Consider the following 72,089-nt stretch of genomic DNA (forward strand, 5'->3'; position numbering starts at 1 on the left):
ATTTCAGAAGGACAGAGGCCCTGCCTCTCCCAGTAGTCCCTAAAAAAGGACTCTAATTATCCTAGATGGGAAGCAGAAGCATTTGATGGAATATATCCCCTCCTTATCACATTGTCTCTGAGAGGGGCAGTTGCCAAAATGAAAAGACACAGGAAAGACAAAATGAGTAACAATTCTATGACTGTGACTGCTGTTCCCTAGGAATAGGTTTGAATAGAAAATAGGAGAAAGAATACGGTCACTGGGAGCCAAAGGAAGTTTATAATGAAGCAATAGCAGGAGTAAATCAGGAACCTAGGAAACTAGAGCATTTAGAGAATTTAATGAAACCAGCTGAGCTCTTTCTATTTTCTAACGCTACTCATTTAAACCTCAAGACAACTCTGTAACACTGATTTTATATACCACAAATATAGACTTGGAAAATTAGTTTATGGTTTTCAATCTTTGCTTGTTTGTGTGGCTGTTTGTTTTATTCCTGCACCCAATATTTTTGCAGGAAAGAAAACACATCTGCCAGAGCCACTGAATAGCTAAGGTAGTCTCAATGTGTGTGTGCGTGTGTGTGTGTGCATTTGGGAAGGAGGGTTCACTTGGCTTCTGCTGTGTAACAAATCACTCCACAAATCAATGGATTAAATGAAAATGATAATAATATTCATGATTCTGTGGCTTGACTGGGTGATTCCTGTACTGTTTTTTCCAGGTCTCACTCATGAGGCTGCATTCTACAGGAGGACTGGATGCTTGAAATGTCTCACAGTTGTTGTGAGTTGTTAGCTGAGACTCTCAGTTCTTTTCCATATGGACTCTTATTCTCTAGAAGGCTAGACAGGCTTCCTTTTGAAGACACAAGCTTATTAAGACTAGGCTTCAGAAGCTTACAAATGTCATGCAGCCAGCCTATTGGTCAACATATGACATTAAGGCCATTGCAGTTTGAAGGTTGAGTAAATAGATTCTACACATTGATGGAAAGATTGGGAAAGCCACATTGGCACACTAGGGTGGGAAAAATCCATGCTCATACTTTGCAATTTATCATATACTCCATTAGTAATTCCTTTTAAGTTTCAGGTGAAATATGCTTTGGAAAAGCCACCTTGGTTGATGCTTATTAGATCTTAGAGCTCCTCTAGATCTTTAAACCTAACTGTTTTAGTGATAAATGCTATGTTCTACTAATTGAACAGCATAGATGCTCAGTCAATGACTGTAAATGAACATCCAATGGCCAGTAATTCAGTAAACTCCACTTGTGAAAGCTAAGTTTTTAATTTAATAATGAATTTATTTATCCATCTTCATTTTTATTCTTGGCACACCAATTAACCTTTGGTTGAAAGAATTAATACAAATATAATTTATCCCTTTGCCTAGTTCAACAAACACTGTATATATTGATGTGCTCAGAGCCCTTAATATAGGTTCAGGAATTCACATAATTGACAATTATTTATTAAGCCTATTTGCAAGCCAAGCTGGCCATGCTTGTTTCTAGAAATTTTAAAGTGGCTAAGATGAGAATCTTCTTATTCTAGTTGATCTTGCAGTATCATTATAAGGCTTAAATAAAGGTATAAATAAAGCACTATGTGAAATAAGGTTGAACATGCTAGAGGTGATTCAGAAGGTTAAAAGGAGACAATATTTCTTGATGGATTACTATATTAATTAGCTCATTTAAAGCTTATAACCACTGGGTAAATTAAATACTATGGGTATGCTATTTTTTGTACACCCAATGAAGCCTAAATTAAGCTTAGAAACATTAAATAAGTTTCCTAAAGGCACACAGCTAGGGAAAGTTTGCAGCTAATCTTCAAAAACTAGGAAGATCTGACTGAAAACCCTTGCATTTATACAAATTGCAGGAATCTATTCATAGTATGTGGTTTGTAGTATTTATCTGTCGCTCTATAACAAATTATCACAAGTTTAGCAGCTTAAAGCACAGATGTATTCTTTCGGGGATACTGTGGATCAGAAGGTTCAGGCATAGCTCCACTGGACCATCTGTTTCAGGGACTCACCAGAATGGAATGAAGATTTCCCCAGGCTGAGTCCTCAGCTGGATGCTTGACTAAAGCAGTATACACTTTAAGGCTCACTCAGGTTGTAGAGAGGATCCATTTTCTTGGGGTTGTAGAACTGAAAGCTTTAGCTTCTCCTGGCTGTCGGTTATGGGAATCCTTAGTTCCAAGAGGCTGTCTAACATTCCCTGCCCTGTAGTCTTCATCCTAGGTAGTTCATAACATGACAACTTTCCAGTTCACAGCCAGCAGGAAGGTGATAGTGAGTCTGCAGGTAAGAAGAGCCTTATATCTTGTAAAGTAATCATGGAAGTGATATTCCATCATCTTTGCCTCAGTCTATTGGTTAGAAACAAACACTGGTTATGTCCACACTCAAGGGGAGAGGATTACACATGGGTTTAAACACCAGGAGATAAGTTTCATGGGGATCACTAAAGTCTGTCCACCAAATTGGTGGCAGGCATTAGCTTTGGTTGGGAGTTCACTCATGGACTTCCAAGCTCATCAATTCTCAGGTTCCACAGTAAAGTACACAACACAACTTACCTTCATATATGCATGTTCCTTCCAAAAGCGTCATGAAAACTTGCAAATACATTTAGGTCTTGGCACCAGACTGTGGACTTTTAATCCAAAATGAAACAATCACTATTCCCACTATCTCTTAGTCAGCCTACAGTCGGGGGATAAGAGTTATTAAGAAAAAACAATCAATTTTGGTCCTTCAAGTTTGAAAAGTAGAAGGGCACATTTTTATCAAGGACTTTGCAGGCCAAGAAACATTCCAAAACATACAGAGTAATGTTAGATAGATAGATAGAATCTATCAGGGTGGCAGCCCTGCAACCCATTAAAATGTTCCTCTGCTGGGCTGGCCACCAGTGGACATTGAAAGAGGTTGGTGTCAGGTGATGAGTTCTTTTTCCTTGAGTGGGATGATGTATTAAGGGGATTGGGAGTGCAGGAAGGTTCTATAGGATGGAGAATCAAGGTGAACCTATAATTGACACCTCCAGAATTTCAGACACTCACCAAGGACTACTCTGGACTTAGCATCTTTTTTTACTTCTACTTAAATGGAAAGATTTCTGCTTAGAAGTTAGAAAATCTGATCTTCTCTAGTGAAGAGGTCATACCAGCACTGGGATTTCTCATAACAAGAAGAAAAATGATGAGACAATGGAGAAAGGAACAAAAATTTTCTATGCCTGACAACGCTGTGTTGGCAGAAAACTCAATATAGCAGAAAATTATGGTGTCTTATAGCATGGGCTTTGGAGTTAGACAAACCTGAGTATAAAACCTGGCTTGCCATGTTCTACCTGTTTGCTCTTGTGCAGGTTACTTAGTTTCTCTGATGGTCAGTAAAATAGCATTGGAAATAAGAATGAAATGAGTACATCTTAGGTGGGAGATATTTTGCTAAGCACTTTTCATTTATCACCTCATTTAACGCTCACAGTAATTTTACAAAGTAGTCCCTCATCAGAACTCTTCAACTTGCAGACAAGGAAAGTCCAACTCAAGGTTTATTAAACAAAATTAAAATAAATATGAAAATAATAAGTAAATAATGGGGCTTTGTAGCCAAAGACTCCCTTGGAATTTGTATCTGTTGTTATTGGAGCCTTGACTTGCTCACTCTCTCTCTTTTTCACCATTTTTTTTAATGCTTCAGCTTCATTCTCCCATTCCATGTACATGTTCCCTCCACATATTAAGGAAGATGGTCAAGTGCAGCTTCAATAGGCAATTATCCCTGATTGCTCCAATAGAGAAGGGCAAGGAAAAACACTTGGGTCAGACATCCATCCTTGTACCAATTATCACAGCCAGAGGGATGGAGATGTCTGTTTGGCTAGTCCTGACCCTCATGCCCAACCTTAACAGCCAGGAGGTGGGGTCCTATGATTGATAGGTCTGTTCTACTAGAACTCACTGGTGAAGTAGACAGTCAAAAAGAAATCTGATAACCACTAGAAGGAGATAGATTTATTTAAATATTTTATAGATAAGAAAACGTATGATTAGAGGAATTAATAACTTATAGTAGGCTATCCATATCTAAGTTGGAAAGCAAGATTTTCTTTGAGATCTGATTACACTGACAATGTATTTGAACTGCGACTACTGTATATTCAGTTCAGGACAACTTATAAGTAGTTAAAAGCATTCAAACTCTTCTCATCAATTATAGGAGTGAAAAAATATGGGGAGTATTCAAGTGGGATAAGAAGAATTATAAAATATTTCTTGGAGAAAAGGAATCTTACGTAGATTTAAAGAATGGTATAGGATGTATGGATGGCTCAGTGGTAGAATGCTTGCTTTCCATGCGGAAGACCCGGGTTTGTTTCCTGGACCACGCACCCAAAACAAACAAAAAATAAAGAAAGAAAGAAACAAACAAAAAAACACAAAGAATGGCATAGGATTGATTACACAGAAAGGAGAGAGAGGTGTTCTTTTTAAAGTTAACCATACCAACAACCACACCTTTTTTTTGTTTACATTTCAGTTCTGGCTAGAGCTTTATGGAACTTAAACTGAAATGGATTCAATCCGCTTGTTCTAGTTTGCTAGCTGCCGGAATGCAACACACCAGAGACGGATTGGCTTTTAATAAAAGGGGATTTATTCTGTTGGTTCTTCAGAGGAAAGGCAGCTAACTTTCCACTGAGATTCTTTCTTACGTGGAAGGCACAAGATGGTCTCTGCTGGTCTTCTCTCCAGGCCCCTGGGTTCCAACAACTTTCCCTGGGGTGACTTCTTTCTGCATCTCCAAAGGCCTGGGCTGAGCTGCAAGTGCTGAGATGAGGAATGCTGAGCTGCTTAAACTGTGCTACATTGCGTTCTCTCATTTAAGCACAAGCCAATTAAGTCAAACGTCACTCATTGCAGCAGACATGCCTCCTAGCCGACTGCAGATGTAATTAGCAACAGATGAGATTCACCTATCATTGGCTCATGTCCACAGCAACAGAACTAGGTGCCTTCACATGGCCAAGTTGACAACTGAATCTAACTACCACACCGCTCCACTTGAATTATCATAAAACTAATAGTTAAAGAGAAGCAGGTTCCTGTCCAGGCTCAGATGCTGACTTTCTAATGTGACTTTGGACATGTCATGGATACCCTGTGAGTCTCAGGCTCCTCATCTGCAAAGTGAGATTATACTTTCATCCAGTAACATCTGCTGTAGCATTTCACAGAGTCTCTCAAGATTCAAATCAGGGAGGAAATGTCAAAGAGTTTTGGCAACTTTACACACCATCCAAACAAAAAATGGGTTATTATTTCATAATGTGTGCCATTGCTTATTGATACCTTTTCTAAAATCATAGAGAAAGCAGGTCATTATCACAATAGTGGTTTTATAACTTGGTAGAAGTGAAGGTAAATTGTATACCAAAAAGTCTTTTATTATTGCTTACTACATGCCACTGTTATTATTATTTATTTTGGTGAAGATGACTTTGTCATTTAGTCCTATGGAATGGTATTTTTGTAGATTAAATGTACTCAGCAAAAGGCTTGTTTTAATCCATATTAAAACTATTTTTGTTTATATCTATTACTTTTCAGTAAACTGGTCAATCCTATATGCTTTCTCCATACTGGTCCTTAAATTATTCCTTGGCATCATTTCTCCTGAAACTTTTCCGTGAAGACCTAGGCAGTCCTTCTTACTTTTCTTTATAAGAAATCTCTCTGTTCCTCAGACATCTCCAATCATTGTCAGGGCTCTCTTCTTGTGCAATTCTAGGTAAGAATAGGGCAGTGATTTATAGGGAGTCTTCATCTACCACCATGAAGCTATAAGGTGAATTGCTTCATCTTATAAATAATTACTATAGAAAACAAACCCAAAGTAAAGCAAGATAAAGCAATGGAATTCATGCTTCATCTCCTTCATTTTGACAGCTGTAGGAATCCAGGGTCAATTGTGCTGTTATTAAATCTGTCGTCAGAGGTTGGCAAAAAAGGAAATGCATGTTATTGTCAAAGCAACTCTCATTGCAGCTGAAAGATCATTAAATTTTGTCTGAGAAGGGCACCAAGCTACTTTCTGCGATCTTTGCAAATTATTGATCAGGAAGGGGATTCTGAATGACTTTCCATATGTCAGATTATCATTGGATAAATACATAACCCACTAACAGCTGTCACACAGGACCTGACATTGCCATTAATGCCCTAAGCTGTGGGTTCACCTGTTGATTTTTGGTCTCTGATTTGTGCTGTCTTTGGGCAGAGACAGTGATTCTGTGGAGCCCTAAGATGTAGGAAAGGAAGGGGGGAAAGATCCTTCTTTTCCTTTCACTGTTTCTCCCAGGGGCACATGGTAGGGATCGAAAAACAATTAGAAATATTCTGAGAAAGTAACATGGAAAAGTATATAATATAAAGGCAAAATATGTCTAAGTAGTAAACTGAAATATAGAGCTAAAGAATATTACTGAAGACACAGGAAGTATCAGCTACAACATTTAAAAACAGAAATGATTAAAATTGATGCCTCCACAGAGTGGGACTGCGGGCAAGGTAGGGTGAGAAATCCATGCTTCTCATTATAAGCTGATGAAACACTTTAAAGCATATCACATTTTACTTTAATAAATGTGATTAATAAAGGTGATCTGAAATATGGTTTTAAATTTAAAATACTGATTTTGGATAGAATCTGAGCTAAGTTCATTAGCTAATAGTATACTTCTACATTTATGTCTTAACTGGAGTTTCATAATATCAATAATATGGGAAGGTCAGGGTTTATTGTTTATTTGTCAAATAAAAGAATGAGATAAAAGGTTAAGGACACTTTGAAGATCACTCAGAAGTTGGGGACCCAATAATTGGAATAGAACCCAAGTCTCTGAGTTCAGGGACCTTCCCATTTCTCCTAATAGATAAAGGGATATCCATAAAGTGCCACTTAGTAGAGCTAAACAAGTCAAGGCAAGTGTCAGGAGAAAGAAAGCCAAAGCCACCTACCCACAGTGAAACCAGCCAAAGATCTGAAACAGGTTGAAAATATAAACTTATTCAAGATTGCTTTAAATAATATATTTGTGAGCCATCGAGCCATAGAGGTTGAGAGATATTAGATGTAAGAGAAGAACCGCCACCTATGCCATTCCATTTATCATCTCTGACAGAAAGAGAACACCGGAGTTCGTCACTGCAAGTCAGGTGTATGTGGCAGTGTTGAGATTTAGGGAAGAGAAGAGCTACGGTATAAATTTGTTTTACTAAAGTGGGTCAGAGTAAAGGTGCAGAAAGGATGCCGACTTGTACACAACTCATAGGGATAAACGGCTGGGACAGACCCTAGTAACCCAGACCACTCTTCCTCCCTTCATTCACCTGAGTGCTCTTGCTGGAGAGGAGGACAAACCCCCGCTCCACTCAGGGCTTTCTTGGTTGTCCTGATTGCCCGAAGGCGCTGGAAATCCTTCTGCATCTGCAGCGAGGCTTGAGTGCTTTCTTCTTGGAGATTAATTCTGAATCTGTCCATGCATCACTTTAATTCTCTCTTCCTCTGTCTTCTGTCTCAAATTCCTTCTCAGTGTAAATGACTCTCTTGAGGAAGTCAGGATTTGGGCCTTTTGTGCTATGCGTCTGAAAGCATTCCTCCATGCATCACTGCAAAGCCCTTATTCTGAGTTTATGCAATGCTGGGCACGTTACACTCTACTTGTTAAAACAATTTGATCCTGATGGCTTTTGATGGAAAAGGGGCATGGAGGTATAACAGAGACATGCCAAAGTGCTCCCAACCCCCTGAAATCCACTGTTACCCTATTGTTTAATATAGTAAAGGAAGGGAGTTGGAAAGGGGCCCAACAGGTAAAAAGATGATGAGACACATCTTCCCAATGAATGTTCTTTCATTGCTAATCTCGCTCTTTCTTACATACACATGTACACACACACAGGCACGTACAATACATACACACACAGGTACACACTCACACACACACACACACACAAACCAGTTTCCCACCAGTTCCTGTCCCCAGGAGAAGTGGTCTGAAGCTTCTTTCCATTAGAGGAGGCAGTTCACTGTCATGCATACACAACAGCCTGCCCACCCCCAGCTGGTTTTCCATAACCTGTGGTCTGTTCTAAATTCCAAATCGAGAGGGACAATGAGAGAGAGAGAGACAGAGAGTGTGTGTGTGCATGTGTGTGTGTGAGCAGTGTGAGAGATAAAACTAATGAACGTTCAAGCTGATGTTTCTCTACAATAGGGGCTGCTGCCCCTTTTATTTTTTTTGTAACCACTGTGATCATCCACTCACTTGGAACTACATTGAAAAGTAAAGAAGGGTGTAAGGAAAATCCAGGAGTGTTTAGTTATAAGCCCTGTGGGGAAAAGTTAGAGATGGTGAATAAAGCAAGCAGCTGTGGACTTTTCCAATAACAATCTGCAACAGAGAAAAAAAGCAATTATTCCACATAGAGAGTCACCCCAACTTCCAGCACTTTTTTCCTATCTCCAGTTATGGTGTGGATGACACAGCTACATAAAGACAGAGTACAGCATGCATCAGGAATTGGGGGACGTGGGAGGAGAGAGATGGGGCGGGAAAATAATTGTATAGACTATATTGATGTTTGTTTCTTTTTTAATGAAAAACAAAAATCAGTAATACAGCTCTGGTCAACAAGGACACTGGGAGCGAAAGAGAGACATCTTTTGCAGGTGTTAACCACATATAAAAGTGGGGATAATGAATAAGGTGCTTTAACCACAGGTTTGGCTTGAAATCGGTAAGAGGTATACTCTCCCATGAGGAAAACTTTCATTCCACAACCACCGTGTGGTGGCGACAATGCTAAGTTGAGTTGCCAGGTCTGTGACTTACTTTGCAGGCTTCCTAACAACCTTGGACCTGGGTGATAGAGGTGCAAGGCCTTTTTAGAACGTTCTGAGTTTCTGTTGATTTTTTCATTCATTTATTCATAATTTATATCTACTTACTTGCAAGAAGAATTTGTATTCATTTAAAACACACTTGCTTCTACACCAGACAGAGTTGTGTTTTCACCACTATCCCACCTCTGGAGGAAGAGTTAGAACTGTTTCTTTTGAGTTCCAGCCAAGGACAGCTTTGGATATGAATGTGGTAAAGGGAAGAGGGAGGGATTTTCATTTAGTATATCAAAACTGATATGTGTTCATTTTGATTATTTTGATAATTTGCATCCTATTTAAAATTCCCCACAATAATAGATGCACACTAGGCCAGTGGTTCTCACACTTTTAAGTGCCTCAGGACTAACAGGGTATCTTGTTTAAAAGGCAACCTCCCAGACCTGACCAGCAGAGGTTCTGTTTCAATGAGTCTGGAGTCAGATTCTGGAATCTTAAGATTTAAAAAACACCTATGGTGACCCTGCTGGGCTAGAAACCATATTTTGAGAAATAACATAGTGATCAAAGTGCCCTGAGTGACTTGTAGGTATTTGATATATGACTTGGCCAATTCCTGTTCCTTTCTCCCACAGATCTCAACTCACATTACTACCCTCCTAAGCTTGCTCCCACTCCAATTGGACTGGATTGGCTGCTCCCTAGTGAAAAGGTCTCTCTATAAGGCTAATACATTCGTGTTTCTTGTTCTCCCATAAATTAAATAATAGTGATAGAAGAAATAATAATGGACACACAAAGAGAAAAAGAGACAGTAATACCTTGATCACCCCAACAATTTGAGAAGATCCATGTGTAGCCTTTTTCAAACTCCTCTCTAACAGCTGAGCAGGCTAATGCTCAGAGAGCTCAAGGGACTGGGCCAAAGACAAAGAGATGAGTAAGAGAGGAAGAAAAGCAAAAAATGCATGTCTTTTTACACAGGGTTGGTTCTTAAGGATGTAATGGCATTTGGAAGCAGACTATGTTAAATCACATGGCTTTAAGAAACGTAAGAAAGAAAAAGCAAAAAGGTAGACTTTGTCACCAAAGTTACAGGGGAAAATCCATTAGGATGTAAAGCATGAAAGAATTCACAGTGAAAACTTCAGGTTCTTGTTTCTATTTTACCCACAGCCAGCTATGTAGGAGAGAGGACTCAGCCCAAGTATAGGCATGTATGCATACAGACTCATGCGTGCGTGTTTATTGGACCACCATAAGAGATTAGCATCTTCTCCATGCAGAGAATCAGCTGCGTGAGTACTGTTCAAAGGCTAACATCAAGCACAGAGTCCTGCTAATTAAGCCTGCTGTCTGAAATATCCTTCTTAGAAAGAAGGAAGGATCATTATGAGTTCCTCAGGTCATTTTAATTTCCAGGCCTTCACCACTTTCTACTGCATGCTTTTGCTGGATCTCAAAATCAATTTGATTACACAACATTAAATTGTGCTGTCTACTAAAGAAGTTGGATTCTGTCACCCAGGTCACAAGGAAAAGCCACTAGTGTGAAAGCACTAAAAATCAAGGCGAAAAGATGAGGGTCATGTTTTATTTCGATCCACAGTCAGGCTATGTGGGAGCGAGGGCTCAGGCTAAATTTGTGTATGTGTGCATGTGTGTGTGTATGTGCGTAAGAAATCCTCCAGGAAACGAGCTTAGTATCTGCTCCATGCAGAGAGCAAGTTGAGTTGGTGCTGATCAAATGGTGACATCAAACATTTGTTCTCAATCATGGAACCTGTAAACTTCCTTTCCAGAAGAGGAAGCTTTATCATTAGCATCTCATGTCTCATATGCTACCTCCTTGTCATTTTAATTTCCAAGCCTTAGTCACTCTTGAACACATTCTTTCTCTGCCTTCTCAAACTCAATTTACAATTTTATGTTTTGGTCTCTGGCCAAAACAAGGTCTTATATGTCCTCAGTCACATGAGAAGATGTAGAGCATTTTCTGCAGAAATCTTACCCATAAAATATAAGTGATACTGAGCCATCAGAATGTAAGAAAATCACATTTCATAAATTTCAAGTTTAATCTATATGTAGATTTAGCCAACATTTTGAAAAGAATTATAATTCATGAGTATTGATGCTTAGTCTGCTTGGCTATTTTTTTTCTTTTTTATTACTTTAAGCAATGATCTAGATATAAACAACACTCTTGTATTTTATAAAAACAGGTGCCTTATTGTCTGAAGAAATACAGAATACAGGTCCGTCTTAAAGACCTACATAACTACCAAAACCTTTCCTGAGTTAACAAAGAACAGTAGCAATATTGAACAGAAACTTTTCAATTTTTAGCAATTTATATAAAAATGTTACTTACAAAATTTTAAAATTTAAAAATATCCAAATGCATATTTTTTCTAGTTACTAAACCCTAAGTCAACAAAAAGTAAATAAAGCAAGCAATAAAACCGAAGTACTGAGATTGCACAGACATGGATTTCATTCCAAAAACAAAAGATTTTTCTATTCTTTGTATCGTAAAGTGTAGCACATTGACTGTGGTAGAATGGAATGATACCATGAATCCAGGAGCTTCCGATAAATCTTGCCTTAGGAGGGAAATCTCATGTTTAAGAGTAGTGATTAAAGCAACACCAACGACTGTAACAAATGATTCCCAAAATTTAACTAGCATAATAATATATTACAAGCTGTTTTCTCAGTCAGATAACAGCAGACTAATTGACCCTCATCAATTCAATAACTGGGATTCCTTCCTTCTTATAGTTATAGCATTACCTAGTGCTTGTTGTTCTCTGCTTTGGTGAGCCAAATGGCCAACACTATGGAAAGGACTTGCCTGCTTCTTAGAAGCCTTGATCCAGAGATAACTAGCATTACTTCCGTTCATGTTCTAATGATCAGCGTCCATCATGTGTCCACCTCTGAACTGAAAGATGCTTACTGGCTGGCCAATCACTTCCCAGCAAAATAATGTCTACTAAGAAAGGGAGAGTACATATGTTGTTGGACATCTTGACCTCTGACACAAAAATAATTGCAAGATCTAGGCTAATATAATTGCTTTCAAATCTGACTGTGGCTCCATATTGCCACAATCTGGTGATTTTATTTAAAAATACAAATTTTCTGGCTTCTGGATTATGGTATTGTTATTTCACAGATGTGGCAGGGTCCAGGATCCTTCCCAGAATCACTGGATTCTAATTCATCTTCTACCTTCAGTCCAAAATACAACTATACCTACCCTCAAACTCCCCCTCTATCCTGTAATTTGATGAGGCTCTTAACCTTAGCTTAAAATGAAATACTGAGTTGGAGTCTGTGAATCTGTATTTTAATAAACACACTGGAAAACAATAATGACTGACCTTTATTGAGAGTTTACTAAGTGCCAGGGACTTTTGTAAAGTCTCTATATAAATCAACTTATTTAATCTTTAAGAAACCCAATGAGTTAGGTATTATTATCCCCATATACACAGGGAAAAAATTAAGGCACAGAGGTTCTAAGTAAGTTGCTTGGGCTTTTTTTTTTCCTAGAAAGTGGCAGAGCTAATTCAAATCCAAGCATTCTAACTCAACAGCCTGCATCTTCCCCGCTATACTCTGTGATTCTGAAAGCCATTGAGTTATCAGATCAATATGCAAGGGACTACAATGTAAGTTGTCCAAGAAATACTGCTGTAAATTAAATTAAATTTTTGAAAATGAAGAGAAAGTTCCTTACTTTTGTCCTTAAACATGTGTTCTCAGCTATGTGATTTCCACTCTGAACTCCAGACCTATAAATTCAAATACATTTTCCACATTTCACATTCAAGTTATCATGTCCTAGAATAAACTCAGAAAATTCCTTGCTAATTTTTCTTCCTCCAATGCTTCCTGCCTCAATAAAGGCTCCTGTCTTCCATATTCTTGAGCAAGTCTGAATACCTGGACATCATCCTTATATCTCCTTTTCCTCATCACTGCTTTCCATGAAATCAATGAGTGGTCGCTGTCCTCATGACCATTGTATCTCTCACAACATTGGCTCTTCCCTTCCACAGTCCACACTATCATCATTTCCCCAGGCACTTTTGCATAGTCAGGCAAACTGTTTCCTATTAGTGCACTCCAAGCCATTCCTTACGTTATGGCAAGACTGGTTGTTTTAATTTGCTAAAGCAGGCAGAATGCAAGATATTAGAAATGGGTTGGCTTTTATAAAGGGGACTTATTAATTACAAGTTTACAGTCTAAGGCCTTAAAAATGTCCAAACTAAGGCATCCAGAGAAAGATCTTTTATTCTGAAGAAAGGACTGGATGACATCTGGGTTTCTCTGTCACATGGGAGGGCACAAGGCTGGTATCTGCTGGCCGTTGTCACTGGTTCCATTGCTTCCAGCTTCTGATTACAGTGGTTTTCTCTCTAAGTGTCTATGGGTCCTGACTTGGGTGCTCTGGGACAAACCACTGGGTTTCATCTTGTAGCATCTCATCGAAAGGCACATGGTGCCATCTGCTTGGCTCTTGTTCCCTTCTAGCTTCTGTCAGTTCTTTCAGCTCCTGTGGCTTCTGCATTTCCAAATGCCTATGTCTCTGTCACCTCTGAAGCAACTGTACTTTCTCCAAAATGTCTCCCCTTTTGAAGGACTCCAGTAAACTAATCAGGATGCCTTGAATAGGCAGAGTCACATCTCCATTTAATCAAAATGTCACATCCAGTTTGGTGGGTCAACCTCTATGGAAACAATCAAACTGATTAAACAATAGGTCCAGTGCCACAAGATTGGATCAGTATAACAGTTTCAAACTAGCACACTGGTCTTTCCAAAACAAGATGGATGAAACCCCAGTTCCTCAGTGTTTCTTGGAAAACTCTGAATGGGCCAGACTCACCTGCCTCATGGACCACAGCACAGTCCTACCTTACTTCATTTCTTGAACTCCAGGCATGCTGGCCTTCCTTTACTTCATTCAACTGCCCATATTCCTCAGACCTTGCCAATTCACACTGGTCCTGCTACCTGGAATGTTTACTTTGTGTCAGTGACTTAACAACTCTAGGCCTCATTTGTCTTAACTATAAAATGGGAAGAAAATAAATTTAATCAGAGTTGTTAAAACTGTGAACTAAAATGTGTATATAGTCAATAAATGTTACTTTCTTTAAATATATTCAACCACTTTAAATACCTTCTCAGAAACTTCGTACTAAAATGTAGTAAAACTACTTATTCATTTCCACTATTTTACTAACTATAATTCCATGAAATCTTAAGGTTAAGTATTCCTTTAAAGGATATTTGTTTATCTTATTTCAAAACTTCATTAAAATTATCACACATCTTGCTGTGAAGCATTCTCCCTGCAGTTTTTAATTACTGTCTAGCTAACAATATCCTTTAGAATGTTGCATCTTTGTCCAGCGTAGGCATTGGATGACTGTAATTTTCAAAATTACTACTTTGTTCTATAATCCATTTAATGAGTTAGTAAAAACAATTAATGGAATTTATACACTTTCACAGGTTCTGACAGGAAAAAAAAGAAGATTCCAAATAAATGAGCAAGTAAAGGAACATTAATTGGCATCTAGTTTGTAATAGCAGAGTGCAGTGCTCAATAATTCAAAAATTAATTGAACTTTTATATTGATGTATAAGGTGAAACCATAGCCAAGCTCTTGTTAAGATAAGATTAATATCACCCTAATAAAAGCTCTCTAGAATACTGATTTTTTTAAGGAACAGATGTATAATACATCAGGGTTATCAGTGACATAGCACAGTAAGAAAGAAGTAAAAGCATAATCGCACCATATGTATGTGATCTATGAAGAACAGTGACGTTCTGGAGAAAAAAAATCATCAGAATTGAGAGCCCAAAACACATGGTATTAAGTTTTTTATGCTAGATGCAAAATTATTAGAAAGTCTATTAACCTATACTATCAGCTAGATTAGGTTTGAAGAAATGAAATAAGTGAATAATAGGAATTGGGATTGGAGAGCCTTTGTCATGTAATGAGGAAATGGGCTCAAGACATCTTTAAGAAATTGGATAATAACTATTTAAAGTACACATCGTGCAGCAGTTAATAACCTTGTGGGGCCCTTACAATTTTTGTTTATGCTCAGTCAACATTGCAGTTTTATCAGGGGGGTTATCATGCACAGATGAAAGTGAGAAAAGTGAGGGATTTGACCCAGCCAGCGTGGGCATCAGCCATTCTGTGTGCCCAGCCAGGGCTTGGTGCAGGAGACCTGGTTCCATCTCATTCCAGCCCCCGACTGCCCATGCAGATTTGGAAGGCGAGTTACACTTTTAAGCCTTAGTTCCCCCATCTGTAAGTTGAGGATGATAACACCTCACTCACTGTGAGTCTGTCCTGGGATAACTGTGAGAATGGTTTATGGCAATTAAGTAGGAGCAGGATTCATACTGCAGCAATCTTAGTCCAGAATCCTACTTTGAATGGGGTTAAACTAAACCCACCCATACCCTATTCCCAGGTAATTCTTATAAGTAAAATATACCTCTGGCACAGAGTGAGCGCTCAATATATGCAGTTATTATTATCCCCCAAATCATCTATTCACATTTTGCAACATTTGGCCAAGGTTGATCAAGATGCTAAGTGCCCAGCAGAGCTCAAACAGAGAAGGAGGCCTACCTGTGAGACCCTGCCAGGGTCAGGGGAAGCTGTAGGTGGGGGAGAGATGGGAGGCATGGGGACACGTCTGGGGCCATATGCAGTAAGAGTCAGAGCTGCAGCCATCACCAGCCAAGGGTAGCCTCTCATGCTGGCACTTTTAAACCTCTCAAGCTCATCAGGAGTGATACTGTTTTCAGTGATGGAGGCTGCTAACCCTTTCATGCAGGCCAGGGAAGGAGAGATTGTTTTGGAAGTGCACTTCCATTCTCACAAAAGTGTGAACAGTTTTGTACCAAAAGAAAATTTCGACTGAAAAATAAAATTAAGTCCTATTTTCAAAACACAAAGAGATCACCAGTGCAAAAATGCCTCTAATAAAACTTTCATCATGCAACATGCTGCTTATTATAAACTACATCGGCACTCTCCAGGGAAAGAGAAATTGAAAGACCGGGTTTGTCCTTCTAGTTCTTTAATTTTGCTTACTCAATAACTATTTTTTAGTACCTTCACTGTGCCAGGCCCTGAAAATGTACAAATGCTGGTATGACAGTGGTCAAAGGCAGTTTCACTTAAGATCATCATTCGTGCTGAAACTTGGAGAAAGAGTATGTGTCTTACAGGGTAGCAGGGATGGGACAGCATTTCTGTCAGAGGCCACTGTGAGAGCAGTGAGTCATAAAATAGAAAATTCTGTAAGTTTTCTAATCCCCGGTTTCCTATTACTAGATTTGAAAATATAGCAGAATAGCCAAGAATTAGTTCTAGTTATCGTATCAAAGGCTCCACTACCTACAAGCTGGGTGATCCTGCACAAGTTAATTCCCCGAGAATCAGTTTCCACAGCTGTGCTTAAAATTTCAACCAGGCGTTCCTTTTCTTCCTGTATTCTTCCTTCTCTCCTTTTAGAGGTTGACAACATACGGACCAATATGATGTTAGATTCTGCAGAGACAATCATGGCAAGAGAGGAGGGAAAGTGGAGGCAGAGACAGAGTCCCCAGTTGGATGAGCAGGCAGAAGTGGAGGCAGGAGCCAAGGCTAATTGAAATTGAAAGTATCACTGGTAGTTTATTTTTAAAAATAGATAGGTGATAGGCAGAATTTATAAAGATGGATGTGCAAACAGATATTCACGCATATGCTTTTTAGCTGTGTCGGTGTAAAGGGGTTGGAAGCAATGATGCTCCAGTAGCAGTGAGAACACTGAGCCTGAGATTCAGGTTTTCAAACAACATTCTTTATTAAAAGGAACCAGGACATTTTGAAGAAATAGCTAATTCCAAGGCTGCAGCAGAGAAATTACAGGATAAACTGGAGTAACTTTTTGGTTCCAGAAAATAAGAAAGTGCTCAAAATAGAAGAAATGAGTAAAGCAGACAAACAAGACTTTGACAAGCCTCCTGTTGGCCAAATCTGGTATAATCTAAGCAAAAATAAATAATGGTAGTAATAGATTATGGCCCACTGAATAAAGTAGAAATCTATAAATCCACAATGAAATAAATAAATAAATAGACCATAACATGGTCACATACAGTAAAACAACAACTAGTATATGTGGAAGCAATGATTGAAATAGAAAAATTAACATCACATCCATAATAGTAATGGATGATTCAGTGGAAACCAATGAATGGTAAGGCTGATGGTATAAGATATTGGTATAATTTCAGAGTATTCCCCCTCCCCAAATATTTACCAATTAAATTGATAAAATGGTGACTTGAGAGTGAAAGAATCTGGCAGACATGAATTTGCCCAGATGATCAAGCTTGGCACACCACAAGTGGACTAGCAGGAAGTTTGTGCCTCTTGATGAGATAGCGTAGGAAAAAAATCAGTGCTCTTTTTGTAGCATCCCAGGCAATGATGGCCTGTGTCTGGTTATGAAGAAATATCGTTAGGACTCAGTCTCATGGACATCTAAAGAATGAAAAGCAAGACTGAAGAACTGTTCCAGATTAACAGAGAATAAAGCATGACTAGCAAGAACTTTGAGTGACCTTGGAGAGGCTCCTGGTACAGAAATGGGAAGGGAAGGGGAGAGAGAGAGAGGAAGAAAGAGAAAGGGAGAGGCATTAATGAGAGAATTGGTAGAATTAGACTGGGAGTAGTCAATGGAATGGATGATAATGTTGTAATAATATGGATTATCTGATTTGGAAGATTGCAATCTGGTCATTTGATAGTGTTCTCGTTTTTGGAAAATGCACACAGATAGTATAGATTTTAGGGGGGTGGGGCAACTTGGCTGCTGCTTGACTTCAAAAAAGAATAATAGCTACTAAAGATAATGGCATGGATAAACACTATTGAATTTTATATTTATGGCTCCATTTTTTACTTTCTACAAAGGCAAATGTATAAAAGACAGAGTATAAAAGGTAATGGTAAATAAATGTTTTGGACCCATAATGTATAAATGTATAATTTGCAATAAGAACTTCATAAAGGTAGGACAGAAAGGTACAAGAACATAGTTGATGTATGGTATTGAAGTTAAATTTGTATTAAACCAAACAAGATTGTTATTGTATTTAATATGTTAAATTTATGTCCCATGGTACCCACAATGTCAGAGAATATGCAACCAAAAAAAGACAGAAAATGGAGTTTAGGTTACAAGTGCTGGGGGAAGCAGAGGCAATGGGGAGATAACAGAAATGAGTGAAGTTTCTGTTTGAGGTGAAGGGAAAGTTTTAGTAATGGAAGGCAGTGAGGGTACTGCAGCATTGTGATTGTGATTAACCCCACTGAATGGTATCTTTGGGGTGGTTGGGATGGGATGATTTATGTCGTATATGTGTTTTCACAATTTAAAAAAAATAAAGAGAAACTAAAGAGATAATTGTTTTAAATGTCATACATGATCCTAGATGGGATCTAAGAATGGAGAAGAAAAATCTCAAAAGGATATTATTGGGTGATAAGAAAAACTGGAACATAGAATGCAAACCTTATATCAATGTTAAATTTCTCAAACTTGATAACCTCATTTAGTGTGATTACAGAAGTAGATAACCTTGTTCTTAGGAAATACACATGGAAATATTTTGCATTCAGGGAATATGATGCATGCAACCTGCTTTGAAATGTTCAGAAAATAAATAGATAGATAGATAGATAGATGGATAGATAGATGGATTGACAGAATAATATGGCAAAGGTGGCAAAGTGTTAAAACTGGCAGATCTGGGTATTTGGTGGGGAGTGGGTGGTGGTAGATTTCTCTATATGGGGTTTGTGTTATTTTCAAAACTGTCCTGTAAATTTGAAATTATTTTTAAAAGCAGTTTAAAGAGTAATAGTGATGATGGTGATGAGAGAGAGACAGAGACACAGAGAGAGAGAGAGAGAAAGAAGAGGGAGAGATTGAGAGCAAATGTTGACAAATGAACATTCGGGAATTCTAGATGAGGGGGATACATGAAATGTGAGTACTCTTCTTGCCACTTCTTTATAAGTTTGAATTAATTGCAAATATCTTTTGGGAAACCTGAATGCAGATTTTTCTCTCCAGCATTCTTTATCTTCTTATATGCCATATAACATTCTAATTTATTAGCTCTCTTCTTTTCACTAGAGTGTACGTTTAGGAGGACAGAGAGTTATTTATTTTGTCTTTTCCCATTTTTAGTGGCAGCTATATATTGGCATTTGTAAAAAAAAATTTCATAATCATAGACATTCAAAAACTTTGAATGAACGAACACTTTAAAATGAGTGATTGAAGGAATGAATAGATACATCAGTCCATGAGATGTAAGTAAAAAGAGGATCAGTACAATATGTTTTCATTATTCATGTAAGTGAAGAACTCAGCCCAGTGCTTAAGTATTCAGCAAGCAATGGTCATTTTTGCCAAGTAGTCCTGTATGGCAAGAGTTCCTCTTGTGCAGTGATAGGAGATTAGACTGAGACTGGGGTTGAGGGCCAAATGGTAGAGGGATTCCCAGGTCATCACAAGGAATTTACCTTTGATATGCAGTCAACTGGGAAGGGTTTAGTAAGACTTGTTTCCTTGAATATCCCTCTGGCTGTTATGTGGGAAGATAAATGGGAGGAGTGGCTAAAACAGGGCACATCATCAACCCTTCTGGCTCCAATTTCCTTATCTATAATAGCAGATAATACCTGCTTAGCAAACCTCATGACTCCCTATGAAAGAGAAAATGACGAAATGTATGATAAAGAGTGATGATAGATACACAGGATTATGAAGACTAAGGCACAGTGTGGTAATCACATAGGAAGGCTATCATATTTATTAGAGCTTTTTAGTATTTTCATTACATATATCTCTGATTCAGAGAAAAAAATTGTCACTAGCAAATTACCATCCCCTTTCCTAAGGGGAATGTCCCTCCTAGGTACCATTTCCATTTGCTTGTGGACCCATCTGAAACATGATGGGGTCAAATAATTCTATTTCTAGGGTCAAAATGGCATTTTCCTCCCATAGAACTAGTGAGATATGATGGTAGGGGGGAGTTTATTTTGAGAGAAAACTGGAAAGTGAAAGTGGGGGCCAACTAGTAATCCTGATGAACTGTGGACACAAACGACCAAAAGGATCAGTGGATTAGAGAAAATACCCTCGGGGACAGGAACCTTGAGCACCTCCCATGTGAGCTTCATGGCCTGAGCCCCAGGGAATTTGCTGTTTCATAGAAATGAAGAGGCCTGGCACTCACAGTTTGTGGTATCCCAAATAGATCACTAATTTAATCTTCATTTGTAATTAAACTAATGGAAAACCGCCCCTTTGCCAGGTCTATTAACACAACTATTAAGTCCTTAAAAGAGGTTCAATAGCTGAACACACTTTATCTTAAGGAAAATAAATTGTTGGCAGTTCATTTTGAGGTTGAATATTGTAGTGCTTCACTTAAACTTGGACCTTCCACACCTGAGTATTTAAAATTAAAAAAGAAGTTTTTTGTATGTGTCAAGTCTGGAAATGGGATAAAGCAAAGACACATTAGCCAGAAAATATCTGGACTATGTAGGGGGCAGGGGCAGGAAGTGATTAGAAGAAAGTGTGGTTGCAATGGAAAAGCCAAGTCCAGGGATGTCAGATAAAAAAGCAAAAATCACGTGGGTATGGCAGATCCAGGCCATAGGACAGGGGTCTGTGCCTAGTACTGCCCAAGAGACCAGGAAAATGAACATTTGTGCTAAGGCAGAACTGGGTGGAGGGATGAGAGTCCTCAGTGTGTGAGACTGAGGCCAAAAAGAAAGTATACTATATACATCCTTAATGGAGATAGACAGATTTCTGAAGCTTCTTAAAAGGGGACAGTAGGGACATTGTGGAATTGACAATGCCTTCTTGGTCAAAAAAAGGGAAAAGGAATGAAGCAAAATGTTTCACTGGCTACGAGATTTCAAATAGAGTTGAGAGGTCATTCTGGAGGTTACTTTATGCAAGCTTCAGCCAGATATTCAAAGCCCCCATCAACAATGTTCCTGAAAACACTAGAGAATACCCTGAGCTATATCTAACACTATACACGTTTTTCTTAGCAAGTTTATTTTTGCAGAAACTTAAGGCCTCTAGATTGGTCCTATGCCAGACAAGTCCTGAAACTCAGAGGTACCAGTCTCTCCAAGAACATCAACCAGTTTCACTTCTGTACCCCATGGGGTCCCTTTCCAGCACAAAGAAGTTAAAGCGGTCATTGCCCAGATAACCCTGAAGAGTGAGAGAATGATCAAATGAGAGGGAGGATTTGTAACAGAGAAATTAGGATTTAACAAATGATTATGACTACTAAGCCACTATACAGATATATCTTTTAAGTTTCTAGTGTATTAGAATAGCCAGAAGAAAATACCTGAAATTGCTGATCTGCAATCCAGTAGCCTTGATCTTTGATAATAATTGTATAACTATATAGCTTTAACATGTCACTGTGTGATTGTGAAAACCTTGTAACTGACACTCCATTTATCCAGTATATGGGTAGATGAGTAATAAAATGAAGATAAAAAAGTAATAAGTGGGGGAATAAGGGGTATGGGAAGTTTTGGGTCTTCTTTTCTCAATTTTATTTCTTTTTTGGGAGGAGTAATGAAAAGGTTCTAAATTGATTGTGGCGATGAATGCACAATTACATGATGACACTATAAGCCACTGATTATATATTTTGGATGGATTATACGCTGTGTGATATATCTAAAAAAATTGCATTATAAAAAAAGGAGGACAGTAGGACATAGTGAGGAAAAAATATATTTTTTAAATTAGACAGGCCTAGGCGCAAATCTCAACTGGACCACTTGGTTTCAGCAAATTTGGACTTGGAGAAGTTATTTGGCATACATGATTCCTAGTTTTCAATTTAACTATTTTTTTTACAAATATTAAAATAATGCAAAGCTCTTTGTAGAGAACTGGAAAACACAAAAAGGAATATATTTTAAGTGGCCTGTAATTTCACTGACTAGAGATGAATTTTACGATTTTGATATGACTTCTTCCAGTTATTACCCTATGCATACAAACTTTGTAAAACTCCAGTTGTATATATTTATATATATAGATGTGTGTGTGTCTATGTAATATTGTACCCAGCTTTTCTCCCACTCTATTATTTTATGACCCTTTATATGTCCTTAAATAGTCTTCAAAACCATTCTTCAATGGTTGTATAACGGCATGAGGAATATATTCACATATACTATCATTTGTTTAAGTGCTCCCCTCATCCTTAGACATTAATTTTAATTAATTTCCTTTTCCTTTTAATTTCTACTTTCTCTTCACTTCGTTCTGACAAAAATGAATTAATACTGCTTGGGGAATTTAATGAGTGTGTATATCAAAGCATAGACTAAGGCATACAGTAGGAATTCCATGAATATGGAATGTTTTCTCCATCTGTATTTTTGCACTCTCTCTGTATTGAAATTTACATCTCACTGTGGCCAAATGAATCAAATTTTGATCCCGTCCACTGTGGTGAAGTGGTTCCAATTTTAGCAAATACTTACAGCAAATGGATACATTTTCATTTTAGATCGAATTACTGTTTCCAATTATTCACTGCCTTTCACTCTCTAGGATTGTACTCCTCCACTTTACTGACCTCAAGGTTAGCCATATGATTTTTCAAACAAATGTGAGTGGAATTGACATGTGACTTATTTAAGAATTAACTTTCAGAGGCATCTTGTGGTTCTGTAATTGGCTTTTTCCTTCTACCACAAGTCTAGAATGCTTAGGAGAGGGGTTGCTTCTTTCTCCTCAGATCTTCAAATAGAGAAAATGTTAGGCAGTCACATCTGTGTGAAATTTCAAAGATAAACTCTTGTTGCAATAAATGCATGAGGTTTCTAGGATTTTATATAAGTGTGGCAAAGCTATCTTCAACTAAAACAATAGGGAAATTGATACGAGTAGTGAGATGCTGCCATATCACTTTGGAGCAGTTGCTCTAGAGTAGAGAGCAGGTAGCAAAGATACTGCTATTAGCAGCTGGAAAATGACAACCCCTGTCACACAGTGGTGAAACACTTGGTAAATCATTGGCTTGCAATAACTTGGAAGATAGAAAAGGTACCTAATGAACTTGGGTCTTTAAGCAAATAAATGGGAAGACAAGGTTGTCAAAATGCCTTGGTTCCTCTTGGCTCTACTGGACATGCTCTTTTTTTAAGAGAGCAAACCATTCAAATTCACAGTGGTTTCTTCTTATCTCTTTCTTTTGGTCTTATTATTTCTGAGTTTAATTCAGAATAAGATGACATTCTTTAGTGTGAAAATTTTGACCATTCTAGATCAAGCGAGTAATTCTATTTGACCCAATTTTAGCAAAAGGAAGTTCAATGATGGAAGAAAGGGAAGAAGGAAGAAAGGAAGGAAGGAAGGAAGAATCCTAATGGAAGGAGAAAATGGCTGTGCCTGGGGTTAAGCAGTTGTGATGACGGAAAATTTTAATTCCTGTGGTAGTCACTCCTCTCCAAAACTTGATTTCCTAAGAAAATTAGGCAGACATCTGATTTTGATGTTGGTTGTCTTATAGTAGAGTGGAAAAACTGGCAAAGTTGGTATGGAGGAAGAGCCTAAAAGGAAATAAAGTGAGTTCTTTCATTCTAATCTATATCAGTTCACTACTGTTGCATGAAGGACAAACACTAACCGAGACACAAGAATACACATTATTTCTCTTGGGCATTGGCTGGGAAAGGTGTGGCTTCATGCTACTGGGGCTACTCCCTCTTTGCTTCCTGCCACAGTCTGTGGTGGGTTGACGGGGTGATGGCCTCATTTCAATTCATTCTGGAGTCCAGCCTGAGGGGGCAGCAGATCCTTTGGGTAAACTCTTCTTAGGGAGATACCAGAGGCTTAAGAGGGCAAGTGGAAATGCTCCAGTCCTCTCAAAGCTCTGGCTAGTAAATGGAATACTGTTACCTACACTTACATTCCACTAGCCAAAGCAGGTGGCCAGGCCAAGCCCTGGGGGGAAAAGCTGAAAGTAGCATTGCAAAAAAAATAGGCGTCAAGTCAGAGATAAAGATTTTGGATCAATAAAATAATCTTGTGCAAAACCATTGAGCTACAATGGCCTAGAAAATAGTTATAAGACCAGCTCCTATGCAATCTGCCAGTCCTGGCCATGACCAGTGTGTTTCATTTAATCAAGAGGAAGGAAAGGCTAATTGGGAGTTTTTTAAAGGGCAGTGTTTTATGAAGTTGTTCTGATGGAAAGAACTGTTCAAGTATTACTCTTGTTATTGGCGTAGTTAATTTTCTTTGCTGAAAACATTTTCTATGATGCAAGATTAATCATGAGATCTAATTCATAGACTGTGTACCAGGATTAAATAAGATCATGCATAAGAAATTCTTAGCAAGGGGAATGGCATACAATAAATTCACAATACATATTGGTCAATAATCATAAGCAATGATAAACAGAGTACAAAGATGTATTCAAAAGACATTTTATGAGCACCTAATATGTGTAAAGCACAGGGATTTAACTTATGCCTGCCAGAAACATGCAAATTAAGAGTTGGGGTTTAAGCAGCTCTTACTAACCATCAGTTTTTGAGGGTTTACTTAGGAGGCAAATAAATATACTTCTTTTTTCCTAAAGCCCATTTCAGTGATTCAGTCACTTGGAATCAAAATAGGCCACAATAAAAAAGAGAAAATGCTGACCCTACTATTGAGGACAAGAGCTGCAAGATAGATAGAATTGAATTAGGGGATCAGAAGAGGCATCCCAGACTGCATGGCATTTAATGCAGGGCTTTCTCATGCAAGTACCAGTGAAGAAATGTTCTAAGCCAGAAACAATAAAATGGACAAAGTCACAGTGACCAAAGAGAGGAGGCTGTTTCCAGGGCAAGGATGCCAGTTGGTCAAGAGGAGCAGAGAGGAGTGACCCATCTCTTCAATAAATTGATGCATGGCAGACCATCTCATAGCCTACTCATATCATCTCAGATCTTGCCTCTCCAATTGGACCTTCCCTGACCACCCTGTCTCATGTCCCTGGTTACACTCCACCATATTAATATTTTACAGATTTCATAGCACATACATTCTCTGAAATTCTCTTATTTGTTCGCCGTTGTGTTTATGATTTCTCCCTAGCCTGGTGCATGTAAGAACAAGGCAGCTATCTTGCTCCCTCTGAATCTGCGGTTCACAACAGGTTCCTAGTAAGCATCTATTGAGTAGGTAAGAAAGGCTGGAAGGTAAAACTGGAGTCAGAGGCAGAGGCAGCACGATTTGGATTTTATTAAGAGGATGATAAGGATACGAAATTTTTTGAGAAGGGGAGCAAAACATTCAGCTATAGTTCTAAAAGACCTGTGTGTGCAGGAGTCAGGGACTGTGAGCAGGTTCAGAGGGTGGCCAGAGAAGTGAGGTCACTGCAAACATGCAAACAGAAAAGTAAGGTTTATTTAATTGAATGGATGCCATGCCCCCTTTCCCAGATATTAGCCTTGAAAAGAGATCTTGTCAATGGCTACTTGATCAGACAGAATAAGCACAGCACTTTCAAAGATTTTGCATCTAAGCTCAATTTTCACATTTGTCCCTGCTGAAGGCCTCAGTTTACCATCGGGCCAGATCTTGACACCTTATCTCACTCACCAAAAAAATTTCTAGTCCAAAAGACTCTCTCACAGATCTTGTTCTTTCGTCTCTGTGTGTATTTGTTTATTTTTTGTTTTGCACACTTTCATACTCGGATAAAAGTTAGAATTCTGTATATATTATTCTGCATTTCAATTTTTGAAGGTTTTGATTGATATGCATTGTTTTAATACATTAGTCTTTGCTATCTTATAGTTTTTCAATGTGTGAATATGCCATGATTTATCACAGTTTCTTTTGAGCATGATTTACGTGCTTTCAATTTGTTTTCAACCACAAGCCAATTATATATCAAAACTTATTGTGCTTGTTTGAAGTTGTTATGTACCACAGAAAAGCCATGCCCTTTAAACCTCATTCAATATTGTTGGCTGGGATCTTTTTGGTTGTTTTCATGGAGATGTGACTCACCCAGTTGTGGGTGGTAACTTTTGATTAGATGGTTGCCATGGAGATGTGTCTACACCCATTCAAGGTGGAGTTGTTTACTGGAGCCCTTTAAGAGGGTACCATTTTGGAAAAAGCTTTAGAACCAAGAGAGCCACACAGTCAGAGATCTTTGAAGATGCAGAAGGAGAATACTCCTGGGGAATCCTTATGAAATGAGAAGCCAGGAGAGACAACAGACATTGCCATGTGCCTTTCCAGCTGACAGAAATTGGACCCATCAGCCTTTCTTGAATCAAGGTATCTTTCCCTGGATGTCTCATTTGGACTTAGTTTTCACGTTCTTAGAGCTGTAAACCTGTAATTTAATGAACTGCTTTTCTTAAAAGCCATTCCATTTCTGGTATCTTAGATTCTGGCAGCTTTAGCAAACTAAAACAATTATACCACTTCTTTTGTACACATTTAAAATTTTCTTCAAGGTACGTATTTAGCAGTGGGATTGTTGAGGCAAAAAGCATGAAAATGTTAAAATTAATTAAATATTGCCAGTTCCCCTTCGAAAGAATGTACCAAATCCCACTCCCACTTCATATGAAAATTCTCATTTTGCCACATCCTTGTCTAATCTCTTGGAAACGCTTAGACTTTAAATTTATGCATGCGTGATGGCCATGAAATGTTATCTTGCTATTGTTTTTATTTGCATTTCCCTGATGACATGTCAGACAATATATTCTCATGTACTTTTCAGTCATGTGTCTTTTATCTTTTGTGAATGACATATTCATATATTTTGACCATTTTCCATTGGGTTTTTATCATTTTCCTATCCACTTGTAGACATTCTTTATAAATTTTAGATATTTATCCTTTGTCAGGTTTATGCATACATCATCTCAAATCTGTTGCTTCTTTTCATAACCTTGTTTATAGTCTTTGGATGAACAGATGCTTTTTTAATCTAATGAATCAATAATCCATTTTTTTCCTTTACAGTAAGTTTATCCTTTTTTGCATCATTTAAAAAAGAAAATCCTTCCAAGTATAAGAGTGTAAATATAATCGATATTTCCCTCAAAGTATGTAATAATTTTATTTTTCACTTTTGGCCTTTTGTTTATCAGAATTGAATTTGGCATTAATCCTTTGCTTCTCTTCTTACGGACCCTCAAGTTAAGAAATCTCCTCAACAAATCCTGACTTTTATAACACAGCTCAATTCCCACTTTAGTCATGAACCATCTCTGATAGCTCAAGCCCTCGCTGAATTTTCCCTCCCTGATCTACTAAAACATCTGTCACTGAATTTGTAATTAGAATATAGGGAATACAATCTCAGATACTTGCAGGGGCCAAACATTTGAAATTGGTCAGAATGAGCGTCATGAATGGTGAATGGTGGGGATCATGGTGGAGAGAAGAGTACGTGACCTACCTAAAGGGTGAAGCTGCTACAAAGGCCCAGATGATTGTTACCACGGGAACTTATGGACCTGGCATTGCCAGGGCTTCTGAATTTTTTTTTTTTGTATGCTATATGGTGGGAGTCATATTTGAATTTTTTGTTTTTAAAAGAAGCCAGTCATTTACGTTTTTGTATAAATTTTCTTGATTTTTAAAGTTGACAGCAGTCTTAACATTTTAAATAAGTAATGTGGGGATCTATGATATGTGGCCTTATGCAATGTTCCCTACCTTTTTGTTTTTCATTAACATTTCCCTGAGGAGACTTTTGAGACTATTTTTCCCTTAATCATTTGCCCATGAAATTAAATACTAAGGAATAAAATTTTATCAGACAAAGTTGAGATTTGAAGGGCCACAAGCCATCATAATATTTAAGAATTTTTTGTCTCCCATGAACCAATTCTTGCCCTCTTGAGAATGTATGGTCTGGTGGTTTCTAATCACTCCGTAACAACTAAACATTGTTTCTTTTCAATTAAAGCATGAGCTCTTTGAGAACAGGAACACTTATCCATGCAGAACCTACCATAGAATCAAGCACATGAGGCATGTTCAATAATATTTAACTGATTATGCATTGACTTTATAATCACACTGAGCTCTTGAGGAGAGGTTTGGAGGAAATTCTACAATATGATCAAGATGGTTTCTTATCTCCTGAGTGTTTATCATTCCAGTCAGACCCACACCCTGAGAAAATGGCAAACAGACAAAACCTTCTCCTGAAGTTGAGGACATCCCTCCTTTCTTGTGGCAAAGGTGCAATTCCCTCCAAGAGCTTGAATATGCCACTGGACCTTCTGCCAGGGAGAGATGTTCACTCAGAGAAGTAACAGAGAAGTAAAGAGAAATAAAGAAGAACCACTTCTCCATTGCCTTCAAGAGGAATCCGGGTTCCTTTCTAAGGGTGTTCATGATATAGCCATAGTTCGATTTCAGTCATGCTTCCTGAGATTCAGTATTTTTAATCAGCTCATCCAGTTAACTTACAGTCCATGTATGATCCAAAGGCTCATCTCTCTGGTGCAACCAGCCCTCCAACAGGAATTATTAAACTCTTGTGTCTACTCTGGAGAGCTAACTATAAAGTAAATAAACTCTCTGATCTTCAGTTTTATCAGATGTAAAGTTAGAATAATCATAACATTAACACCCTCAGTGCTTGAAGAGGCAGAGCCATGTAGTTGCTGAAAGCACAAAAGCTGAGTAATCAGACATGAATTTGACTTTCAGACATGACACATAGTGGCTGGGTGATCTTGAAAATTTTACACGGCTTCTCTGGGCTTAATTTTGTCAAATGCAAAGTATTGATGATAATGATACTTGTTTCATCTGATTGTCATGTGGATCAACTGAGATTACACTGAAAATCTGTGTGATTTGGTTCACTGAGGTAGTAGGTAAGGGAGAACCTATCCCACTATATTAGGCTGCAGTGATATTACTAATTAAATATTTCTACAGGCTGTTTTGTTCTGCTGTCTGGATCACTTTCAGCAACCAAATTCAGGGAAATATTTTTTACCTGTTATTCAAATTTTCAAAGCAACAAGAGGGGGAAATTATCAGTAGAATGCCATTTTCCAACAAAATGTATATAAATAGTTCCCTTTCTGGAGGGTATAATTCCAGTCCTGTGTTCCACATGACCCACCTGGGCAAATAGGACCGGAAACTTGTAAGTGAGCACGCAAAAATACATTCACAAAGATGTAGCCAATGACACTACGATGGCACTCCAAGTGTTTGCATACAAAAAAGACCCACAAACAACTAATGGAGAATTCCTTAATGTATATGTCTCTACTAATATTGGTTTTTAAATTTTTTTTAAACTGGATGTTTACGTGTGTCTTAGTGACTCTTTGTTTTTAAACAGCTTTGAGACATAATTTGCAAATCATACATTTCATTCCATGATTCTTCTTTTCTCCATTTTGAATACCTCTCATTGTCTCTCTGTGTTCATGGGGATAAGTTCATACACATGTCCTTCTGAATCCAATGCATCAAATATGTATGTGTTTATGTCTCAGTGTACCAATACCAAATCTGTGTGCACTGGTGTGTGCGAATCTCTTTCCATGTTCCTGTGTGTATAAGGCTATGCAGATCTATGGACTGGTGTGCGGTTCTATAAAACAGGTTGCTGTGTCTTGAATGGGTGCCTTTATCTGTGGAGTGCGAATTTCTAAGCTTGTTAGTGTTTATCTCTCTGTGCTTGGTATATGTTGTGTGTTTGTGTCTCTATGACAGTTCTGAGGATTTTATGAGTCTTTGGGTCAAAAAGGCAGGATTGAGAAACTTAAATCTGGTCAATCATTGGTACCAAATTGTTGAAACAGACTAGGTGGAAAGCCATGGGCCAGTGATTTTAGAATTAGATATATTTTTTTAACCTGGAGATCCATACCCTACTCCCCAAGATGATTTTGAAAGGACTGTGAATTACTAGTGACTGGTCTTGGGTGACTATGGCCACAAGATTTTTGAATGCTCTTGAAGTGATTCTGATGAGTGACCAGGTTTAGAATCTCTTTACTAGTCAAGTGGCTAGGTTTCTGCCATTCTCCTGGAAACCTGCAACCTGCTTACCTTGAATTTGACATTAATTATATCACAGTGGAGACAGAGGTTAGTATGAATACTTTATTGAGCGTGAATAAGAACGGATCTTCCCCTTTCTGGGAGAGGAGGCAGATGTCCCAAGAGACTGGATTCTCTAATACCACAAATCCTAATATAACTTACGGAAACAGCTAAGGAGGAATTCCCCTCCCAACCCAATCCTCCTTCTATCCCAGCAGACACTTGTCTCCTTTTATGAGTACATTTGTCTAATTAAGCAGATGTAGTGCTGCCTTAATTTCCATATAAATTCTTCAGAGTCACTGTGGGTGTTTGCCAATCCCAAGGAGGATTTATTAGTATAATAAACAAAAAATCACGTTTTGCAACATTTCTTCCATGGAGAGGGTCAGAAAAGAGAAAATGTTTTTTTTTTTTGGTTACTTCACCAGTGTTTTAAACATTACTTTATGGCTTCTAAATATAACTCAGTTAAAGGGGTTTGGGGGCTAAAAATAATAGTTAATATTTATTGAGTTGTTATTATGTAATAGCACTGTGCTTTATATGAAATTACTCATTTCATAATCTCAATTGCATTAGTAGGTTTGTTTATTATGTCCTAATTTCACAAGTGAGAGAATTTAAGATGCAAGAGGTTAAGTTAGTTACCTGAGGTCGCATGACAAGAGGGAATCCAGAATTCTAACTCAGGTCAGTAGACAACAAAATCCATGTGATTAACCACTATACATAAAATTTTTTTTTAATTAATTTTTATTTTTTTTATTTTGCATGGGCAGGCACTGGGAATTGAACCCAAGTCTCTGGCATGGCAGCTGAAAACTCTGCCTGCTGAACCACTGTGGCCCACCCTAACCACTAAATAATTCGGGTTTTCTCATGATAGCAGTTCAGGGTGCCAGCAATTCTCCCATACACTGAGGTCTTGGCTGATAAAACAACTGCCAAATATGGCCTAGGAGTTTAGATGGGTGTTGATGGAAATGCATATGGTCCATTTTCTCTAAATCCTGTACCCTAAGAACACCACAAGGTTTATACTGTTTCCATAAATTTTCAACTACTTTATTGGAGAATCTATGGGATTGCTTTGCTTGGCAATTTTAAGCAAGGAAGGATGGCTGCCCTATAGAATTTTATATCTACCCATGGAACTATTCAGTTATCTCTATATACTTTTAGAGTTGAGGAACCTGGTGGAGCCTATTGACAGAAAAATTTGTCTAGTTACAAACTTAGTCCAACTTAAAGCTAGGATGAGAATTCAGTTATACTGACTCTCTATCTACAGATATTTTGATATCAGGCCGTTTAATCTTATTCCTGAAACTGTTTTACAAGTGGGAAGACTGATTGGTTGACCTCACTGATCTCTGACTGGAACAAAACTGTCTCAGGAAGTTTCTCTTCACTGATTCGAAATAAATGCCGATTAGGAAGATCAATTATTCTTCACATGGGAGCCAAAAAGGACTCTTTCCCCTTCTCTTGACCTTGGCATTAGGTAATCCTCTTCCTTGGAATGCATCCTGTGGGAGGGCATCCATCATTATTTTGGCCTCTGACTTAGAGTGATGGACTCCTGGAATGCTGGGAAGGATATTTGCCCTTTTCCTCTAATGACACCAAGTCTCTGCCTCACAGTTCATAATATAAATTAAAGCAAAAGTCAAACACATTGTTTATCTAATTTTTTTTTCTGCCAAAGCTTCCCAGAAACAACCATACTTTTAGGCATTTCATGTAGGATTATTTATCCCTTTAAATTGAGCATCATTAAAATTAATTTTAAAAAAATATTGATTTTTTCTTATTTCAATTAAATTCAGTTTTATTTGACCAACAGTCTCTATTACCTTTCAAATCCAACAGTTCCTTCCTCCCCCAACCCCCTCTACTTCACACCACTTACAGGTACTTGGACTTAAAATGGGATAAGTTTCAACTTACTAATGAAAACTTGCCCTTGGAAAGAGAAGAAAAATTTCTGGTCATAAGCCAAAGAATAAAATAAATATCTATGAGTCCATGCTGATATAAACACAACACTGAGTAAATACATATATGGGGGAGAAGGGACAATTCTTCCTTAAAGAATAATTCCAGTGAAAGAATATAGAGTGAAAGATGGAGCTAGAAAATCACCATTAAAACACCATAATAATATGTGACATGGTCCTTTAAACTGTGTTTCAAGGTCTTTGAAACAGGCAAGGAGCAGTAACTTCGTATTCCAAGTTTTTACCCTCAATACTTACTATTAATAGTAAAGTAATTATTATTCCAAGGAGAAATCATCTCCTGTGATGCCCTGAGAAGGTCACGTCACCTTTCGTAACAGAGAATCCTAGTCTAGTCTTGAAAAAATATCAGAAAACTCAAATTTGGGAAACTCTATAAAATAATTAAACAATAATCTTCAAAACCAAGGAGTTCTTGGTAAAAAAAACAACAACAACAAGAAAATATTGAGGAACTGTTACAGAGTTGGAGAGACTAAGGAGGAATGGCAACCAGATATAATGTGGGATCCTGGATTTCATCTTGGAACAAAAGGACATTAATGTATTACTTGAAATCTGAGTAAAGTCTTTAGTTTAATTAATGATGATGATGTGTGATGATTCTCTAAAATGCTAAAAAATCTTCCCCAACTTTAGGGGAAGTTGGGTAAAATGTATTGGAAACTCTCTGAATTATTATTATTTTTTTTTATTAATTAAAAAAAATTAACTAACAACATTTAGAAATCATTCCATTCTACATATGCAATCAGTAATTCTTAATATAATCACATAGATGTATGATCATCATTTCTTAGTACATATGCATCGATTTAGAAAAAGAAATAGCAAGACAACAGAAAAAGAAATAAAATGATAATATAGAGAAAAAATAAAAATAAAAATAAAAAATACAAAAATATATAAGAAAAAAAACTATAGCTCAGATGCAGCTTCATTCACTGTTTTAACATAATTACATTACAATTAGGTAGTATTGTGCTGTCCATTTTTTTTTTTTTTTAGAAATCATACCATTCTACATATGCAATCAGTAATTCTTAATATCATCACATAGATGCATGATCATCGTTTCTTAGTACATTTGCATCGGTTTAGAAGAACTAGCAATATAACCGAAAAAGATATAGAATGTTAATATAGAGAAAAAAAATAAAAGTAATAATAGTAAGAACAAAACAAAACAAAACAAAACAAAACAAAAACCTATAGCTCGGATGCAGCTTCATTCAGTGTTTTAACATGATTACTTTACAATTAGGTATTACTGTGCTGTCCATTTTTGAGTTTTTGTATCTAGTCCTATTGCACAGTCTGTATCCCATCAGCTCCAATTACCCATTATCTTACCCTATTTCTAACTCCTGCTGAACTCTGTTACCAATGACATATTCCAAGTTTATTCTCGAGTGTCGATTCACATCATTGGGACCATACAGTATTTGTCTTTTAGTTTTTGGCTAGACTCACTCAGCATAATGTTCTCTAGGTCCATCCATGTTATTACATGCTTCATAAGTTTATCCTGCCTTAAAGCTGCATAATATTCCATCGTATGTATATACCACAGTTTGTTTAGCCACTCATCTGTTGATGGACATTTTGGCTGTTTCCATCTCTTTGCAATTGTAAATAACGCTGCTATAAACATTGATGTGCAAATGTCCGTTTGAGTTTTTGCCCTTAATTCCTTTAAGTAGATTCCCAGCAATGGTATTGCTGGGTCGTATGGCAATTCTAGTTCAGCTTTTTGAGGAACCGCCAAACTGCCTTCCACAGTGGTTGCACCATTTGTCATTCCCACCAACAGTGGATAAGTGTGCCTCTTTCTCCGCATCCTCTCCAGCACTTGTCATTTTCTGTTTTGTTGATAATGGCCATTCTGGTGGGTGTGAGATGATATCTCATTGTGGTTTTGATTTGCATTTCTCTAATGGCCAGGGACATTGAGCATCTCTTCATGTGCCTTTTGGCCATTTGTATTTCCTCCTCTGAGAGGTGTCTATTCAAGTCTTTTTCCCATTTTGTAATTGGGTTGGCTGTCTTTTTGTTGTTGAGTTGAACAATCTCATTAGAAATTCTGGATACTAGACCTTTATCCGATATGTCGTTTTCAAATATTGTCTCCCATTGTGTAGGCTGTCTTTCTACTTTCTTGATGAAGTTCTTTGATGCACAAAAGTGTTTAATTTTGAGGAGCTCCCATTTATTTATTTCTTTCTTCAGTGCTCTTGCTTTAGGTTTAAGGTCCATAAAACCGCCTCCAATTGTAAGTTTCATATCTCCCTACATTTTCCTCTAACTGTTTTATGGTCTTAGACCTAATGTTTAGATCTTTGATCCATTTTGAGTTAACTTTTGTATAGGGTGTGAGATATGGGTCTTCTTTCATTCTTTTGCATATGGATATCCAGTTCTCTAGGCACCATTTATTGAAGAGACTGTTCTGTCCCAGGTGAGTTGGCTTGAATGCCTTATCAAAGATCAAATGTCCATAGATGAGAGGGTCTATACCTGAGCACTCTATTCGATTCCATTGGTCGATATATCTATCTTTATGCCAATACCATGCTGTTTTGACCACTGTGGCTTCATAATATGCCTTAAAGTCAGGCAGTGCAAGACCTCCAGCTTCGTTTTTTTCCCTCCAGATGTTTTTAGCAATTCGGGGCAAGCTGCCCTTCCAGATAAATTTGCTTATTGGTTTTTCTATTTCTGAAAAATAAGTTGTTGGGATTTTTATTGGTATTGCATTGAATCTGTAAATCAATTTAGGTAGGATTGACATCTTAACTATATTTAGTCTTCCAATCCATGAACACGGTATGCCCTTCCATCTATTTAGGTCTTCTGTGATTTCTTTTAGCAGTTTTTTGTAGTTTTCTTTATATAGGTTTTTTGTCTCTTTGGTTAAATTTATTCCTAGGTATTTTATTCTTTTAGTTGCAATTGTAAATGGGATTCATTTCTTGATTTCCCCCTCCGCTTGTTCATTGCTAGTGTATAGAAATGCTACAGATTTTTTTTTTTTTTATTAACGGAAAGAAAAAAAAAAGATATTAACACAACATTTAGAAATCATACCATTCTACATATGCACTCAGTAATTCTTAACATCATCACATAGATGCATGATTATTGTTTCTTAGTACATTTGCATCAGTTTAGAGGAACTAGCAACACAACAGAAAAAGATATAAAATGTTAATATAAAGAAAAGAAATAAAAGTAGTAGTAATAGTAAAAAACAACAACAACAAACAAACCAACAAGCAAACAAAAACAAAAAAAGCCCTATAGCTCAGATGCAGCTTCATTCAGTATTTTAACATGATTACTTTACAATTAGGTATTATTGTGCTGTCCATTTTTGAGTTTTTGTATCTAGTCCTGTTGCACAGTCTGTATCCCTTCAGCTTCAATTCCCCATTGTCTTACCCTGTTTCTAACTCCTGCTGAACTCTGTTACCAATGACATATTTCAAGTTTATTCTCGAATGTCCGTTCACATCAGTGGGACCATACAGTATTTGTCCTTTAGTTTTTGGCTGGATTCACTCAGCATAATATTCTCTAGGTCCATCCATGTTATTACATGGTTCATAAGTTTATCTTGTCTTAAAGCTGCATAATATTCCATCATATGTTTATACCACAGTTTGTTTAGCCACTCTTCTGTTGATGGAGATTTTGGCTGTTTCCATCTCTTTGCAATTGTAAATAACGCTGCTATAAACATTGGTGTGCAAATGTCCGTTTGTGTCTTTGCCCTTAAGTCCTTTGAGTAGATACCTAGCAATGGTATTGCTGGGTCGTATGGCAATTCTATATTCAGCTTTTTGAGGAACCGCCAAACTGCCTTCCACAGTGGTTGCACCCTTTGACATTCCCACCAACAGTGGATAAGTGTGCCTCTTTCTCCGCATCCTCTCCAGCACTTGTCATTTTCTGTTTTGTTGATAATGGCCATTCTGGTGGGTGTGAGATGATATCTCATTGTGGTTTTGATTTGCATTTCTCTAATGGCCAGGGACATTGAGCATCTCTTCATGTGCCTCTTGGCCATCCGTATTTCTTCTTCTGGTAGGTGTCTGTTTAAGTCTTTTTCCCATTTTGTAATTGGGTTGGCTGTCTTTTTGTTGTTGAGTTGAATAATCTCTTTATAAATTCTGGATACTAGACCTTTATCTGATATGTCGTTTCCAAATATTGTCTCCCATTGTGTAGGCTGTCTTTCTACTTTCTTGATGAAGTTCTCTGATGCACAAAAGTGTTTAATTTTGAGGAGCTCCCATTTATTTATTTCCTTCTTCAGTGTTCTTGCTTTAGGTTTAAGGTCCATAAAACCACCTCCAGTTGTAAGATCCATAAGATATCTCCCAACATTTTCCTCTAACTGTTTTATGGTCTTAGACCTAATGTTTAGATCTTTGATCCATTTTGAGTTAACTTTTGTATAGGGTGTGAGAGATGAGTCTTCTTTCATTCTTTTGCATATGGATATCCAGTTCTCTAGGCACCATTTATTGAAGAGACTCTTCTGTCCCAGGTGAGTTGGCTTGACTGCCTTATCAAAGATCAAATGTCCATAGATGAGAGGGTCTATATCTGAGCACTCTATTCGATTCCATTGGTCGATATATCTATCTTTATGCCAATACCATGCTGTTTTGACCACTGTGGCTTCATAATATGCCTTAAAGTCCGGCATCGCTAGACCTCCAGCTTCGTTTTTTTTCCTCAAGATGTTTTTAGCAATTCGGGGCACCCTGCCCTTCCAGATAAATTTGCTTATTGGTTTTTCTATTTCTGAAAAATAAGTTGTTGGGATTTTGATTGGTATTGCATTGAATCTGTAAATCAATTTAGGTAGGATTGACATCTTAACTATATTTAGTCTTCCAATCCATGAACACGGTATGCCCTCCATCTATTTAGGTCTTCTGTGATTTCTTTGAACAGTTTTTTGTAGTTTTCTTTATATAGGTTTTTTGTCTCTTTGGTTAAATTTATTCCTAGGTATTTTATTCTTTTAGTTGCGATTGTAAATGGGATTCGTTTCTTGATTTCCGCCTCAGCTTGTTCATTACTAGTGTATAGAAAAGCTACAGATTTTTGAATGTTGATCTTGTAGCCTGCTACTTTGCTGTACTCATTTATTAGCTCTAGTAATTTTGTTGTGGATTTTTCTGGGTTTTCTACATATAGTATCATATCGTCTGCAAACAGTGATAGTTTTACTTCTTCCTTTCCAATTTTGATGCCTTGTATTTCTTTTTCTTGCCTAATTGCTCTGGCTAGAACTTCCAACACAATGTTGAAGAATAGTGGTGATAGTGGACATCCTTGTCTTGTTCCTGATCTTAGGGGGAAAGTTTTCAATTTTTCCCCATTGAGGATGATATTAGCTATGGGTTTTTCATATATTCCCTCTATCATTTTAAGGAAGTTCCCTTGTATTCCTATCCTTTGAAGTGTTTTCAACAGGAAAGGATGTTGAATCTTGTCAAATGCCTTCTCTGCATCAATTGAGATAATCATGTGATTTTTCTGCTTTGATTTGTTGATATGGTGTATTACATTAATTGATTTTCTTATGTTGAACCATCCTTGCATACCTGGGATGAATCCTACTTGGTCATGATGTATAATTCTTTTAACGTGCTGTTGGATACAATTTGCTAGAATTTTGTTGAGGATTTTTGCATCTATATTCATTAGAGAGATTGGCCTGTAGTTTTCTTTTTTTGTAATATCTTTGCCTGGTTTTGGTATGAGGGTGATGTTGGCTTCATAGAATGAATTAGGTAGTTTTCCCTCCGCTTCAATTTTTTTGAAGAGTTTGAGGAGAGTTGGTACTAATTCTTTCTGGAATGTTTGATGGGGTTCAGATGTGAAGCCGTCTGGTCCTGGACTTTTCTTTTTAGGAAGCTTTTTAATGACTGATTCAATTTCTTTAGTTGTGATTGGTTTGTTGAGGTCATCTATGTCTTCTTGAGTCAAAGTTGGTTGTTCATGTCTTTCCAGGAACCCGTCCATTTCCTCTAAATTTTTGTATTTATTAGCGTAAAGTTGTTCATGGTATCCTGTTATTACCTCCTTTATTTCTGTGAGGTCAGTAGTTATGTCTCCTCTTCCATTTCTGATCTTATTTATTTGCATCCTCTCTCTTCTTCTTTTTGTCAATCTTGCTAAGGGCCCATCAATCTTATTGATTTTCTCATAGAACCAACTTCTGGCCTTATTGATTTTCTCTATTGTTTTCATGTTTTCAATTTCATTTATTTCTGCTCTAATCTTTGTTATTTCTTTCCTTTTGCTTGCTTTGGGATTAGTTTGCTGTTCTTTCTCCAGTTCTTCCAAATGTATAGTTAATTCCTGAATTTTTGCCTTTTCTTCTTTTCTGATATAGGCATTTAGGGCAATAAATTTCCCTCTTAGCACTGCCTTTGCTGCGTCCCATAAGTTTTGATATGTTGTGTTTTCATTTTCATTCGCCTCGAGGTATTTGCTAATTTCTCTAGCAATTTCTTCTTTAACCCACTCATTGTTTAGGAGTGTGTTGTTGAGCCTCCACGTAATTGTGAATTTTCTGGCACTCCACCTATTATTGATTTCCAACTTCATTCCTTTATGATCCGAGAAAGTGTTGTGTATGATTTCAATCTTTTTAAATTTGTTAAGACTTGCTTTGTGACCCAGCATATGGTCTATCTTTGAGAATGATCCATGAGCACTTGAGAAAAAGGTGTATCCTGCTGTTGCGGGATGTAATGTCCTATAAATGTCTGTTAAGTCTAGCTCCTTTATAGTAATATTCAGAATCTCTATTTCTTTACTGATCCTCTGTCTAGATGTTCTGTCCATTGATGAGAGTGGTGAATTGAAGTCTCCAACTATTATGGTATATGAGTCTATTTCCCTTTTCAGTGTTTGCAGTGTATTCCTCACGTATTTTGGGGCATTCTGGTTCGGTGCGTAAATATTTATGATTGTTATGTCTTCTTGTTTAATTGTTCCTTTTATTAGTATATAGTGTCCTTCTTTGTCTCTTTTAACTGTTTTACATTTGAAGTCTAACTTGTTGGATATTAGTATAGCCACTCCTGCTCTTTTCTGGTTGTTATTTGCATGAAATATCTTTTCCCAACCTTTCACTTTCAACCTATATTTATCTTTGAGTCTAAGATGTGTTTCCTGTAGACAGCATATAGAAGGATCCTGTTTTTTAATCCATTCTGCCAATCTATGTCTTTTGATTGGGGAATTCAGTCCATTGACATTTAGTGTTATTACTGTTTGGATAATATTTTCCTCTAACATTTTGCCTTTTGTATTATATATATCATATCTGATTTTCCTTCTTTCTACACTCTTCTCCATACCTCTCTCTTCTGTCTTTTTGTATCTGACTCTAGTGTTCCCTTTAGTATTTCTTACAGAGCTGGTCTCTTGGTCACAAATTCTCTCAGTGACTTTTTGTCTGAGAATGTTTTAATTTCTCCCTCATTTTTGAAGGATAATTTTCCTGGATATAGGAGTCTTGGTTGGCAGTTTTTCTCTTTTAGTAATTTAAATATATCATCCCACTGTCTTCTAGCCTCCATGGTTTCTGCCAAGAAATCTACACATAGTCTTATTGGGTTTCCCTTGTATGTGATGGATTGTTTTTCTCTTGCTGCTTTCAAGATCCTCTCTTTCTCTTTGACCTCTGACATTCTAACTAGTAAGTGTCTTGGAGAATGCCTATTTGTGTCTAATCTCTTTGGGGTGCGCTGCACTTCTTGGATCTGTAATTTTAGGTCTTTCATAAGAGTTGGGAAATTTTCAGTGATAATTTCTTCCATTAGTTTTTCTCCTCCTTTTCCCTTCTCTTCTCCTTCTGGGACACCCACAACACGTATATTTGTGCAGTTCATATTGTCCTTGAGTTCTCTGATACCCTGTTCAAATTTTTCCATTCTTTTCCCGATATTTTCTGTTTCTTTTTGGAATTCAGATGTTCCATCCTCCAAATCACTAATTCTATCTTCTGTCTCTTTAAATCTATCATTGCAGGTATCCATTGTTTTTTCCATCTTTTCTACTGTATCCTTCACTTCCATGAGTTCTGTGATTTGTTTTTTCAGTTTTTCTATTTCTTCTTTATGTTCAGCCCATGTCCTCTTCATGTCCTCCCTCAATTTATCGATTTCATTTTTGAAGAGGTTTTCCATTTCTGTTCATATATTCAGCATTAGTTGTCTCAGCTCTTGTATCTCATTTGAACTATTGGTTTGTGTCCTTTGACTGGGCCATATTCTCAATCTTCTGAGCGTGGACAGTTATCTTCTGCTGCTGGCGTCTTGGCATTTAGTCAGATTTCCCTGGGTGTCAGACCCAACAAGGTTGTAAGATTTTTCTGTGAAATCTCTGGGTTCTGTTTTTCTTATCCTGCCCAGTAGGTGGCGCTCGTGGCACACGTTTGTCTGCGGGTCCCACCAGTAAAAGGTGCTGTGGGTCCTTTAACTTTGGAAAACTCTCGCTGTCCGGGAGGTTCGCTAGCCGAAGCGGCTTGGAAGAGTGCCAGCCGGCCCGGGGTCCGAACGCGGGGAGGGTCGCTGGCCGCCGCAGCCCGGGAAAGCGCCCGTCCGAATTTCCTAGTCGGCCCGGGGTGCCAAGCTTGGCGGGAGGGCGCCAGCTGCAGCGGCCCGCCTGGGAGAGTGCACGTACCCAGGGAGTCACGGGTTTGGAAGCTCCCCCCCCCATCGCCGTTCTCCGCGGCCTCGGGTTTTCCGATCCAATTCTCTCAATTGGTCCGGGGGGCCGCGCGTGGTGTGGGCGCCAGCAGCCACGGTTTGAGGGGACCGCCTGTCCAATTCTCCCAGCCGGCCCGGGGAGGGGGATGGGAGTGACTCCGGCCGCCTGCTGCCCCACCCGGCGATCTCACCAGAGCGGGTTCTCTCAGCCAGCCAGCCGTTCCAGGATGGGGCACGCTGCCTTTTTTATCTCTGTCATGGCTTTGGGAGCTGTTCTGTATCATTTCTACTCCCCTAGTAGCTGTCCTGGAGGAGAAACTATGATCTGCGCGTCTTACTAAGCCGCCATCTTCTCCGGAAGTCTCTCTGAATTATTTTTGTAACTCCTCTCCAAGTCTAATTTATTTCAACATAAAAAGTTAAAAAAAAAATGAAGCAAAACATTGCTTTTTAAATGTATTTATTAAAGTTTGCTTTTTAAATTTATTTATTAAATTTTGAGAAGTTCATTACATTTTGAGAAGTTAAGCAGATAGGTAGGTAAATAGGGAAGTAGGTAAGTAATTAAGTTAGGCAAGGAGAGTTGGTTTGGATGGGTCGGTATGAGAGTAAGTAGGAAAATAGGTGGAATGTGCTTTTGGACCTTTCCTCATTCTTCCATAAGGAAACTCCCTGACCACAACAAGGCCAGTCCAAGACCCTGGAAAATATGCAATGTAGGAAGGGCTGCACTGATACAGAAACCTGAGTTTTTGATAAATATTTGGAGGGACAGATAAGAAGATCGACTATTATCCATAAACTGACTTTAAATTGAAAGCATTTTAAGTAGCATGCTTTACCACACAGCATATCTCAATAACCCATTCTAAAATCCCTAATTCTACAGCACTCTCTGGTACCTTTGATTGGACACAGTAATTCTTAGCCCCAGGGAACCAGAAACCCAGCTCCTAAAAGCTTCCTTGCCAGTGGAGCTGCACAACATTTGCATGCAGAACTCAAGCAGCAAACAGAAAGGGCAGACCAGAATTAACAAAACTGAAGTGTTGCTTAAAGGCTCTGAACAGCCTACTTGAACAATTCTATTTGAAATGCTCCTAGGAAATTCAAAGCTTTAACCAGCAGTAATTGCTTTGTAAAGTGAATAATGACCCAAATTGATTAGCTGTATTTGTACAGTACATACTGTACCTTTCTCCCTTTATTTTCTTTATTTTTTTAATTATAAGACAAGCCCTGGTGCTTTGAGGAAAATGGGTAAATTTCTCTGACTCCCTACGACCATCATTTGGATGTTTGACCAATAGCTAAAAAAAAGGTAAAGAGAAGTCAACACAGAAACTATTTGAAGTTGCATAAGTTGAAAAAAATATATCAGCTTTCTTGGTCACTATTCAAAACATTCAAAGAAAGGGCCTTGCTTTCTTTGAACACTTATAATATGCAGATCAGAGGAAGGATAAAGAAAATGAGGTTATATCAAGGAACAAAAAGAACTTACACGTGTCAAGTGTGTTCAGTTGCCTAAGAAATAGTGGTATTTACTGTAAAGATATGTAGGATTTATAATGTCCATCTTTAGTGCTTTAGAACTGTATGTACCCCATACATACAGTTTTTTTAGAACTGTATGTTCTTAAAGCTAATCCACTGTAAGTAGGACATGTTGATGATGTTACTTCAGTTAAAGTGTAGTCTGTGTCAGGACGGGTCTTAATCCTATTACTGGACTCCTTTAAAAGAAAATGAAATTCAGACAAAGAGAGAATACCACAGGAGGCAAGAAGCTGAAACAAAATCTGGAAGAGATGGAAGAGATTAGGATATGCTGCCATGTGACAGAGGAACCGAGGATCACGAGTAGCCAGCCCTACAACACCAGTCTTCAGGGAGCAAGCATTGACCTGATGATGCATTGACCTGGACATTTTCCCAGCCTCAAAACAGTGAGTGAACAAATTCCTATGGTTTAAGCCAAACCATTTCATGGCATTTGTCTGAGCAGCCTAGGAAACTAAAACAGGCAGCAATGTCATTAAAAAATGAACATCGTTTTCCCCTCTATCCTTCTGTTTTGTTATCTTCTGAGTGTGGCTTTTCATTTTTATTCTTCTCAACTCACTTTCACAGATGACCTCAAGGGGTTGTCACACTCCATGCAAGCATTAAAAAATGGACTGCTACCTGAGAATTCTTTCCAATCAGCAACCACAACCTTTCCTAACAGGTTCCTTCTTTAGTATCATTGACCATAACTGAGTCTAGTGATTACCAAATTGCTATCAGGAAGAAGTACTATTAGGTAGGAGAATGATTAGGTAGAGAATAACTAATAGAGTCTTCTAAAGCTATTTATTTTGCCTTAGTTCCCTGTCTAAGGACCTAGGCCCAACTCTGACAGAGACACCAAGATGCAAATTGTAAAATCATACGAATCAAATTGATAATATCACCCTCTACAAGAGAGCTATGTACCCTACCCTGCTTATTAGCTTGAAACAATCAACAGGAGAGGAAGCCATCTAAACCAGCTTCCCTAGAGGTTCCACTGAAGATTGGTCCTAAAATAAAGCCTAAGAGGAAAAAAAACTGCCATTGTCAAATACATTGGGGATTGTTAATGCACAATAGTATGTTAAAGGCTCTGACAATCCCTGCAGTTAAAATATCTCATTTCCCAAATCACAAAACATATTCTTTATAATATATATTAGCATTCCCCAGAATTTATTTCTAAAACCTTTATAAGCCATTCCTCCTTTCTCATAAGCTTGGAAGACTAAGCCTGGTTTTCTACAGAGAGATTTTCTAAAAATCCATTGATAATTCTGTTCATTGCTAACAGGGCTGCTCAACAAAAATTGTTTTATTATTTTCCTTATTTTCTAAGCTCATGACCTGACATGCTAATGAGCACAAAATGTGTTCTCTTCTAAATGTAACTCCTCAGAGGGGTAACTCCACTGTGATCCTTTGCTGTAACAGATAAGGAACAATCATAAATGAACCAAGCCAGCCAGCAGATACTTGGTAGAAAAGTAAAATTTAAAGAAAGTTAAAAAGGCCCTAAGGGTTACCAACACAACCACACAGAAACCTCCTCATAGTCCAAAGAATCTTTTGGAGACACCCTTTGATAGCTAATGAATAATCTTAACGGCAGTAGCAATGATACAGATTCTATGTTTGAAAAGGATACACACATGGACACACACTCCTTCAGTCATTCTAGGGACTTCTAGTTTCGAGTTACTTGTCAGAAATGCTTCCCTTGATTTCCCTCTATTTCCTCCAAGAGATGCCATCCTCAACCTAAGTTTGGATCATCTGGCTAAGTGGAGAGCCCACACAGGGATGGAATCTTGGAGCCTAGAAGAGTTCCAGTGGACATGTGTCACAAGGGGAAATCCGCCAGAGATCTGAATGCTGTCCTCACCGTGGAAGTGGCCAACTTTCTTGTCCATTTCTATCCTATCAGAGCAGCCATATCAACGAGATCCTTCTAAATTTATGCTATAAAAACAGCAGCTGCATATCAATATCTTTCTTTGGACCGCCCTTCTGATTCCAAGTCTTCCACATCTAGCCTTTCCACAAAGCTCCCACTGGCTTTTCCAGTCCCTGCCTCAGAGAAGTTAAGGGGCTCATCCAAGGACTCTTGGCCATTCAGCTGTGCTTATGCATGCTGTCAACCAGCAAGGATCCTTGCATTCTGTCTTAGAGGAGGGAATGTTAGTTCAGATAGTGTGAGTACAGAGTACACACCCTTGATGACCCCACTTCTGTGGCATCCAAGGACATGCTCGGTTTGTAGGTCAGACTGTAGGTAATGAAATCTACACTTTCACTGTTTTTACTTTTCAGCCTAGAATCACTGAAGTGTGGGTGAAGCTAAGGAAGATACACTGTAGTGAAGATTTGAAGAGAAAAACCTAATCCGGGCAACTTGCAGAAACACTGCTGTAAAGAAATGGACAACTAGTGGCTTTATTAGCAGTTTCAAATCAACATTTTGGACATGCCCCAAGCAAGCAAATTACCATAAAGTTAGACTCAAAGTCCAATCAAATTTCTGAGGCAGCTGACACCCAGACTTCTCTGTGACATGTTTGTGTGAAGAAAGTCTCAGGAAAACAGTTCTTTTTGCATTTGTTCCTGACAAGTGTTAGCTTTTTAACAAGTGCCAGTTATTTTCTGGAAGGCGCAGGGAAAGACGATCCTTCTTCAAGAGAAATCCCCATTCATTTCCCTGCTTAGGGTGCCTAATCCAGGTCAAATCCCATTTTAAATCACAATCTACAGAGGCCAGTTTCATTGGTATGAACTTTCTAGGAATTTTACCTGCTGCAGTGGTAGGTAAAATCAACTGGAGTGAGGATTTAAACAACTTACTCCGAAATGTCATCAGTAATTTGGTACTGCCAGAGCTATCTAATTTAGCTAGCAGGACAATGACCTAGCGGGAAATTCATACCCCACTTCAATTCCTCTTCATTCCTCCAGCACCTCCTCATGTGATACTTACCACAACCTTAAATGCATCTATTAATCAACTATTAGAAGAAGAATTAAAGTGCTCCAAGGACATTTTTAAAAGAATATATATATATTCTTTTCCTTCCTTTTTTCTCCTTCTCCAAGTGCAATGTTGTAGGGTTGCTCTTCCTAGCCCCTTGATGTTAGGTGTGGCCTTGTGACTTGCTTGCCCAGTAGAATGTGAGAAAAAGGTGTGCTTGCAGGAGACTCTGCCATCCTGGGCCTTTCCCTGAGGTCATGTTGGAGTAGAGAACTTAGCTAATGGACATGGGCTACAAGAGAGGAATAAGCCGTTTATGCTGCTGCTATGTGAGGGTGGCTATGTAAGATAGGTTTATATATATATCAAACCTGTCTTCTCAATGGTATATTGTAGCCAGTTTCCCAACTGGAGTGTTTCCTTCTCGCATTGCTCCAAATCCCACTCACTCTGAGGTCGATCCTCTTCTGCTCTCTGGAAGAAATCCCTCTCTCCTCTAGAATCCCAAAGCCCTTTGTTTATTCATTTCGTGTGATATTTATCACCCTCTTTATTTTGAGATGTTTACTCCAACAAACTGCAAATTCCACGAAAACATATTGGACATTATTCACCTTACAGCATCTACTCTATCTAGAAAGAGCCAGATATACAGAAGTAATTCAATAGAATTGGTTGGCAATCTGCTTTAAATGTTGTCCGGTGATTCTGATTAACACTAATATTTGAGAAGCCCCCCTCACATAGCAGCAGCATAAACGGCTTATTTCTCTCTTGTAACCCATGTCCATTAGCTAAGTTCTCTACTCCAACATGACCTCAGGGAAAGGCCCAGGATGGCAGAGTCTCCAGCAAGCACACCTTTTTCTCACATTCTATTGGGCAAGCAAGTCACAAGGCCACACCTAACATCAAGGGGGCTAGGAAGAGCAACCCTACAACATTGCACTTGGAGAAGGAGGAAAAAGGAAGGAGAAGAAAGACAGCATCTGTGAATAGCCCAAGCAACAACTATGTACCTTCCGGCTTTTAGGTTTCTCCCTATGGTAGAATTGGAGCTCCTGTGTAAGCCAACTGCTTAGCGTGTCTGTTTTTTTTTTTCACATGAGACCTGAACTTGGGTCTCCAGCGTGGCAGGTGAGAACTCTGCCAGTGAGCCACCATGGCCCATCCTGCTTAGCATTTTGACCTTACCTCATAGGAGAGAGGAGGTTATCAACCTCCATCCATGTAGAAGCTGGAGTGAGATGTTCTGCTGATAACATCTAAATGAGACACTTTACTCAACCATCATTAGGAACCTAAGTTAATGGATTGACTTTTTCTCAAGCTTAAGTCTTGCTTTCATAAATATTTAAACTTCAAATATTGATACAACTTGTTAATATTCGAGCTCACAGAAGATACCTAACATAGCCTGCTATGTGATATTAATATCTCAAGGTGGTCAGTTGAGTCAACATTATCCCCAGGTACTCCGCTTCTGCCGCATGAACAGATTGAAACACACACTTAAACTGCCTCATACCTTCAGCACCACTGAGTCCTCCACAGGGAGGACTGAGAGAGCAGAAATGGAAAGGCCATTTCCTCAGCCTCCACACGCACATGCCATCAAGCACACGACCAATGCAGATGCCAGTGCAAGTCTCATATTTCAGGGCAGCATGCCAATGTAGGTGCCAGTCATATCGCGATAATCAGAGATCTGTACATTTATTAAGAAAATGATCACACACATACAGCTGGTGGTAAAATGTATATTTTTCTAACAAATTAGTTTATTATCATAATCCTCTGTCAGAAAGAGGAAGATTGTTTTGAGAAAGAGGTAAGTTTTTTTTTTCTTTATCATTTTGTTGTGTTTTGTTTTCTTTAATTACAGAAAGGCACCTTAACGGCTAGAACTGTGTGGTGTTTCACTCAAGCTTCTGTGTTAGGCACTGCCATCGTGCGCACTGTTTCACAACTGATGGTATTCTTAAAAAGCTCTTTATAGAAACTGAGCCTTTGAAAATAGACTCTGTCTTACAAACAAGAGAAGGGCTTAAGATACAGAGAATTTTTTAAAAGCTGAGTCATACAGTAATGCAAGTCATGCAAACACCCCACACAGATATAGCCAAGATACACTCTCTCAAATTGACCCATTTGGAAGTCCTTTATAATAATAAAAATTAATATTACTTTTAATAGAGGGATTCAATTATGTGAGCTTATCCTTGCCCATAGCAAAGTTTACGAGATAATAGAGAAGAGACTGCTTTGTAGGATGAAGTCTCTAAACGAGAGGGGTGGGGGCGGGGGGTGGACAAGGGGTTCCCGTCTAGGTGGGTGAAGTTTTAGAAAAGCATTTTTTTCCCCCATTTTACAATCAGGTTTTATTTTTGTTTCTCCATTCTATTGTGACAGCATTTGGATAAATACTTAGCAGACCAACATGTTAACCTTGAAGCCTAACACATTCTTAAAAAGATACATTGGAACACAAGATTCATGGTGAGCATTCAGTCTGGTATGAAAAGCACGTACATGGACAAATGTCAGTTAATAAAGATGGCATTAGGCAGCCTCATTGCAATGCCCAAGAAAGCACCACATTTTGATCCCAATCTAGATTGTGAATGCACAACAGCAGCCCTTGGTTCTCCCAAAACCACAAACATTTATGCTGAACTTTTCACACCACTAACAGCCGAACCACAAAAGCTAGGATGTCAAATGTTCTGCAAATATCCCAGCCACTCTTGAATAAATCCGTGTCCCTTTGAATGAGCCTCCCCTGGGGATAAACCTACCAGAAATTTGAGAGAAAGGGGTTCTTTGAGCCTCCTTGAGGGGATAACATATTTGAAAAAATGGAAGGATTGAGTCATGGGACCTTAATTGCAAAAAACACACACAGAACTTCTAAAACTGAAGTCAAGAGTCCTTCAAGGCTGTTAGTACATTTTTAAGCATTTGTTTACTTTACCAAAATTTTAATGTCTGCAAATTCAGGACTTTCCCCCCGACACTGACTAGGCATTAAAGTAAATTCTTTCAACTCACAGTAAAAGTCAGCACATGAAGAAAGAATGAAGAGGAAAAGAAATAGCTTAGCTCTTCCTACAAACTGGACTGTGAAAACCACCACACATCATTTGCTTCTAAAGATTCAGGCCTCAACATTGTGGTCACTTAAGGCACATATTCTAGACATTCAAAAGTAGTCACAAAAGGGTTTGAAGTCTCTTTATATGTTATTTTAAACATCTACCAGAGTAACCGCTGCTCTTTTCTTAAAATCCCTTGGAAAATACCACCATCTTTATAAAATTACCTGGTAGTCATTATTCTAGGTACCAATGAGCAATAGCATTGGCAAAAAGGGACCCTTTTTTTTTTTTTTTTAACTTTACCCTTATTGTCCTCCCCTACCACCAGATATTTCTCTGGAGGATCAGAGGAGATAAAGGATTAGTAGAAGCAGCAAAATTCTCCTTAAAGTCAACAAGCTTTTTATTGAGAAGGGGAATTCTAGAAATTTCATGCTACCAATTTTTATCCTGCACATTAAATTAAAATGAAATATTTGACCCATGTTGGTGCATTTTTTATAGCCTTGTTTGCCACTTTTCTCTAAGTCTATATACTTCTCGCAAACATAATGCCCCAATATACTTAAAGTCCTTTCTGTGTTTTAAACTTTTACTTCCTTAGGACTAGGACTTAGCAGTCATTACCCAAATTTAGTGCTGACCTGACAAGAAAGATATATGTGTTTGAACTTAGGGAATATATAAGGAGAGGGTGGTGGGGGTAAGGGTTTTCTATTTGTCGAATTGCTGAGAGTTGTTTAAAGAACACCATTAGATCATTTATTTTAATAGCTTTTCATTTCCTGCTTCAGTTTGTAATACCTGAGGGACTTGGGAAATAAGTGCTATTCTAGACAAATTTTACCTGGTAAACATTGATTCATCGTGTTCTTATTCTGATTGGAGCTGAGATAAACTGTTTTCCCTTCCTGTTTTTTATCCGCATCATCCCAGAAGAATGCACTGGGCTGACTTATGGCTGTTGGTCACAGAGTGATTTTAGCACAAACACTCCCAGGCCCCTGGGCTTCTTACTTTTCTACTCCAGCAAAGAGAAGAAAATGAGAGATTATCTCACTTCCTCTTGCATGGAAAACAAGCAACAGTCCTATTTTAGGGAAGGAGAAACCTTAGCCCCTTTGAGAACACAGTATAAGGATAGGTGTGGTGTTGCAACCTGTCTCCTGATAGACCTCTGTCCAAACAATGGTCTGGCTGCTTAGTGGGTCTGAGCAAGTGACTTCCCTCCTATCTACATCTGTAAAACAGAATTAGTAACAGCACCTTCTTCAAAGCATTGCTGGAAGGATTCAGTAAGATAATGTTTAAGAAACAGAAGAGCTAGTCAAGTCTTATCACCTCAGTACTTATGGATTTATCCCACACTTAGCAAGGAGAGAAGAAATACGATTAGAGGATATTTTTATGAAAAAATTTAACTCTCAAGCTGATGATATGTTGCCTTGGAGATGCATCCGAAATCATCTACTGTGTGTACTGGCTGTGTCCGTGAGGGTTATGGATATATTATCAATGAATTGATAATTGTTGAGGCTAAATTAAGCTACATGGGAGTTCATCGTCTTATTCTAATTTTGGATAGATTTTAAATGCAACATAATTAAAATATTAAACAAATGAACAGAAACAAGACAAAACTTGCTGGCAATTGGCTCTTAGGACTGTAGGGGTAGTAGGAAGTTTGTGTGGACTTGGTGCTTCTTCCATGCATATATTTTCTACATAAGTCATGTAAGACGTAGTCATGTAAGACATACATTACGTGAGTCATGTAAGACATAGTTTCTGAGTAACTAGATGCTTCCATGTCAACAGCCCCACCTCCAGACTTTCATGTTTATGAAAAAACCAATATGCCCTGGGTTTTTATAAAAGTCTTTCTTAGTAAGTTTATTTGTGCAGCAACTTAAGGCCTCCAGATTGTTCCTATGCCAGGTAAGTTCTGAGAGCTAGAGGTACTAGTTTCTCCAAGAACACCAACCAGTTTCATTCCTCCACTCCACTTCTTTGTGCTTTGTGTCCAGCACAAAGAAGATAAAATGGTCATTGTCTAGATATCCCTGAAGATTGAGTGAATGATCAAATGAGAGGGAGGAGGTGTAACTGAGAAATTCGGTTCTAACAAATGGATTATGACTACTGACTCATTATATAGAGATTTCTTTTTAGTTTCTAGTGCATTAGAAAAGCCAGAAGGAAATACCTTATATTGTTGAACTATTATCTAATAGCCTTGACTTTTGATAATTGTATAAATATATAGCTTTTATCGTGTGACCATGTGATTATAAAAACCTTGTGACTCATACTCCCTTTGTCCAATGTATAGATGAGTAATAAAATAAAGACAAAAAACAAATAATAATGGGGGGTGTGGGATAAGGGGTATGAGATATTTTGGGTTTTATTTTTAAATATTTCTTTCTTTTATTTTTTTTTGGAGTAATGAAAATGTGCTAAAATTGATCATGGTGATGAATGGACAAATACACAATGATACTGTGAGCCATCGATTGTATACTTTGAATCAGGTGAGTGAATATATCTAAATGAAATTGCATTTAAAAAGGAGATTGGGGCAATGGTGGCTCAGTGGGAGAGTTCTCATCTGCCGTGCCGGAGACCCGGGTTTGATTCCCGGAGCCTGCCCACACCGAAAAAAAAAAAAAAGAGCTCTCTTTTGGGCAGTGTGATGGTGGCTTATCAGCAAGAATTCTCACCTGCTGAGTCAGAGACCCGGGTTCAATTCCTGGTGCCTGTCCACACACAAAAAACCCCACACAAAAATGATGCTTAACTTGTCTTGATCCCAACAAAGATGGTCTATTAATTATCTACTTCTGGGTAACAAATGACTGCCAAAATCTAGCACCTTTAAACAAGTTATTTTCTTACAGTTTCTTTAGGACAAGAATCTAGATCTGCTTTATCTGGGAGCCCTGGTTCAGATCTCACATCAAGGTACAATAAAGCTGTGGGTCATCTCAGAGCTCACCTGACCTGGCTCAAATGGCTGTTCTCAGAATTTATCTCCTCATAGACTTGAGAAGTGAGGGCCTCAGTTCCTCACTGGCAGTCTACAACAGACAGCTAGGAACATAACTTGGTCATTTGTTTTATTAATTTTTTTGTCTTTTATTTTTAATAGATTGTAAACCACAAGTTCATTTTAAAATTAAAATAAAATACTACTACCTGGAGAACTTGCCCCCTTCTCCTCTTCCTCAGAGCTACTCTGATAGCTGTCACCTAGACTAATCCTCAGATCTCACCTTAAATGGCTCCTCTTCTAGAAACATGCCTTTGCCTTCCCAAACTAGGTTAGTTTCCCTGTGATTCAATCTCATGTCACTCTGTGCTTCTTCATGGCATTGATCCCACCATAACTGATAATGGTTTTAACCACTGTATCTCTACAAAACTCTAAGGTTAATGTATTAGAGGGCTCATGAATCTTTTGCTTCCTGCTGTGTATCCACGGCAAAACAAAGTGTGAGTATCTAGTTAATACTTAAACAAACAAATAAATAAATAAAATGATTATTTAGCTGGCAATTGGGATAGCATTTCTTGAGTACTTCCTATGTGACAGAAGATGGTGTACACATCCCATTCTGACTGTTATGATCTAGGACAAACTTTTCATTGGGTTCCAACCACTTTAATAAGATTGAGACGTATTTGCACATCCTGAGAACCACATCTGGACATTGCCATAATTTATGGGTTTGTCCAAAAGAGATGAAAAAGGATTCATCTTTCCTGGCCCTCTTTCCAAAATCCATCCTCGTGGGTTGCCTGCTCTGTAGACTTGTCTTCTGCACTGTTGTTCAAACAATCCTGTGTTAGCCCGTTAAATAAAATAAAATGACCATGTGCACTGGGCATTGGGGAAAGTGACTCCTTTTTGAAAAAAGCATTTTTCGAAAGACAAAAAAAAAATTAACCTCAGGAACTTTAAAAAACTTTGATGCGCCCTACACAATTGCAGTTAATACCCTGGTGATAAGCCAATTTCAGTCCATTTGAGGTAGTATTTCAAAATGCATAAGCACACTGTATTAATCAATGTAAATCATTTCCTATCCCCCCACTTACAAGATCTACCTAAAGAATGAAAAGTTAATGCTTGTGGTACCTTTTGCATAAATGGTTGTCATACTAAGAAATGGAAACTTAATCAATTAGAAATAGATGCCTTAGGAAGGGCCCTTCCACTAGAAACAGCACAAATAAAGGAATGCAGCTGAGCTGTCCAATCAGAATGTTTCTTTACTTGTTTACCACATTCGCCCTATATACACTACCCCTATCCTCTGCATTGGTGGAGCAACTTACCACTTTCTGTGTGGTGCGGCCCAATTAGTGAATCCTTTTTAATTTTAACAAAAAATTTAAAAATTCTTGTTTATCTTTGACAAGCTCCAGGAACTGTGAAAGCCTGCATGGGGGCAGGAAACACTGGACCTCTGGCTGGTTGGAGTTAGGAAAGAGTGACATTGAATGGTAGAATCCTAAGCCAGTCAGGACTCTGTCTGGCCCATCTAGGGAAGTATACTTAATGAAGGAGAGAGGATTCCTTGAGAAGAAGTAGGAGGCCAAACCTCTTGTGCTTTTGGACTCTGGCTTATGGCTCAAGACTAGGGCATCAACCTGGCATCTCCTTTAAGGAATAAGGGAGCAATGCAGTCTCCAGAATGGTAGAAAGAAAGCTGTGCTCTTCTCTTTCCAGAGCTTCCTATCATCCATGGAAATCATCTCTACCTTGATGGACAGAGTAAACTACCACATCATTCTTTATTTTTATCATCCTGAGAGGCAATAGAACGTAATATATACAGGGATAGATTGTCTGCCACATGCTAGCTGTATGGCCTTAGAAAACTACAGACCCTCTATGGGTACCAGTTCCTTCATTTGTGAAACATAGAAAATGTTAGCACCTACTTTGTGGGATTATTTCTTTTGATAATTAAAGGAGATAAATCAATAAAATAAAGTCCCTGGATTCAAACACAGGCCTAGTCTCTATTTCCAGCTCTATCACTTGAAAGATGTGTGAGAATGAGAAAATAACCTAACTAGAAACCTCTGTTCTTTTTACCACAAATGAGAATAACAATACTACATCATGAAACTATTGTAAGGATTAAATATAGCAAAATATTCTCAATAACACTGTGTGGCACATAATGAAAACTCTGTGAATATTCACACTGTAATGTTTATGAACAATATAGTTTACCAACCAGAGCTTCAAACAGGGTATGAGGAGAGTTCTAATTCCCTGCTGCTACATCTCTGAGTGACTTAGATCAAACCATCTTCCATTTCTGAATTTCAGTTTCTTTTTTCAAATGGACTTGGACTAGGAAGTTGCCCAGTTGTCCTGAAGTTTTGTGTATTCTTGCACCAAAGATATGAATGGTTTGGCTGCAATTTTTGCTGCCTCTACCACTATTTCCTCATGATGTACTACCCTGAATACTTTTCAGAATTTGGCAGTCAGTTTCTCACTAAAGCAAGTCAAAATAAGATCTTTTGGGCCCAGAAAGTCGTGAACATGGAGTGGCCACAACATTCATCTGGCCTCCACAAAAGCTCAAGTTGCTTCTTCTCCACTGGTGGGAATGAACTGTTTATGCTCTATCCCTGGGTTCCATACATGAAGCACAGCACACACTTCAGCTGAATCTCTCCAGTTCTCCAGAAATACATAATCTGTCTGACTACCTTAGAATCACGTAATAAAGAGTTTAGGACAGTTCCTCCTTTCATAAAGCAGATGCTTAACAAGTTCTTATTCATCCATAAAAGAACAAAGAACAAATGGATGCGAGACAGAGAAGGAGCATTCCAAACATCAGCGTTTCCCTCCCTAACCCTGTGGGACTGTACTAAGTCATGCTCACAAGCTTTGAAAGGGGCCAGGTCTCCATACTGTAGCATGGTGTACCCAAATACCCTGACGGCAGGTTTCCTTCAAACTAAATACAGGTGGATTGGCATACTCAACTGACAAAAAATCAAGTAAGTAAGTAAGTAAGCAAACAAACAAACCATAGACTAATCCTACCATATACTTTTTACATTTCCCAGATTGGCAACATAAGGAGACTGTTTCGGTGTGCTAAGGCTCCTGGAAAGCAATATATCAGAAACGGATTGGTTTGTACAAAGGGGATTTACTATATTACAAGTTACAATTCGAAGACCATGAAAGTGTCTAAATTAAGGCACCAAGTGGAGGATACCTTCTCAGAGGAAAGGCTGCTGGCATCCAGGGTTCTTCTGTCAAATGGGAAGGTACATGGTGACATCTGCTGGTCCTTCTCTCCAAAATGTCTCTGTGGATGTTTTCTTTCTCTCTTAGCTTCTCTTGTATCTGAGCTCTCTGCGAAAAATGTCTCTCCCTTAAAGGACTCCAGCAAGCAGATAAAAACCCACCTTGAATGCGTGGGGCCATATCTCTATGTAAACAACCAAATCAAAAGGTTTCCACCGCAATACGTCTGCCTCCACAAGATTGGATTAAAATAACAGGCTTTTCTGGGGTATATAACAGATTCTAAACCAACACACTGACAAAGCTCAGGATTGTAAAGCTGACCAAGTTTCTTGCAAACCTCATGTTTCCCATTTCTGTCTATTTTTCTCTTACCTTTTGTAAGGGACAAAAGTCCTCAATCCCTTTACCTGTTTATATTATTATTATTATTCTCTTAAATTTCTAAGGATGGAGAAGAGCACCAGGAATGGGTTGGCATTTTATCTGGGAACCTGGGCATGAGGTGGACCAACTCTCCCCCCATTGAGTCATCTCTAAGCACCTTGTTTGTACCTTTCTGGGGACACCTGCCATCACATTTCCTGTCCTACCTGCTGTCGGAGGGAAAATCAAATCCAAGCCTCGGAGTTGCACTGAGGAGTCACACCAACTCTCCCCATCATTTATTTTCCTGATATTTAGAGGAAGAGATAACCTTCCTCTAAATTTTTTTATCATCTAGAAAATGCTTCTTTTTCTTTGGTAAGAAACAGAAAAGCTACAGGGCCAATAATCTGAAATGTATCATGGGAGTGAAATGAAATTTGAGTTTTGCACAAGGTGCTTACCACAGACTGAAGGATTGGTATTAGAATCCTGGCCTACTGGGTCCCTGTTTCTGAAGTCCATCTGTCCTACCCTGGGAGGTTGGTGGGCCTGTGATTTGAGGGTAGCATTCTCAAAGATATTTGGCATTTTCCAGGGCTGGAAAATGCTGTCCTTTTCTCCATGTGTTGGCTGGTGTGGTAGAAAAAGACTACTGGATTGAGTCTAAAAAAAGTCAACCAATCCATTTATGAAACATATGCAAACAGAGACAAGAGTACCTGCCTATCTTGATGGATCATAGTGATGTGAAAGTGCTTTACAAATTGTGCATGGGAAGACAAATAGGGGGACGGTCAGTTTAACTGTTTCTAATTCAGATTATTATCAGCAATATGAACCAACTATGCACTATGTACTACGTTAGTTACTGCATATACTTAATTTATTCAACCTTCCTCCAAACCTTAGGAGACACATGTCATGATGCCCACGATACAGATGGGGAAAGTGACACTCAGGAAGTTTATGTGACTTAACACCAGTCTGGGTTGGTAAATGGCAATGCTGGGACTCACACTCAACTTTCCGCCTTGAAACTTAAAATTCCACTAGCAGTTCATCTATTTTTCTTGCCTTTCTCTGTCTGTCATGTTAACACTCAAGGATAAGGAAATCAAAATGTTAACTTTCAGCATACCTTTAGCTAATACCCCCATCAAATCATGGAGAGTAACCACCAACAAGTCTCTCATAAGGACACAGTTGAAAAACAAACCCTGTCTGCCCTGTTGATGGGAACTTGGGACCAGGGCCCATACAGGGAGCAGTGTGTTGAGCATAAAGGTGACATTGCATGTGGTCCCTTCATGGATTGCAGCTGTACTCCCTTTAATGCCCTTTCATTCCTCACTCTTAGAGGTGTGGGGACGAGAAGGAGATTAATTACGGTGAGCCACTGCTCCTGCTCTCTGACAGGATGCTGCTCATAAACTGTGAGCTGGGGATAGATGACCCAATAAAAAATGAAATGAGAGGCCATGCATCCCCTGGAAAAGACTGAGGAGAGGCCTAGCTCGACTCATGTTGAGAAATTCTCAGACTAGTGTAAGGACACTTCCTTTTCCTATCAGAAGCCAATTCTTCTAAATAAAAAGATCATCTTTCTCTTGACTTAAGACACATGTTCAAGTGCTTGCATGGATCCAAAGACACACTTACCAGGCATAAACATTGCATACACATATCCACGTGCACATACACACACACACATATGCACACACCCCAATGAATTAAAGGAAATAACACATCTAAAAATAACTTAGCATAGGGCCTGATGTGCATTGAACACTGAGGAAATGCTTTGCAGAGCATATGAGTTCCTAGGACCCAAGCTAGCACACAGGCTTCTACTAGTGGGAAAATGGGAAAGTGTGGAGTGTGCCCCCAATCGTAGAAACTGGAGTACAGGTTCCAGGTTCCAGGTTCCAAGTTCCAAATCTTCAGTCTTAGTGGATGTTGACTGGATTTTATACACAGGTATTACTGTGTTCATAGTTCAGAGAAGACAGACTTGAGAACACCTTTGCAACTAAAGGAATCTGGGGACTTCTGATTCTTCTGAGTTTCTGCAGTAAAAGAAACAGGAAAGGAAAGAGAAAGAAAGGAAAAGGGAAAACTCTTGAGAACATGGGATAAAGGATGCAAAATTCATTGATTTTAATCAAGAGAAAATGAGAAGAAATAAAAATCAGGTAGGGAATGGGTGGAGAAAACTTTAAGCCAAGGCTCAAAATGACCTGGAATCTGCTCTGGAGTTTACCACTAACTAACCCATGATCTTACTCAAGTCACAACTCCTCCCTGGACTCCTTATTAAACAAACATTGCAACATTAGAATGGATGCTTTATATGGTCCCTTCCAATTCTGATAGTCTATGATTTTGGTTATATTCCTATAAAAATCTATGTATATCCAATGTTTTATTAAACATACCTCTCCCCCAAATTAAACAAATACAAGACTAGTGATAATGAATGTAATTGGATACATGTCACCACCAGCAGCTCTCCAATATCCCTTTGACTTGTTCTACCTATTACTCTTTCAAAAGCACTTGTCAAAACTCCACAGTTAATTATTAGGCAGATGGTTTGCAAGTTCGAAGGAAAGAAGGATAGAAGGAAGGAAAGAAGGGAGGAAGGGAGGGAGGGAGGGAAGGAGGAAGGAAGGAAGGATGGATGGAAAGTACAGAGGGAAGGAGGGAGAGAGGAAGGGGTGTAGGAAGGGAGTGTAGAAGGAAGGAAGGAAGGAAGGAAAAGGAGGGCGGAAGGGAGAAAAGAAAGAAGGGATCACAATGAACCAGCATGGAGAGCTGCTAAAATGAAAAGTAATGTATATCTTTCTTTTTCACCCAAGACTGTACAATAGCATGATTTCAAAATGCATAGAATAGGGAAGGAAAATGAGACAGGGTGGAAAAATGAAATCTGCATGACTATATTAGCATTCTGTAATAATTCATTGTCATAGTTCGGATTAAAAAAAATTGGAGAAAAATTCCTCTCCAGAAAGTACTAATTGGTGAGGTTTAAGGTGACTCATTACAAAATACAGACAGGAAAGGGCACTATTCAAAGTAAAAACACTTGGTGGAAGCCCACAATTTTCAAATGAGTCAATCTAAATGCACGTATACAGAATTCTACTGGGAATCTCTTTTCTTGGATCTCCCTACACTTTTTAAGTGATTTAGATGAAGACGTAAAAGGCTTCTTTCACTTAAAGATGATAAAAAAAAACTAAGGTGAAATGTCATAGCCATTATGGTTGAGAACAGTCAAGGGAAAAACAAGACAAAGTAAAGAAAAACAAACTATAACCATGCACGCACAGTCACAGAGCTTTTGATCAGCAATTCCAATTCTAGCATTTTATCCTAAGACAGTAATGAAGCAAACATAACTACCATAAAAAATATTCACTATAGCATAGCATTAAATAGCGTGGTAAATAGGAATATGATCAATTCTAGATAATTATGAAACAACCACATAATGAAATATGCGACTAAAAAAGTCACAGGTAGAAAAAGATATACTGACATCCAACATGATGATGCTGCATTAGTAAGTGTGTACAGAGGGTTGGGGAGGGGATCCTGCAGGGTTGTATTACTGCATCATGCCACTAACATTTTCAAAAATCCCTGCAAGAATATATACTGAGCATATACTGAAAAGAGTAATTGTGTCTGGCGAGTGATAGTATAGCTAATATGTTCCATCATCTCCCTCCTTTTTGAACGTCTGTGTGGGCACTTTACAAAGTTTTTAAAGACTTGTAAAAGGTATCTCAAGATTTGGAGACTAAAAATGGTGTCAATGACTAAGAAAAAGTGGACCTCTGTGTTCAGAGGCTTGAACTAAGATAAAAGAGGCAAATATCATCGGGAAGAAAGTTTTGTCTCAATAAAACAAAAACCTCTGCAATTGGGAGAACATGAAGCAATGTAGTATAACCACTTATGATGCAGGAAGTTTTCATGACTGCCACTGTTTAATGTGGAGGCTAAATTACCACATTTAGATGATGAAATAGAAGAGCCTCCATCAGGGGAAAGGTTTATGTAAATAATGTGTCATGTTTCAACCAGTTTACTAGTCCTGTTGAGTATCTCAGGGATGCAAAAAAGAAGGAATCAGACATTCTATTGTTATTGGGGAAGATAACATTCAAGTGGTGTGGTACTCCCACTAATTCTTAACTTTGACCATTATACAATGATTTTTGAAGGTGAAAAATTAGTCTTGATAAAGAACACATTTGAAATGTGGATCCATTAAGGCTGGTATAATTCAGTTATTGAGTGAATTGGATGTACAATAGAAACATCCCAATTTAGGATTTCCATAGCTGTGATCTTATTTTATTCTCAACCCGAACTCCTGGTATGAAGCAGATATTATTATCTTCCTTGGGGGTGGGGGTGTGCAATATGCATGGAGAGGGACTGTCACTTGCCCAAGGTCACTCAGTGAGTTAGCGGCAAATGTAGAGTTGACCGCAGGCTCCCTGAGCTCCGGGCCTCTTCTCTTCCACCTGGCATCAGTCCTGGGATTGGTGCAGAGGCTCATCTCTGACAGTGGCACCAGGAAGTAGTTTGAAGAACAGTGTGTTCTGAAACTTCACCTTTAAAATCTTACAGAATCCCAAACATGCTCTGTGGAGTGACCATCTGAAGATTTCATCTTGACCTTTCTCAACTAGCTTCAGTTCAGTAAACTCGTTCTAAGCTTTCATTGGATGAAAGGACTGACTTGTTTTTCTTACATTTCACATTCATAGGAAAGGGTACTGGACCTGCAATCCAGTTATTTTGTAGAATAGCCAGCAATTTGGATTTGTCTTATGTATCCTTCTGATTAGATCCAGGTTATACACAATTTGGCAGGAATGCCAGAGAAGTGAACTTATGTGCTTCTCAGGACATCATAACAGGAGGCATCTGATGCTGCTTTGCCCAATATATTAGCTTTGATAATACAATTAAGGTGGAGTCCAGTTTCAATACTATAAATTTATCTTTTTCATTTTTTAATTGAAAAAGTAATTTGAGGGGTGTTATTAAAGGCCCACCATGTGATCATAATGTGCAGCCAGTTTTAAGAATGGCTAGTCTAAAATACTAACTCAGAAAAATGTCAGTGCAAGTTGAGGAATTGTGTGCAGAGTATGACTACATTTTAAAAGAAAGAAAGAAAAGTTGCCAGCCTAATTATATGTATAAATATAGAAAAATAAACATAGGAAAATATATGGAAAACAGGAAAATAATAGATTTGATAAAAGTTGGTATGAGGTAAAGAAGGATGCATTATAACATTCCTTACATTTTTTGTATGCTATTTAAAGGTTTCATAATATCTTAAAGAATATTTAAAAATCCATTTAAGTACATAAAACCTCAACAAAGGAATTTTCCCAGAAGTAAAAACAGAGGAGAATCAATACTTTAAAAAATGTTGTGGTAGTTAGATTCAGTTGTCAACTTGGCCAGGTGAAGACACTTAGTTCTGTTGCTGTGGACATGAGCCAATGGTACTTGAACCTCATCTGTTGCTGATTATGTCTGCAGTCAGCTAGGAGGCATGCCTACTGCAATGACTGATGTTTGACTTAATTGGCTGGTATGTAAATGAGAGAGCACAATGTAGCACAGCCCAAGCAACTCAGCATACCTCAGCTCAGCCAGGCCTTTGGAGATGCAGAAAGAAATCACCCCCGGGGAAAGTTGTTGGAACCCAGGGGCCTGGAGAGGAGACCAGCAGAGACCATCCTGTGCCTTCCCATGTAAGAAAGAACCTCAGTTGAAAGTTAGCTGCCTTTTTTCTGAAGAACTAAGAAAATAAATCCCCTTTTATTAAAAGCCAGTCTGTCTCTGGTGTGTTGCATTCCTGCAGCTAGCAAACTAGAACAAATGTATATTCTTGCATATTGTTTTCATGGGTTTCCAAATACATATACCTTCTTTTTGCAAAATTCAGGAGGCTCTGCTCCATTTTTGCCTGACTACTCTCATCCCAAGTTTCATATAATTTCTCATTGTTGTGGGGGTTTAGGAGGGAAGGGGCACAGAGAGAAGGCACAGTGTGCATCTTCTTATACCTAGTAAGATCCCATTTCACAGCCCCAGGATGAGCCCGGCCTCACAGTACATCTCTATGCCTGGCTTGTGCTCCACTGACAATCCTGCTTCACCACCGTTGTCATCTCAGTAATTACAGAACTGTGGGAGGAATCCTGTAAACCTCGCCAGTGGGAATTCAAGATGGGAAAACTGGGCCCAGAGCACTCACTTGAAGCATATCTCAAGAATCTTTGTCATACTACCCAGATGGGAAAAATAAACACAACAGCAATTAAATAAATGGAAATTGAAATAATTACCAGGTCCCATCAAACAAATAACAAACACAATAAATTCATTGATAAAAAGAATTGGACAAGACTGTGGAGAGCAGTATGCTCAGCTAGTGCTAGCAGCAAAGTAAGTTGTTTCAATCTTTCAAAAGGGCAATCTGACAACAGGTAACGAGAGCCATAGAAATGATCTGCCCTTTGACCCAGTAATCTGGCTACTAGGAATGTATCCTAAGGGAAAAAAACTTAAAGAAACAATGAGTGTACAGAGGTGTTCTTGACAGCATTGCTTTTATGAGCAAAAATTCAACTGCCAGTAAGTTTGTAAGGTGAATTTCAGTGTGTCACCTCACAGACCATTACATCACCACAACAACTGAGGTCCCTGAATCCCATGTTGAATTTCAGAGAAGTACATATGGAATCATCAGAGCAGAAACACACCTTATAAATAAGCAAGATCATCATACTTGAGGATGCCTAGCATCAGTTGCAGAGCTTGCTGGTGCAACATCCTAAGGCCCCAAATCTCAAGTGCTTGTTCTGTCCCCTGCAGAGCTCAGGCTTCGTTATCAAGGACACCTCTTTGCCACCTCATCTTCAGACTGTTTTCTTAAAAAAATATTTTTATTGAGAAATATCCACATACATACAGTCCAACAGTATTATACAATCAGTGGCTCACAATATCATCACATAGTTGTGTATTCTTCACCATCATCATTTTTAGAACATATGCATCATTCCAGAAAAAGAAAAAAACAGAACTCATGCATCCTATACCACTTATCCCTCCTTCTCATTGACCCACAGTATTTCAATCTACCCAGTATTTACCCTTTATCACCTCCTATTATTTATATATTTTTATTCTTCTCATTTTTTTTTTTTTACTTATCTGTTTGTACCATGGATAAAAGGAGCATCAGACACAGGTTTTCACAATCACACACACTGTAAAAGCAATGTAGTTATACAGTCTTCTTCAAGAATCAGGGCTACCGGGACACAGTTCATCAGCTTCAGGTACTTCCCTCTAGCTACTTAAACACACCAAAAACCAAAAAGGGATATCTATACAATACCTAAGAATATCCTCCAGGAAAACCTCTTGACTATGTTTGAAATCTCTCAGCCACTGAGACTTTATTTTGTCTTATTTTTCTCTCCTCCTTTTGGTCAAGAAGGCCTTCTCAATCCCATGATGCTGGGTCCTGGTTTATCCTCTGGAGTCCTGTCCCATGTTGCCAGAGAGATTTATACCCCTGGGAGGCAGGTCCCACATTGGGGGGAAGGTAGTGAGTTCGCCTGTCAAATTGGCTTAAAGAGAGAGGTTTAGTCTAAGCAACAGAAGACTCTTAGGCATAATTATCAGTAGGCTTAACTTCCCCTTTGCAAGAATAAACTTCATAGGGGCAAGCCCCAAGACTGAGGGCACAACCTACTGACTTTGTTGTCCCCACTGCTTGCAAGAATATCAGGAATTTCCCATATGGGGAAGTTGAATGTTGCCTCCCTTCTCCCCAGTCGCCCAAGAGGACTGCAAATAAATGTTTATTCTCTGCCCAAATTACTCTGGGATTTATAGGAGCATCACACTATCCTGCACAAACCAACAAGATCTCATGCCCTATCCAAGATTCCAAGCAGTTATGGAGTACAAGTAAACTGACTCATGTAAGTTAAGTTAGATAAGCTGCTACCAAAAATATAAATTTTGCACCAAATGAACATCTCTCCCATTGGTCTCGCTCAGAGGTTGAAGTTTGAAAATATGGACCATATCATCATTTACCCTGTATTCTGATTTACCTTAGTTCTATCCAGATGATCTTCATTCATATTTCAAGATAAAGTCTGATCACTTTTCAGCTTTTTTAACAGTTGCTGAATGGGGCAATGCTGACTTTCACAGCTTCAGTGCTCTGAGTCTCAGTGCTGCATAAAACCTGAAGTTTCAGCAAATGACGAGTTTATATACAAACAGCTCAGTATCTTAGAATTTAGAAAACAGCAGCTACAACTCCTAAATATATGTGACTTCTATAAGAGCTTATAATCTAAGACCCTTTACAACAGGTCCCAGCCCAAGCTCTCAACTTTAATTCTCTGCGTTTGTATATTATAGTTAGTACATATGAGTGAGGCACGATATTTGTCTTTTTGTTTCTGACATTTCATTCAACATGCTGTCCTTAAGTTTCATCACCTAGTTGCATGAATGAAAGAGAAGTTATACTGTCTCTGCCTTTATCCTCTCTCTTTCCTTTTGGTGTCATATGTGCTCCCAGGTCTTCTCCCTCTATCATACTCACATTCAGCTTCATTCAGTGTACTTATTGTGCTATCATTATGCTCTCCATTTTAATTTTTATAATCAGTCCTGTTGCACAATTTGGTGCTATTCCTTTAGCACCAAATGCCCAATGGCGACCCTTTTCCTATCTCCTGACAACCTTTGTCCTTAATTTCAACTCTCAAAGTTCACCCATTAATATCAGTTCATATTAATAAAACCATACAGTATTTCTCCATTTGTTTCTGGATAATCTCACTCAGCATAATGTCCTCAAGGTTCATCCATGTTGTTACATGCTTTATTACTTTATTCTGTCTTATAGATGCATAGTATTCTATCACAGGTATATACCACAGCTTGTTTACCCACTCATCTGTTGATGGACATTTGGGCTGTTTCCATCTCTTCACAATCATAAATAATGCTGCTATAAACATCAGTGTGAAAATGGCCATTTGTGTCCTTCCCTTCATTCCTCTGAATATATACCCAGTAATGGGATTGACAGATCATATGACAATTCTATACTCAGCTTTCTGAGGAACCACCAAACTGTCTTCCAGAAGTAGATGCACCATTTTACAGTCACACCAACAGTGGATGAGTGTGCTTCTTTCTCCACCTCCTCTCCAGCACTTGTCATTTTCTGATTTTTTGATATTGGCTATTCTAGTAGGTGTCAGATGACATCTCATTGTGGTTTTCATTTGCATTTCCTTATTAGCCAGTGAAGTTGAGCATCTTTCAATGTGCCTTTTAGCCATTTGAATTTCCTCTTCTGAGAAGTGTCTGTTCATGTTTCTGGCCCATTTTTTTAACTGGGTTGTTTGTCTTTTTGTTGTTGAGTTGAAAAATATCTTGACATTTTCTGGATACTAAACCTTTATCTGATATGTGGTTTGCAAATATTGACTCCCATTGCATAGGTTGCCTTTTTACTTTCCTGACAAGGTTCTTTGATCCACAAAAGTGTTTAATTTTGAGGAGATCCCATTTATCTGTTTCTTTTTTCAATGCTTGTGCTTTGGGCATAAGGTCTAGGAAACCACCTCCTATTACAAGATTTATAAGATATTTCCCTACATTTTCTTCTAACAGTTTTATCGTCGTAAATCTCATGTTTAGGTCTTTGGTCATTTTGAGTTAATTTTTATAGAAGGTGTGAGATATGGATATTCTTTCATTCTTTTGTGTATGGATATCCATTTCTCCCAACACCATTTGTTGAAGAGGCTGCTCTGTCCCATGTAGGTTGGCTTGCCCACTTTATCAATGATCAGTTGTCCATAGATGAGAGGGTCTATATCTGAACACTCAATTTGATGACAGTATGATGCTGTTTTGACCACCATAGTTTCATAATATGCTTTAAAGTCAGGTAGTGTGAGGCCTTCCACTTCATTTTTCTTTCCCAAGATAATTTAGCTGTTTGGGGCACATTGCCTTTCCAAATATATTTGGTTATTGGTTTTTCTATTTCTGTAAAGTAAGTTTTAGGGATTTTAATTGGTATTGCATTGAGTTTATAAATAAATCTGGGTAGAATTGACATCTTAAGTATATTTAGTCTTCCCATTCATGACATGGTATGCTGTTGCATTTATTTAGGTCTTCCATGATTTCTTTTAGCAATTTTTTGTAGTTCTCTATGTATAGGTCTTTTTATCCTTAGTTAAATTTATTCCTAAATATTTGACTCATTTGTTTGCTATTGTAAATGGATTTCTTTTCTTGATTTCCTCCTCAGATTTCTCATCACTAGTGTACAGAAACAATACTGATTATTCTGTGTTGATCTTGTACCCGGCCACTTTGTTGTACTCATTTATTAGCTCTAATAGTGTTGTTGAAGATTTTTCAGGATTTTCAACATACAGTATCATATCATCTTCAAACAGTGATGGTTTTCTTTCTTCCTTTACAATTTGGATGCCCCCCCTTTTTTTCTTGTCTAATTGCTCTGGCTAGAAATTCCAGTACAATATTGAATAACAGTGGTGACAGTGGGCATCCTTGTCTTGTTCCTGATCTTAGAGGCAAAGTTTTCAGTCTTCCCCATTTAGGATCGTGTCAGCTGTAGGTTTTTAATATATTTCCATTATCATGTTGAGGAAATTCCCTTCTATTGCTACCCTTCAAGGGTTTTCATCAAGAAAGGATGTTGATTTTTTCAAATGCCTCTTCTGCATCAATCAAGATGCTCATGTGTTTTTTCCACTTTGACTTAATGATATGGTATATTACATTAATTGATTTTCTTGTGTTGAGCCAGCCTTGCATACCTGGAATAAATCCCACTTGGTAATGGTGTATAATTACTTTAATGTGTTGCTGGATTCAATGTGCAAGTATTTCGTTGAGAATTTTTGCATCAATATTAATTAGTGAGATTGGTCTGTAGTTTTCTTTTCCTGTAGTTTCTTCTTTTGGCTTTCATATTAGCATGATATTGGCTTCATAGAGTGAATTAGGTAACTTTCCATCCTCTTCAATTTTCTCGAAGAGTTTGAGCAGGATTGGTACTAATTCTTTCTTGAATGCTTCATAGAATTCACATGTGAAGACATATGGTCCTGTACTTTTCTTTTTTTTGGAGATTCTTGATAACTGATTCAATCCCTTTATTTGTGATTGGCTTGCTGATGTTGTCTATTTCTTCTTGAGTCAATGTTGGTGGTCCATGCCTTTCTAGGAAGTTGTCCATTTCATCTATGTTGTTTTGTTTATTAGCATATAGCTGCTCATAGTATCCTCTCATTACCCAGCTTTATTTCTGTAGGGTCAGTTGTTATGTCCCCTCTTCCATTTCTGATTTTATTTATCTGCATTCTCTCTCTCTTTCTCTCTCTTTCTCTCTCTGTCTTTCTTTCTTTTTTGTCAGCCCAGCTAAAGGTCCATCAATTTTATTGATTTTCTCAAAGAACAAACTTCTGGTTTTGTCGATTTTCACTGTTGTTTTTGTATTGCCAATATCATTTACATCTGCTCTGATCTTCAAGATTTCTTTCCTTTTGTCTGCTTGGCATTAGTTTGCTGTTCTTTCTCTAGTTCTTTCAAGTGAACAGTTAATTCCTCAATTTTTACTCTTTCTTCTTTTATAATATAGGCATTTATGGCAACAAATTTCCCTCTCAGCACTGCCTTTGCTGCATCCCATAAATTTTGATATGCTGTGTTTTCATTTTAATTTGCCTCAAGATATTTTGATTTCTCTTATAATTTCTTCCTTGATCTACTGGTTGTTTAAGAGTGTGCTATTTAGCCTCCATACATTTCTAAATTCTGTGCCTGTAATTGATTTCCAATTTCATTCTGTTATGATCTGAGAAGGTGTTTTATATAATTTCAACCCTTTAAAATTTATTGAGGCTTGCTTTGTGACCCAGCATATGGTCTATCTTGAGAATGATTGGTGCACACTTGAGAAACATGTTTATCCTGCTGTTATGAGGTGTAACGTCCTGTAAATGTTAATTAAGTCAAGTTTATTTATCATTTGAAGAGAGCAGGGTATTGAAGTCTCCACCTGTTATGGCAGAAGAATCTACTTCTCCCTTCAGTGTTGTCAGTGTTTGCCTCATGTATTTTGGATCACTCTGGCTAGGTGCATAAATATTTATGATTGTTATGTCTTCTTGTTGAATTGTTCCTTTTATTTATATATAGTATCCTTCCTTGTCTCTTTTAATTGTTTTATATTTGAAGTCTAATTTTACTGAATATTAGGATAGTTGCCCCTGTTTTTTTCTTGTTGATTTTGAATGAAATGTCTTTTCTCAACCCCTCATTTTCAACCTATTTTTGTCCTTGGGTCTAAAGTGAGTCTCATGTAGACAGCATATAGATGGGTCCTGTTTTTAATCCATTCCATAAGCCTATATCTTTTGACTGGGAAGTTTAATCTATAAACATTTAATGTTATTACTAAAGGCAGCACTTTCTTCTATCATTTTATATTTTGGATTTTATATGTCATATCTAATTTTTTCTCTCTTTTTACCTTTACTGATAATCTTCATTTCTACACTCTTCTCCAGACCTCTCTCTCTTGCCCTTTCCTATCCCCTTGTAGTGCTCTCATTACTATTTCTTATAGAGCCAGTCTCTTAGAAATTCTCTCAGTGATTGTTTGTCTGAAAATATTTTAATCTCCCCCTTAAAATCTTTTTTTTTTTTTGTATGGGCAGGCACCAGGAATCAAATCCAGATCTTTGGTATGGCAGGTGAGGACTCTGCCTGCTGAGCCACCGTCATCTGCCCTCCCCCTCATTTTTAAAGGACAGTTTTTCTGGGATTCTTGGTTGGCAGTTTTTCTCTTTCAGAATCTTACATATATTATATCACTGCCTTTTTGTCTTCATGGTTTCTGCTGAGAAATCCACACATAGTGTTATTGAGCTTCTCTTGTATGTGATGGACTGCTTTTCTCTTGCTGTTTTCAAAATTCTCTCTGTCTTTGACATTTGACAATCTGATTAGTAAGTGTCTTGGAGTATGTCTATTTGGGAAATTTTCTGTCATTATTTCCTCCATTAGTCTTTCTCCTCTTTTTACCTTTTATTCTCCTTCTGAAATACCCACAACAGGTATATTCATGTACTTCATGTTACCATTTAATTCCCTGAGACCCTGCTCATATTTTCCCAGTCTCTTTCTTATATTTTCTTTTTTTTTTTGCATCAGATTTCAGATGTCCAGTCCTTTAGTTCACTAACCCTTTCCTCTGCCTCTTCAAATCTATTGCAGTAGGTTTCATTGTTTTATCATGTCTTCTATTGTGCCTTTCATTCCCTTAAGTTCTGTGATTTGTTTTTTCAAACTTTCAAGTTCTACATTTTGTTCACCCAATGTCTTATTAACATCCTCCCTCAACTCAGTGATTTGATTTTTGATGAGATTTTTCATGTCTGTTCAAACAACCTTACTTTGTTGTTTTCACTCTTGTATCTCACTTGAAGTCTTGGGTTGTTCCTTTGACTGAACGATGTCTTTGATTTTCCTAGAATGACTCATTTAATGATGGCATCCAGACATTTGATTTCTTTAATTAGTTTATTCAGGAGATTATTTTCACTCTTTTACCTTTTTTTTTTTCTGGATGGTTTTGTTCTCTATCTGTTCTTTGACATTTAGTTCAACATATTCTAAACCTCTAACATAGGTTCTGTTTAACTGATCAGAATTTTTCTACTCTTGTTTTTCTGTTTCTTGCCCTCCCTATATGAAGCTTTTTGTTTGAGGAGGGTCTCCTCAGATATTATAGAGCCCAGTCAGATTATCCCAGATCAGATGGGCCCATGGCCCATGTCTCAGGAAGAGAGAATAGCCATCATCAGTTTTCCCTGAGAGTGAGGCCCATCTGTGAGATTTTCCTATGAAGTCTAGATTCTGTGTTCTTCCTACCCTGCCCAGCATGTGGCACTTTACTACCTGTGGCTTCTCACCAGTGTAAAAAGATGCATTGCCTTTAATTTCAGCCGACTCTGCCAAGAGCATTGTTGAGACAGAGATAAGGTAGTAGGGTGGCTTTGTTCACTTCTGTTTTCCAGCCCTTGTGGCCTGATTTCCTTGAAGGAGGGATTCCACTTGAGATGGGTCCTGCTCCCCGCTTTTCTTAGGGAAGATATGCCCTATAGGGAATTAACCACTTTCACCTACTTGGTCTCTCAGACATGCTTTAGTTCTGCCCTTGACTAGGGCAGTGCTAAAGCCTGAGAGTGTTTGCACTTCTATCTAATCAGCTGATAAGGGGATAAAAAAGAAGCAAAAAAAGGCTTTACAGAGCCAGACTCCAACTCCTCAGGTTTGCCAATCAAAAGCTTGTGTTGGCTCTATGTATCTCCAGGCTCTATGTGCCCCCTTTTCTTGGGGTCCAGCCCTTTCCCAGTATTTTGTTCTATGCAACTTAAAGAGCCTCTATTTTTTTTCTTTTTCTCCATCAGCCCTACTCCCTTTCTGCAGGAACAAGAATTCCTAGTTCCTTTAGTGCTTATTTCAGATTTATCTGTGCTGGAAGTTTGTTTTCAGTAGTCAGAATTTTAAAATTAATTCCACAGTTGGAACTTGTTTGAGTTAAGCAGTGATACTAGTAAAAGTCTGTTTCCTTTACCCTTGGGGTGCCAGTCTGCTATTCCCATGGGGAGGGGCAATAGCCTTGGGAGCTTGGGGGATTTACAGTTCTGTGTTTGGTCTCAGCCATTCCACCTGGTCCAGACTGGGGTACGCTGTGTGTCAGGTCACTGATGTTTCCCCAGCAGTTGCTCTGTAATGTTCCTGGGCATTTACTAGCTGCTCTGGAGAAGCTAAGGTGTGTGAACTAAATTTCCCACTACACTATACCACCATCTTGCTTCACCTGCAATTTGTCCTTTCAGATTGGGTTTTGAGACCTCATCAGATTGTATTGCTGCTGTCCTTCCAGAAGAGTAACTGAAGGTATGACTAGCAGTCCTCTATGATCCTGAGCAGAAGGAATTTGGAAGACTAATCCTGAACATAAGTTCACTGGTAGGCGGAACCAGGCTCTGCTAACTCCAGATACTTCTCACCGCCAAACTCCCTGCTTGACAAAATGACTCTAATAGAGCAGGGGACAGAACATCCATTAGAAGGCAGCCAATCACATTTGTTAGGGAACTGGAAAATAATTTTATCTTCCTGGGCTGCCTTGTATTGATAATGTTACCCTTATTGTCATCAGTTTCATTATTCTCTTTAATGATTGAGCAGATGCACTGTATTATTGCATGGTTAACTCCATCTTCTCATTTATAGCAGACTCTGGGAAACAGACTGGGTCAGAGAATTGTGTACAGGAAATTTACTGGGGAGTGTTCTCAAAATCGAACTCTGAAGGGGAGTGAAAAATGCAGAGTGGGGCAGAAAGAGAGGTCAAACTGTGATGTATCTCAAGTCTCAGTCAATTCCATCTGGTACACTGGAGCTAGCACAGCCCTACAGACTTGCCCCTAATTAGGATGAGGTGCTCAGGCTGTTATATGCTCATTCCCCTGGAGAGGGTATGGCCTTGGAGAAGACAGCTCCCTATAGATGTGGACACTCAAATGCAAGCTTTCAGCTACCACCACTCCTTGCAGCTGAGAGAAAAAGTGCCTTGAACCTTATTTGGAGAATTTGGATACTGTACCATCTACATCTTAGCTCAAATACCTCTTCTTAGAAAGACTCTATCTGACTATCATCCAATTTATAGCATCCTCTTTAGCTTTCACTTGCCACATTAGCATGCTTTAAAATTTTTATAACATTCGTCATCATCTGAAACTAAATTATTTATTTGTATAAATGTTTGTTTATTTTTTCCTTCACCTAGAATATAAACTCCATGGAGACAGAGATCTTGACTATTTTATTTATCCCTTTATTCCCAATACTTAGCCTGATTCATGGCTCATAAGCAATACTATTTGTTAAGTAAATCAATAAATCAATGTGTCAAGTTCTTTATGTGTAATAAATGATGACTAGAAAACTCTGTGAGAGATTTTTGACCCTGTATCCAAAGGTTGCTAAGCTCTGAAAAGTTCTGGCTGTTAAGAAGTCCATCTCTGCTGAAGCTTGTCTCCTCTGCAACTTCCTCCATTCGTGAATTTATGATCTATTAAGGCATAGATTTTTGTGTATATTTTGTTTTCTGTGGCACTTACAACAACATTTAGGAGATGCTCTATAAGTATTTTTGAAATGTGTAAATGAATGAATGAAAGAAGGAATGAGTCTGAACTCTGCCATTTGGAGCTACAGGAAATGAATCTGATGCTCTTATACACAATATCCTTTTAGTTTCTGAAGCTCCTGGCCTATTCGTGCTGAAACTTCTCTGGGACAATACCTCAAAGTTTTCTAGTCATTCCTCAGATAGCAAGTTTCTAAACTCCTTCATCATCTTCCCTGTCTTTTTTAGGCTAAAATCCAGATGATCCATAGATTGCTTCAATTTTCTCCATTTATTATAGTCCCCTACAATTAAGATGAAGATCCCAGAAAGCAGAGGTTGTATCAGTTCAGCCCTTCTAATTCCCACCCTGCATATTATAGTTTTTCACAACACTGAATGCAATAGGTGCTCAATAACTGTTTGCAAATAAAGCAGTTAGCCATTTTCACAACCGCAAGTGGTAAAGGTTTATTAAGTCCCCATTAAAAAAAACTCTTCACTTTTACTCCTTTTTTTCAGTCTTCTCTCTCTCCCTTGTTCTTCATGAATTACCCTCCAGG

At 38.2% G+C, this 72,089-nt stretch overlaps 1 long non-coding RNA gene across 3 annotated transcripts; it reads right to left on the bottom strand.

Annotated features, from left to right (window-relative positions):
• Window positions 1–1,976: 1,976 nt before the first annotated feature.
• LOC143653218 (uncharacterized) lies at window positions 1,977–44,260 on the bottom strand. Of its 3 annotated transcripts, none has more exons than XR_013161167.1 (3): window positions 44,122–44,260; window positions 2,583–2,709; window positions 1,977–2,372 (listed from the first exon to the last, which is right to left on the bottom strand). It is a non-coding gene; the product is annotated as an uncharacterized LOC143653218 (long non-coding RNA). The 3 variants fall into 3 exon arrangements; XR_013161168.1 differs by having other exon boundaries at window positions 1,977–2,301; window positions 44,118–44,260; XR_013161166.1 differs by having other exon boundaries at window positions 44,118–44,260.
• Window positions 44,261–72,089: the final 27,829 nt, after the last annotated feature.

This window comes from Tamandua tetradactyla, chromosome 13, assembly GCF_023851605.1.
Source record: "Tamandua tetradactyla isolate mTamTet1 chromosome 13, mTamTet1.pri, whole genome shotgun sequence".
Lineage (NCBI taxonomy): Eukaryota > Metazoa > Chordata > Mammalia > Pilosa > Myrmecophagidae > Tamandua > Tamandua tetradactyla.